Source organism: Vicia villosa, linkage group LG2, assembly GCF_029867415.1.
Source record: "Vicia villosa cultivar HV-30 ecotype Madison, WI linkage group LG2, Vvil1.0, whole genome shotgun sequence".
Lineage (NCBI taxonomy): Eukaryota > Viridiplantae > Streptophyta > Magnoliopsida > Fabales > Fabaceae > Vicia > Vicia villosa.
The window spans coordinates 155605664-155677752 of record NC_081181.1 but is presented as its reverse complement, the minus strand read 5'-3'; the positions used below and the strand labels follow the sequence as shown (position 1 = coordinate 155677752).

The 72089-nt window shown below is 34.6% G+C and overlaps 4 protein-coding genes across 4 annotated transcripts in view; 1 reads left to right on the top strand and 3 right to left on the bottom strand.

The window, feature by feature from the left end:
* Nucleotides 1-3245, top strand: part of LOC131652616 (probable ATP-dependent DNA helicase CHR12) — a 7221-nt gene extending 3976 nt beyond the window's left edge. Inside the window, exons 9-12 of the mRNA XM_058922527.1 lie at nucleotides 368-575; nucleotides 652-805; nucleotides 1382-1987; nucleotides 2218-3245. Of these exons, the coding sequence (XP_058778510.1) occupies nucleotides 368-575; nucleotides 652-805; nucleotides 1382-1987; nucleotides 2218-2915 (1666 nt within the window). The 3' untranslated portion in view covers nucleotides 2916-3245. The remainder of the gene's footprint in view (nucleotides 1-367; nucleotides 576-651; nucleotides 806-1381; nucleotides 1988-2217) is intronic.
* A 16265-nt stretch (nucleotides 3246-19510) lies between these two features.
* LOC131650405 (2-hydroxyisoflavanone dehydratase-like) lies at nucleotides 19511-20506 on the bottom strand. The gene has a single exon (XM_058920117.1). The coding sequence runs from the start codon at nucleotides 20504-20506 to the stop codon at nucleotides 19511-19513; it is 996 nt and encodes a 331-aa protein (XP_058776100.1).
* Nucleotides 20507-33277: 12771 nt separating this feature from the next.
* Nucleotides 33278-34273, bottom strand: LOC131650404 (2-hydroxyisoflavanone dehydratase-like). Its single transcript, XM_058920116.1, has one exon. It carries the CDS (start codon nucleotides 34271-34273, stop codon nucleotides 33278-33280), a length of 996 nt encoding a protein of 331 aa, XP_058776099.1.
* A 7256-nt stretch (nucleotides 34274-41529) lies between these two features.
* On the bottom strand, nucleotides 41530-50426 carry LOC131652615 (ARM REPEAT PROTEIN INTERACTING WITH ABF2-like). Its single transcript, XM_058922526.1, has 19 exons — nucleotides 49912-50426; nucleotides 49664-49818; nucleotides 49119-49291; nucleotides 48916-49036; nucleotides 48746-48820; nucleotides 48541-48635; nucleotides 48306-48381; nucleotides 47486-47593; nucleotides 47069-47197; nucleotides 46888-46956; nucleotides 46694-46753; nucleotides 46367-46490; nucleotides 44372-44511; nucleotides 43679-43742; nucleotides 43476-43555; nucleotides 43057-43121; nucleotides 42850-42967; nucleotides 42566-42690; nucleotides 41530-41910 (listed from the first exon to the last, which is right to left on the bottom strand). The coding sequence occupies exons 1-19, from the start codon at nucleotides 50153-50155 to the stop codon at nucleotides 41820-41822; spliced, it is 2112 nt and encodes a 703-aa protein (XP_058778509.1). The 5' UTR covers nucleotides 50156-50426; the 3' UTR covers nucleotides 41530-41819.
* Nucleotides 50427-72089: the final 21663 nt, after the last annotated feature.

The following is a 72089-nucleotide window of genomic DNA, read 5'->3' as shown; positions in this document are numbered from 1 at the left end:
CTGTTAAAGGGACATGCATGGGTTGTTTAGGCTCACTACAACCTCAACCCACCCTAAAACTAAACTTTGAGACCATGGCATATAGGATGGTTATTCAGCCTGTGTTTTTGGATAAGTTGGTTAGTCAAAACTTAAGTGTTGTTACCTAACTCTCTTATTAGAATTTCACTCAGAATTATTTTTTGGGTCTGCTACATCACTACTGTATTCCGTCTAATGCTGTTTACATTCAATAATATCTCTTGCTGAATTTCTGTTTTTCTTATAATTTTCATTAGATTATACTAACTTCCATTAATATAAATGCATTAGAGTTTGGCAATTTTGTTTTTGAAAATCGTCTGATTCAAAATTTTCTTTTATGCAGCTATCACATTGAACGAAGACTTCTGTTGACCGGTACCCCAATTCAGAACAGCCTGCAGGAATTGTGGTCCCTGCTCAATTTTCTCCTCCCAAGCATTTTCAATTCGGTTCAGAATTTCGAGGACTGGTTTAATGCCCCCTTTGCAGATCGAGTTGATGTATCCTTAACAGATGAAGAACAGTTATTGATTATTCGCCGTCTGCATCAGGTGAGTTTCTCTCTTGTTTCTTATTCTCTTGCTCTTATCAATGTCTTTCTAATTGAAAGAATTCCCTCTTTTATAGGTCATAAGGCCCTTCATACTGAGAAGGAAAAAGGCTGAGGTAGAAAAGTTTCTTCCTGGGAAATCTCAGGTCATACTGAAATGTGACATGTCAGCCTGGCAGAAAGTATATTATCAACAAGTGACTGACGTAGGCAGAGTTGGGTTAGACAATGGTTTGTATCTCAAACGCCTCCCGGTTATCCCATAATACACACTTTTCTCTTAAACTTTAATTCACAAACATATGTTTAACCTGACTACTTTTTATTTTAATATTGGCCTACATCTGCCAAAGATATTTGTCTATTCCCCTCCCACCCCATTGTTAGTTGGTCTTAGTTCTCAAAACTAAAAAAACCTTACTCTAGTTGTATAGAAGTATATCAGTTCTCCCATCTTTAGAAAGTAAATCAATTTTTTCCCATTCAGTTGGATATTAATGTTATTGATATGTTCTATGTTTGGAACAGATTTCCTTCCGTCTTTCGGGAGGGAAATTTTTTCCTGGTATTTTTCAACATTTTACTAGCTATAACATTGTGATAATTTGGTTGAATAAGATTCTTTTGTTCGATAAAAATTTAATTTCTAATTTTACCTTACTTTCATCCACAGAAAAAGTTCACTGCCCCCCCACCCCCCAAAAAAAACCCGCCTCTGTAATGTTGGCTTATACATCCTTGTATGCTTAACTGATTTCTTGAGAACTTCAGTTACAAACTCTTTACTAAATAGAGAATAATCTGCAGGTTGTGGAAAATCAAAGAGTCTACAGAACTTGACAATGCAACTCAGGAAGTGTTGTAACCATCCCTACCTCTTTGTGGGAAACTATGATATATATAATCGTAAGGAGGAGATTGTCAGAGCATCAGGGAAATTTGAACTTCTTGACCGCTTGCTTCCAAAACTTCGTAGAGCTGGACATAGAGTCCTCCTTTTTTCACAAATGACTCGTCTCATGGACATTCTTGAAGTTTATCTTCAACTTCATGATTATAAATTTCTTAGACTTGACGGCTCAACAAAAACTGAGGAAAGAGGTTCCCTTCTAAAGAAATTCAATGCTCCCGACTCTCCATACTTTATGTTTCTCTTGAGCACTCGTGCCGGAGGACTTGGTTTGAACTTGCAAACAGCAGATACAGTTATAATCTTTGACAGTGATTGGAACCCACAAATGGATCAACAAGCTGAAGATCGAGCCCATCGCATTGGACAAAAAAAGGAAGTTAGAGTTTTTGTGTTAGTTAGTGTGGGATCAGTTGAAGAGGTGATTTTAGAACGTGCTAAACAAAAGATGGGGATTGATGCCAAAGTCATCCAGGCAGGCCTTTTCAACACAACATCAACAGGTTTGTTCTCATACTATGAGCGGTGTTTGAATAATAAGATTGTGGAGATGAATATTGAATTCCTAATTGCATTTGAATCCCTATCTGATTTTGAGCATTAGAAAAAATGTTTGTGTTCAACTTTGAACATACGCTTCCGCCATTTCAATCTCCCGTGTTTTGCTTCGTAGATCTCGCTAAAAATAAACTATTTAAAGATTAATTAATATATGGTACTTTTATTTGTGCAGCTCAGGACAGGAGAGAAATGTTGGAGGAGATTATGCGTAGAGGTAGTAGCTCACTTGGAACAGACGTGCCAAGTGAGAGAGAGATTAACCGCCTTGCAGCCCGATCCGATGAGGAATTTTGGCTGTTTGAGAGAATGGACGAAGATAGAAGACAAAAGGAGAATTACAGATCTCGTCTCATGACAGAGCATGAACTTCCAGATTGGGTATATTCTGCAGTAAATAAGGATGATAAGGTCAAAGCTTTTGACAGCAATGGTATTACCGGAAAGCGGAAAAGAAAAGAAGTGGTATATGCAGATACGTTAAGCGATCTTCAATGGATGAAGGCTGTGGAAAACGGACAAGATATATCTAGGCTTTCAGCCAAAGGAAAAAGAAGAAACCACCTCCCTCTTGACAGCCATGCACAAACCAGTGATGACACTGCCGCAGATGAAAGGTTGTTAGAGTTAAGCAACACCGTTGAAAATGAGAGATCAAGTGAAGATACTTTCAATGTGACCCCTGCCTCTAAGAGACTAAAACATGAAGAAATTAGTTCCCATAAACATGAAAAGGTGGAAGTAGGAGGAAGTGGTTTGAAGGAGCATGTATTTTCTTGGAATGTTCACAGAAAGAAAAGGTCAAGCTATCTTAGCCAGGGTTCGTTATCTGATACCAAAGGGCAGAATGCAAATGGAAGAAGATCAAGCTAAAACTTATGTGTTTGAATTAATCAATGATACCAGAAATTTTCCCCAAACAGTTGAAGCAGGTTCTGCTTTTAATTCTTGGAGTTTATCAAGAGTTATTAGTAGATTGTTCTATCAACAAATGGAGATAACAGAAAGTTCCTTTTGGCAGTTGTAATTATAGCCATTAATGTGAAATCAATCATTTTATGCTTATTTTCCTGTCATTTCTATACACTTCACTGAATTCTCTAGCTAGGGTGTTGGCTATCAGTTGTATCAACACTTTTGAGACATTGTCTTTAGCCAATGAAACTTTCAAAAAAAATTTCTCAATCACTCAGGTTCTTGACCAGCGAAAGCATGAGGCACAAACCTTGATACCATGGTTGAATGAGTAATGCAAGGGGTGTGCATGGCTACCAAATTACAAGAACCGATCCATTTGATTGGTTTTTATTTAAAAACCAAACCATTTTTAATAAAAAACAGTTTAAGAATGTAAAATGGTTTCAATTTGGTTCAAAACTGATTCAAACCAGTTTTTTTTAATCAAAATTGGTTTGCAAGTAAACCGTAACTTATTTTATTAATAGAATTTCTTGACTAGCTTAATATTATATGGCATGTCCCATTTCTTCTTATTGCACAAACAATTATCTTCAGGAAATAATTTGTTTCACATTTTATTGTATTTTTTTATAAATTAAATAATTGTTAACTGAAATAATTATTAAAAAAATGTTTTTTTTTGGTTGAAGTTATTGACTTTGTTTCATCTATATAATAATATTCTAACAATTGATATGATTTAAAAAAAATTATTTGTTCTTTTTAGATATTTTGACCTCTTAAAAATTTACAAAAATTTGACATTTTATTAATATTTGACAATCTAGTCTCTTAAATTACAAACATTAAAAATTGAACTATTTAATGTTTATAATACTATGAAGCACGAACACGTTAAAAAGACTCCAAAACTGATACAACGAGATCAATAATAATTTGAAATAAATAAATAAAATGTAATCACAAATGTCAGTGCACATGTTCAATACTGACACTGGTTGGGTAAACCCAACAAACCCATTAAAACCCACCTAAACCGACCCAAAAAAGTGGGGGGTGAATACGGTTTACAAAAAATGATAACCCATTCACAATAATTGGGTTATGGGTAAACCCACACCCAACCCACAAAACGCACGAGTTATTGAGTGACTATATTTTTTCTCTTTTTTGTAATTTGACAAGTGATGACTTTGATGTTTTTAATTTTACTCGCTTCAATTTCAACCTTTTGAACATCTTTTATTTAGTAAGGAATGATTTTAACTTTCTTTAGGATGCCACACTTTGATTATTTTGATGCTAATTCTAGCAAGTTGCAAGTATTTTATGCAATTCTAGATTTTACTGTAATGTAACTTTGGTTTTTACAAATATATGTTTATAATAAATTTTATTGTACATTTAGACATTTGATGTTTTAAAAAAAGCAGTAATATCTTAAACTATTTATTAAAAAAAAATGTGACATATCATTAATAACTATATAAGAAAAAAAATATTGGGTAACCCACTATCCAACCCAATCCTACCCACAAATTTGTGGTTTTACCCAAACCAGCCCAATGATAATGTGGGTGGTTATTTTACCTTACCCAAACCAGTGTACCATGTACGAGTCGGATTATGGTTTTGGCTAAATTCAACCCAAACCGACCCATGCACACCCCTACTGACACACATTTTTCTGAAGTGTCGGTGCTCCATAGTTATAATATAAAGAATCAAAATAAAAAAAAAAAAATTTAAAAACCAAGTTGATTTTTTAAAATAAAACAAAAATTTGAAGAGAACAAAGAAAAAAAATTTAAATTAAAGGACAAAAATACAATTTTGCCAAAATTTTATAAGATGTAATTTTATACCAAAGAAAAAATATATTTAAGTCCAAATATTATTTAGAAATTAAAAATATATTTAATTTAATTAAATTAAATAAAAATATTATACAAGAGAAATATAACGTAGGAGTAGTTACGTTTTTTTAGAGGATTTCTCAATGCATCCCATGATTCTCTCATTTACCTGGTGAATTTTTATTTATGTCTCCTGCTTCCGTACATGTACATCCGAAAACACTTTTTTGTTTTTAAAAAAATAGTTTTTTTTGTAGATGCATCTACGGAAGCGTAAAAAACATAGTAAACGGTGGGAAAATACAATGAATTTTAGTTCAGTAATTCTTCCGCAGGTACATCTACGAAATGTGTTAAAAAAGTATTCCGGAGATGTACCTACAGAAGCATTTAATGGTGTATTCTACTTCTAATGGTGAATCGAGCTCGTGGTGAAATTCTGCTTTTAATGGTGTATTCATTTGCTTGAAATAGTTAATAATCATGATTTTTTTATTTTTAAAACTTTCAATTTCTGTCAAAATAGTGTAATGTAAATGTAATAGTATATATAGTACACAAAAAGAAAACATCTTATAAATCTTCCAAATAGTGTCAAACATAATAAAAATAAAATTACATTAATCTAATAAAACTACAGACGTCAAAAGTGTGTCTAACTGAGACCGATGAGACTAGTAGTTCTAATTCATATTCAAACAAAATAAGGCCCCCTAAAAAGCCTAACCAACATCAACAGTAAAACATAACTTCCTTGACGTTATCCAAGATAATTTATCCGGAGCATAGTCGACCAACACATCACCATGTGTTGTATGATGAAAATAGATTCAGTGCAGAACACCTACAAAGTTTTAGTTGTTTTAAATTACGTTTAACATAGGTTATTAGTAAAACTTTGTAGTTGATCTGCACTGAATCTAATTGCATCATACAACACATGGTAATGTTAGTCGACTATGCTCCGGGAGAGTTCAGTTATCTTGGATAACGCCAAGGAAGTTATGTTTTACCGTTGATGTTGGCTAAGCATTTTTTAGGCCTTATTTTGTTTGAATATGGAACTTATGTTTTGCTGTTGATGCATGTTGTGCAATCCTCCTAGTGATAATGGGGTCTGGCGGGTCGGCCATAATGTATGCGTAATACAAATAAAGTCGAATTAGATACAATTAGATACGGAATAACCTAACGCTCATCTCTTTCGTAGATGCATCTACGGAAGTATCTGAAACCTCAAAACCTTATAATGGGTCGATTCACTGTTGAAGAGGGTTAAAAACTCCATTTTGGTGGCTTGATCGTCATTTTAACCCATCAAACAATACCTATATTGTCTCTATATTGTATCTAAAACTCTATACTACAAATCGAATTCTAACTACACCTAAAAATCCAATTCTAACTCTATATTACAAATACTCTAAAATACTTCAAAAAGTCGAAAACTTATCGATTAGATTGAGTTTTGAGCTTGATGGTATGTGTTAATAATTGATGTCGACGTTATCGGCTGAACTCGAGAGAAAGAAAACAAGCTTCGGGGAAGTTTGATTTTTGAGATTGAGAGAGTTTGAGAGTTGAAGAAGAGAAAAGTGAAGAATGGGGAGGAGAAGAGTTTGGTGAGAATTATAACATCAAATACTTCCGTAGATGCTTCTACGGAGGCTTCCGTATGTGCATTTACGGAACAAAACAACGTTAAACCAAAAAAAAATTTACTTCTGGAGGTACGTCTACGGAAGCACTGGAGTAATTTTGTCAATTCAAAGGTGCGTGAGAGATACAGGATCTAGTAAAAAATTCTCTTTTTTTAACTATATGACCTTGAATGAGAGAACACACAGCGCGCCGTGAATATGTCAAATCTTTTGTAAGAATGGAATGACATCCAATTAAGACACTGTAATATTCATTATTCATTAAAATTATGGTTTTACGGGTTTGGAAAATGGATCCTGGTTTTTAGTTTTCGTGGAAAAATGGATCCCGATTTTTAGTTTTCTTCAAACACAAATTGGGTTTTTAAAAATGAATGCACTGTATTTTTAAAATTGATTCTCATAAACTATTTTTTTGCACACCTCTAAGTAATGCATGTTTCTTCTAAAAAATATCACCTTCATCTAATATGTAAATATCCACCCAGTTCAATATTTATGATCACTAATATTCAATATCTAACTTGCATTGGTATATCCTTCTAGTATGACACAAAACCTATCATAATAAAGGCTAAAAATATTTATTTTAAAAAAAAAACCAAAAATCCTATTGATGGTCTTCCAATGTTTACTATTTGGATTCCAGTAAATCTACTCGTCTTACTAACTACAAATTCTATGTCAGATCTGACGCATTGCTTTAAATACATCATATATCTAATTGCACTTGCATATTCCAATTGAGCCACAACTCTTTCATCGTTCTTTTGAAGTTTGACATTAGGACCGAATGAAGTGTTTACTCCCTTAAAGTTTAGATGTTTGAACTTATCCAACATTTTGTCAATAAAGTGTGTTTGACTAATTTCATAACCCCTACAATTTTATTTTTCTTTGATTCCTAAAATTGTGTCAACTAGTTCAAAATCTTTCATCTTGAATGTGGAAGTTAAAAACCTCTTTGTTTCTAAAACTTCATTCATCATGTTGATAATGATCAACATGTCATCAATATATACACAAAGAAATATTATAATGTTTCCACGCACCTTTTTGTATAGACACTTATCGTAAGAATATGGAGTAAATCCATTTAAAAGTATGATGGAGTCAAATTTTTGATGCCATTGTTTTGGTGCCTATTTTAAACCATATAAGGATTTGACAAGTTTGCATATTTTTTGTTCATTTTCAGAAAACATACCATTTAGAAATGCTGTTTTAAAAATCATTTAATGAACTATAAAGTCAGTTAGAGAAGCTAATGCAAACAATACTCTAATTGTCGTCGTCCTTGCTACTGGTGCATATGTGTCGAAATAATCGACACTTTCCTTTTGTCTAAACCCTTTTCAACTAATGTAGACTTGTAGGTGTTTAATGTACCATCACTATGATACTTTTTTCTCTAAATACTATCCAATAGGCCTAGATCCTTTAGGAAGATCGACAAGTACACAAGTGTGATTTGACATAATTGAATCCATTTCATTTTGGATAGCATTATTCCAAGGGGGAGACTTCAGTACCCAACTAAAATGGTTGGGTAACTTTACCCACTTGAGTTGTCTTATGTAGATTGGCTAAAAAATATATCACATGTCTGTCATACATTAATAACATGATAAATTTTAACTATATCCACATAAGTATGTATAATTGTGTATTTAACCACTCGTTTTTATTTTGTTTTCAAGTCAAATTAGTATATTTCCAAGGCAAATGTATAGAATATTCGTTTCACTAAATTTGTATTGAAAGAAGAAGAGTCAATTGTACTTTAAAAACATACAATAAAATATGTTATTTAATTTAATTAAGAGTTATATTTAAAAAATAGTGATTAATATAAGTAGCAGAATAATATATTTATGTTTTGATTTCCGCATAATACACTTATTTTACAAATAAATTTAATATGACTTATTTTAATTTATTTTTAATATCCAAATAACAAATTATAATTTACTTTAAATAATATATAAAAATTCATTAAATACTAGGTTTAATGTAATATATTATATAAATTAATAAAAAGTATTAAAAATTTATTGTTAAAAAAACTACAAATTAAAGATTATATATATTGTGAGAATTGGATCAAACTCTAGTGGGTCGAAGAGTAGCTTCCTGTTTTGATAGAAAATGTGTCGAAGACCTACATACTGTAGTCGAAGTGTGTTCTAGTATGTGAGTGTCGAAATGCTAGAGTTGTTAGTATTTCGAATTGGGTTTGTTTGTTATGTTCAATTGTTTAAGTTAACTTGTATCCTAAGTTGGTTTATAATGTGTATTTGTGAAAAAGTCAATTAGTTTAGTATGTTAGGTTTATTATAAATAACATACTAGTCTCTCATCATTGCATACTGTAAATCCAATTTAGGTTGAGAGGGTTATTTGTTATTCTTGTAACACTTGTAATCTTGTTTCAAAGAGAAAGTAAAGAATAACAGTTATAACCAATCCTTGTTGTTCATCTTGTTTGTCATCTTTGTTTTTCATTGTGTTCCCTATTATACTCTGTTAGAGGCATCTTTTTTGCAATAAATTCAAAGGTGATTTTTTAGATATTCCATTAGTGATATCTCTGCATTATATCTCTCTTGTGAATCTGGTTGGGTTTTTGTATTAGTAGTAATTTAGAGATACTATAGGAAGATTGGAAGGTTTATCTGGCTGATTGGCTGTTTCGAGTCGGATTGGGATAGTTTCTATTGTAATTTATGATTTTCCTTCTCTTTTGTATTGGATTGGGCACCCCTAATGCTCTCATCAATATTTTTTTATGTGAAAGATATTTCATAAAAGAGACGAAACCGATACAGACGCAACGGGGTCACCAGCGGGGACACCCCCTAGCCAGGTTCTAGACCCAATATGTTTACCCCAACTTACTAAGTTGTGGGCATCAATATTACAGTTTCTACTAATAAACATAATAGAGGATAAACTAAAACTCTTTCGCAACTCTCGGCAGTTCGCCGCAATAGGTTCAATCACAGTGCCTCCGAAGATAACACCTCTGGCCGCAACTTCCTATTCTTGAACACTAATTCATTGCGAGCAGTCCAAATTTTATGCAGCAGAATGCTCAGGAGTTGTATACTCAAAATATCGGAATAACACACGATGCTCAAAAGCCAATCCTCCACAATAATACCCGAAGGTACACGGTACGCTTCAGCTCATTCGCTATACGCTTCAGCTCCTTGCTCACATTCCCAATTATGCACTCTTTAAAGTGATCACCCAAACATTGCATACCAGCCAGCTTGCTAACAATCGTCCCACCATGAGCACCCCAAAGCTCTCTCACCAAGGCTTCACACTTCGGATCACTGCCCCACACCTCTTCAAATCTACAGATATGTTGTCTATTCCTTCTTTTTCTCCCCAATCCACACCTAACTCGATTCTAATTTCTGCGTGATCATATCCAAACCGACATTGGATATTCTCCATCCCTTTTCTCCCATTTGTCCATGTGTATTTATAGCCCTTAAAGCCCAGATCAATAAGGCCACACACATCCAACATTTGTCATCCTTCAGAAAGTTGGTTTGCCATTCTTGCATTCCCACACTCTTTTCGTTCTCCATAATCACATCATTGAGATCCCCGAAGCATAAAGTCTTATTTCCTCCCCTGATAATAAGCTCTTGAATGAAGAGCCAAGTAAGTCTCTTGTTATTTTCCTTTGGGTATCCGTAAATTCTGTTAAAACACCACTCCGGACTGTCAACCCCATCCTTCACCCTTCCTCCTATATGGTTCAGAGAGTAGGATGAGATATCCAAAGAAATTTCTTCATTTCACACCACCAACAAACCGCCATCCCTCTCCCTCCCAATACCTCTACAATCTACTGCAAAACACCTTTTGAAACGACTCATGAATCTAATGTTTTCGACCTCCCCCTTCTTTAGCCGAGTTTCCATAATGAACACCAAGTCGGGATTTTCAACTCTAAAGAGCCTTAACAAGGCTCGAACTGCACGGGGACTCCCTAACCCCCTATAGTTCCAGCTTAGGATTCTCATTGTTCTAGGCGGTGTTGGTCTTCCAACACCACCTCTGATCCTTGTGAAACTTGCACAATTGGAGTCTCTATAGCCTTCAGTTTTTTCTCTCCACTCCCTCCCCCCTCAACAATTCCATCAATAATCATAACATAGACTAAATTCCTCTTACCCATTTCGACCTCTACTTTCTTACTCAGAGCAGCGTTATTTTTCCTAACACCCGTTTTCCTAGTCCACTTCTTTCGTTCCCCTGCATCCACCCTCTTCGCAACCTTGCCTTCTTTCCCAACATTTGAAATATGGACAACCCCCAAGGATTCTGCCATTGCTTCAATTTCCAATATGTTTTCCCATTTACCGCCACAACCGCATTCCCTTTTGATGATTCTCCCTTCTTCCCATCACAAATACTCCCTTTTCCCACTCCTTGTTCAACTCCCCCTTCTTCGACCTCCTTCTCCTTATCCTTTGTCTCACATCTGCTTTGTCCATATGAGATGTTGAAAAGGCTTTTACTGCAGGAACTAGAATTTGACCCTTTTCTCTGACTTTCCTCATGCATCCTTGGTGGAGGAGAAGCCCTTAGCCAAGCGCCATAGGACAAGTCATGTTCTTTCAGATCCTCAAAACCTTCTTCATTGAGGTCACCCACTAATTCACAATCTTTTAGTTGATGTCCAATATGACCACAGATGAAACAGAAGGCTGGCAATATTTCATACTTGAAGTGGACTCTTAAGTTTTTTTCTTTGAACCTCACAACCGTCCCATGTTTAAGAGACTGTTTCAGACCAACCTTTACCTTTAGTCGCAAAAATCTTCCGTTGCGGTGAGCCTCCTTAAGATCTATCTCTTCAAACTCTCCTAGAATTCCTCCCAGCTTCATCGCCATGGCTTCCGATCTGAGTTTGAGTGATAGTTCGTAAACTCTCACCCAAAAGGATCCAAAATGCATGTTTAGATATGAAGGTTGCTCATCTCCTGAGACACGAGCCAAAACCAGGATATTCTTGTCAAAACTCCACGGACCATTTCTCAACACCCCTTCGGGGTATCTCTTCATCGCAAATTTGAATAAGAACAAATTCTTGTTAAGCTCTTGTACTTCCACCAGGTTCTTCAATCTCCAGGCGCTTATCATTGTGCTCGTGAACGCTCTCGAGTTGAAACTATTGTCGGACCACAACTTCCCTGCTAGCATCCTCTAAAATATCTCCTCCTCACATCCTTCCTCCGCCTCGACCGTAATCCCTTCCTCCTCTTCCTTCGACAATTGAAAGCTCTTCCACTTATCCATATCAGCTATTACTAGTAAGAAACTATCTCCATGAAATGCAAATAGAGTGTGAAACCCAAACAGGTGGGAGAAACCAAAAACAATTTTGGGGAAAGAAACCAGAGACCTGAAAAGTAGTAGATCCGCCGCTTGAAACCCTAACAGGGAGAAAAAGGGGAAAAAAATACGATAAGTCTTTTAGAGAGAAGTTGGAGCTTCTCTCACTAAAACACGTGGGTTCCCTGTTGCATAATGCTCTCTTCAATATAATTCCTTTGATTATAAAAAAAAATAATGAGATGGATTCTAATATAGAATTTCATGTAAAATCCTCACAACCAAACTACTAGGCTATAATGACGAGTATAATGATGACAATTTAAAAATAATATACTTTTGTCAAATTATATTAAATATTATTTGTCCTAAATAATGATGTTTTATTATTTCTATATAAAATAAATGGATTGATAATTTCTTTGCATTTTTTAATTAATTATAATAATTTAAAATTAAAATAAAACATATAATTTTGATAATAGGTGACATTGATAATTTATTTTATAAAGGATTGTAAATCTATTATTGTATTTGAGAAAAATATAAATTCAAAAATATTTATTCTTTTGTTAGATCAATTTAAATATTTACTCGATTATGTATGTCGATTTAGTGTTAAATTTTGGCTTTATAATTTCAAAATATATTGTTTGAATTTTACCTAAAGAATTGTAAAATAGTCATTTACTATTATTAATATTAAATTTAAATTTATTTATTTATCTACTTACTATAAATCCAAGGTTGTCATGATGACAACCTTTGGTAACAACCCTAAACCTAATGATGACTTATCATTCTAATATAACACTAATGCTGATGTGTCAAACTCATAGAATTTTCAATATTAATTAAAATTGTCATTATTTATAAACATTCTTAGAATAACATTTTGAGGTTCTAACATAATATAGACCAATCATGTTGTAACAATTCTAAGTACAAATCCTATATTAAAATAAATAATAATAATAATATAATATTAAACCATCACTGTTAATAATTAATAATAATAATAATAATTTAATATCTAGCTAATAATAATAGTATTGTAATAATAATATTGATAATTTTTTTAAAATGAGCGATTTTTAATATTCATTATTAATTAGGATAACTCTACATTAAACAATCTCTTATTTCTAAAAATATATTGTCAACTAATAATCAATTATAATTAATAAATATAACCACCTACCACTATTTAAGTTTTTTTTTTTGTTTTTTATCTCTTTAATTCATTATTAAAATTGTCGTAACATTTACTTTTGTTTAATACTTTATTTATGTTTTTCGGTTACCATTTTTTCATTGATTGATAGAATAATAGAGTTTTAAAATATAATAAATCATAATAATTATATTAATAATAGTATATGAAAACAGTTATAAAATATTATGTCATTTTGTATTCGTACACACATTTATAACCACCCTTATACAATATACTATATTTAAATGATATTATAATATACTATATTTAAGATTTTTATTCATTTTTTCAATTGATTGCATCGAACATGATTATAATAAAGACCATATATTAAAATACATAATACGTGACTCTAGAAAATACTAATATTTCTATATTTTAACTTTATTTTTCAAAAAGTAATTACATTTTTTATTTAGAATCATAAACACTACATAAACCAACTAAATAATTTAATTTATATAAATAATTTATATATCCTTAATAAACTCAACATATAAAAATACAAAATACACAATTCTAGAAAAATATTAATATTCTTATATTTTAACTTTATTTCTAATTTTAATATTACTCTAATTCTAATACTAATTCTAATAGTAATAATATATTTTGGTGTAAATTATTATAAATACATAACAATTCCTTTTCTATTTCGTAACCACCTATCACTTTTTATTTTTTCAGTTTTTTCCATCTCTTTAACTTTCCATTAAATGTGCCATAAAAATATAATTTTAATACAATATTTTTGTTTATCAGTTACAATTGTTTATTAATTGATAGAATAACCAAATTTTAAAATTTAGTGGATTAGGTCTTGCCCTCCCACTATTGTAATTTTATTTTTCTCCGTTAATTTAGATTGAATTTATAATTAAAAGTATTATATATTTTATTGATAAGATGTGATTCTGTTTATTATTAATTTAAATCTAACAGGGAAGATGACAACGACTCATGAATAAGAAATTGTAATACCTTAATAAACTATTTGTATTGAATGTGTTTATATTATATTAATTTAAATGTTTTAATTCATATTTTAAGTTGATATATTAATATTAAAGAGAATTATATTAATAATGGTATGTTTTTTTTTTAATATTATGGACTAATAGATAATATGGGAGATTTAGACTTCCAAGTAAAAGATGTGGTATAAGAATAAAAATATTTATTTAAAAATGTCTAAAATATTACTATAATAAATTCTTAGTATTGAATATATATTTATAAATTGTAAACTATTAAATTATTGTTAAATTTTTATATAAAAAACAAACTCAATATAAAATATCAATACAAATATATTTATATTTATCTAAATAATAACTTATGGATAATAATTTAATAAAGCTTTTCGCGCATTGCGCGGGTAGACGTCTAGTTTTTCAAAACTTTGAGTTTCATATTAACACCCTATCTAACTTGATTAAATATCTAAATAAATATAAGTATCAAATTTACTTTTCATCTTTAATTAATTAAAAATTCCGATAAATTTACTTTCAGTTAAATTATTTTTTTGACAAAGAGAAATAATAAATTTAAAGATAATGCAATTTTAAAATAAAATAATTTAACAATATTAGTTTGTTTTAAAATATAATAAATATATTAATAAATTTATTTTAATATATTTTATATACATTTAAAATATCAAAAATAAAATCTTTGTGAATTTGTTATAACAAAATTGTAATATTATATATTAATTTGAAAGCTTGAAGTGGAGCAATTAAAATAAATTTTGGAAAGCCGAACGTAATGTAACATTTTTTTTTGATAGAAAATAAATGATATTCATTCATTCAAATCGATAGAGTACATCGTTGCAATACAAATTCAAAATCGCCAAAAACAAAAAGGATGAATCTGCGAACAAATCCACAGCATTCATGTTAATAGCATAAAACGGCAAATTGCATATGCCTACAAATATTAATGTATTGACTGTATTGAGATGTCCGAAATATTCATGCTTCCGGATCTGTAGCGTTGACGGCGCCAAAGTCATTGATTGAATCTGCACTAGATCGAAACTAATCTTTCAACCTGAAACAAATGAACACCGCACAAAAACGGAAAAGTGACATTTATGTGACTTGGAAATGATGATCTACATTTAATGAATTTTGGGCAAATTTGTAATTATAAAATAATAACATCTATTATTAATAATATAATAAAAATAGACACATGGAACTTTCATTAATTAGTTGACACCTAAGATGGATAAAGTTGCCCAACTATTTTAAATGGGTAAATAAGAATTCACCTTATTCCAAAAGGAAGAGTCCCTTGAAGCTACTACTTCTTTATATGTTTTAGGATCATCCTCTACTCAAAGAATAATAGGAATTTTATGAATATCATTCTAGCAATTTCATTCAACTAGATAAAAGGAAATAAATTGAGAATCAATTTCATTTAGTCCTAGATCCTTAGCTTTGCGGGTTCTCTTGCTTATCCTAGGCTCGAGTTGTGTTTCAAAAATCCGTTAAAGCCTTTAGGGTTGTATTTTAATAATCTATGGAGAATCTTCATTACGTTCATTCGTGAGAATCTCATATTCCTTATCTTTCTAGATAAGTTTTCAAAGAATTCCATATCTCGGGATTCAACAATTACATTAGACTCCCGATTTGAAAGTCTACATGCTTTGTTGTTGGGTGCATATCCTATCTATAAAAGCACATTTAATCCCTCGAGAACCCAATTTAGTTCTTTTAAGATCCATGTTCTTATAATATGCTATACACCCCACACTCTAAAACACCCGATACTTGGTGATTTTCCTTTCCATATCTCATATGGAGAAATACTGATTATCTAAAAGGAATCCTATTCATTATATGACATGCGAATATTAATATTTCACCCCACAAATTAAATGGAAATTTAGAATGCATTAACATAGTATTTATCATTTCTTGATATGTGTGATTCTTTCTCTTGGCTAGAGCATTTTGTTGTGGTGTACGAGATGCAGAACATTTATGTATAATGCCATATTCTAAACAATATGCATTGAATTTTGTAGAAAAGTATCCAATGCCCCTATCACTCCTAAGGACTTTGAAACTTCTACTTAGTTGATTTTCTACTTCCAATATATAAATATTAAAGGCATTAAAGGCATCATCTTTATGCTTTAAAAGATATACATGTGTGAACCTAGAAAAATTGTTGATAAAGGTAATAAACTACCAGTTTTCCTCACACTTTGCATTTGATTGCCATAATTTTGCACATCGTAGTGATTATATCATTATGAACATTAACAACATTAAACTCGTTTTTGGACTTATTGTGCGTGTAGTCTCGAGTATAATGGTCTAGTTTTCCGCATACATAGCACCCGAGTTTTAGTCTTTTTGGTCCGCTAGGATTCTTGAACTTATTATGTTCCTTCTTAGGTTCAAGATGGTTCTTCATGTCATCATGTTTTCTCTTTCCTTTTGTATTCACAATATTAACTTTAGAGAATCCAATAGACTCATATTTTTCTCTATCCTTTGACTCTTCCTCAATTTCAAGGTGTTTTTTGAATTTTCTCCAGCAAAAAATCCTTTGAACTATGCAACAATTTTTTTCCATATCCTTTCCATGAAGATTGCAATTTTGCAATAATTGTACCGAAACAATATAACTCGTGTACTTGTGCAAGAATCGGTTCGAAATCTAACATTTTAAAATCAAAGTATTTGTATATTAAAAAAAAAATCGTACATTCCCCTTCCACCTTGAATTTGAATTCCATTGATTTCCAGATTTCTGTTGCAGATTGGGTATTAGAGTATAGATCATAAAGACAATCAGATAATGTGTTTAGAATATGTCCACAGCATAACAATTCATCTTTCTTTTGTTTCTTACGTTCCTTCTTGACTTCATCTGTGTCATCTTATTTTGGTTCTGAAATTGGTTGCAAATCAGGATCTACGACTAAGTGAATCTTCAGAGCAGTAAAAAAAATATCATCTTGTCTTGCCAATGAGTGAAATTTGTTCCTTCAAAACGATCCAACTTGACAAGGTCCTGGTTCATCACCTTGATGCTTGAAACTGAAGCCTTGGTAGCCATGATTTAAGATATTATAATACTGTTAGACAAATTTTGAAATTGAATGGATCCAGGTTGGAATCGTGAATGAATCACTTTCTTTATAGTATTTCAAGCACTCTTGAATATCTTGGAGTTTTTATGCAGGAATATCCATAATAATTCAGCCTATATTCAAGTTTGCACAAGACAAATGAGAACTCGAATGTAGAGAAAGGAATCTAGAATTTTATTGAAGAGGGTATACGTTTCTGTGTTGTGTTTTTTGAATTTGGAACGATCTATTTATTGGTCATGTTAGTGTTGTTTCACAAGGTTGCGACTCTTCATGAAACAACACCTTTTCAGCAACATTTTTAGTGAAAGTTATATTTTATTACTTACAACAACACTTTTCTAGCATTCCCTATTTTCATTCTACAACACTTCACGAAGTGTTTCCTATTTCTGAATTCAAATTTCAAACATATGCAATGACCAAAAAACAAAAGCAACAACCATTATACATATGTGGCGGCTTGCCGCCACATGCTGGGCGAAAGCCAACCTGCCTAGAAGTCGCCACTAGCGCCTCTACACCCATGCTCTGGACAATGTCTTAGAGCCAGAGCCGACAACACCAGTGAGGGGTGAATGTATGAGAAGGGTGGAATAAGGCTTGAGACCACCATATTTGTCCATGTGACACTTTATCCTCTTTAACTCTTTGGCTGAGTTAATGAATATAACTCTTTATAAATATTTTCAATGTGAATACTATTTTCTATGAGAGACTATTTCCCATGCATTTATTGACATTTACTCACTTGCACATCTTCTTGTCATTTTGGAACATAACCATAGACATTTATTGTTTATAAATTACAGGTGAAATCGATTTGGTTTGAACCAATTTTTGGTCAAAAAAATATTCGAACTGATGATATCTCCATCGGTTTTGTTTGGTTTGATTTTTAATATTTTGAAAAATGGAACCAAATTAAAGTAATCGATTTGATTTGGTTCGACTGATCGGTTTACAATAATTTTTTATATACATTACATTCATCTGTGTATTTTCTATTATCGTGTTTTTTTGTGTATTTTATGCTTTTATTTTTTTTATAGTAATACATTTCATGTAATTTATTTCATCCTATACTTTTCAAACAAAATACTAGCTATCTTTAATCTATACGAAGCAGAGACATGATTTCGATTGCATCATGAAATAAGTTCACTATTAAATATAATAGTTGGTACTTAGGATCAGAAGGTTGAGCAGTGATTTGAAAGCTTAACAAAAAAACACAACGATAACAACAAAAATTGTCTATACACATAAATTAACATATTTCACACCTCAAACACACATCAAAAATATTTTGTAACAAGATTAGAAAGACTTTTGTTGAAGAAGAAGAAACAAAAAGACATATAAAAATATGAAAACTAACTAAGAGAGCTTGAACACGAAGGAGACTATAATAGAACGATGGTAGAGAGAGAAACAGTGGTGGCGAGTGGCAAAAACAGTAGTTCGTTGAAAGCAAATTTTTGTGACTTATGATTTTTACTTTCTATGTTTTAGAGTTAAGTTCTAAATGTGTGTTTTGCTGATAAGAAAGAAACTTATAAATAAAGATGGAGAATGATTGGACTGATACAAAATTTAGGATTAATGATGGGTGAAATAAAAGATTTAGAGTGTGGTTAAAGCCATTGGTTTGATTAATTGTTTCCTAAAAACTAAAACCGAGATTCGAACTAAACCACATCGGTATTCATTTGTTTGGTTTAGTTTTGGAGCCAAACTAGAAACAATCAGTTTTTTTCGATTTGGTTTAGTTTGCATTATCGGTTTATATTGTTTTTCTGATCCGCTTATACCCCTAACTAGTTGCGAGGTTCAATTTAAAGTCAGAATAAAATTTTGTATGAACTAATGCAATACAAGAATTGTTAGCACCTAACATAATTCAAATTTAATACCTTAAGAGAAACACACATTCATGTATAGAATAACTCAACACTAAAATTATTAACACCTAGCCAAACTCGAACCTAAATTTTTTAGAAGAACACACACTCAATGACCCAAACCTTCACCCTTCTACTAGAAGACAAATTTCTAAAAGGTTAATGTTTAACTTTAATGCAGTTTTTATCGTAAGTTTTGAAACGGCTTGATTTTGGCCCCAAAATTCACAATATTGTACATTAATGTTTAGAGTTAAAAGTTAAAATTGTGTTTGATTTTCTAATATAGTCACTCTTTTTGATATGCTATCATTAAATTATTCTTGCATTAAATAATTATGTAAAGTTGTAAACAAACATTTTAGCATGATACATCAATTAAACACATCATATATAATTTGTAAACTTGCAACCTAATATAGTTTCTTCTTAATTCTTGCACTTGAGAAGAAAATCAGCCACCAATTTGATGAGTTTTTGTCCTTTCTCAGATTCAGTAGAAAAAATATAATAAACATGGCCTTCATCTTCTTCTTCAAACAATTCCACTTCTCCATTCCAATCACTCTCTTTCACAGCCTCATAATACATAACTGCACTATCCTTGTAAGGATCATTACCAGCAACAGTAATAAGCATTTTAGAACAACCAAGTGTACTCAAATCAGGTGCATATGGACTCATTGGATTCAACATTGGATTATCTATCCCATTAGGTGCATTAGGGTACACAAATTCCCAAAGCAAATGAGCAAATTCATTCACCTTCTCATATTGCTCAACTTTTTCAAACCCTAAGGATTTTGAACCCCAAAAAAATGGATGGTTCATATAAGCACCAAATATTTTAACACCAAATGGTAGTTTTTCAGCACCAGCACGTATAGCCATGGTGTGAACAACAGTTGCACCAGCACTGTCACCACCAAGAAAAACTTTGCTGAAATCACCATGATTAAGAATCCAAGGGTCACTATTTGTTGGAACATTTTCTAATGAAGTGTTATGAGAAGCAACCCAATTGAGACCAAACCAACAATCATCGAACATCATCGGAAGAAAATGTTCGGGTGCTTTTCTATATTCAATAGAAAAGACTAGAACATTTCCTTGAGAAGCAACAAGGTTACAAATATTGTGGTGATGTGAAGCAAAAGGTGATTCACAACAAAATGCACCACCATGAAAATAAACTAAGATTGGTATTTTTTGGTTTTGATGGGATAGTTTTGGTAGGAAAAGCCTAGCATAGAGTGAAGGGTCATTGGAAATGAGAATGTCTTTAGATGAGACACCAGTTTTAGGGTCTTGTGGTGATGGTGAGACTATTGGCATGTCATTGAGACGTTCTATGGTACCATCGCTGTAGACATTAATGAAATCAGGAACATTAGAGACTATCTCTTTGTTTGGCGTGGAAGCCATTTTCTAGTTAATCTAGGGTTTGTAAAATACTACATAGAGCAAGTTTTAGCATTATTAATAATCATGTGTTTCTATTAATAAAGCTTCTGTACTTATTACTCACGTGCTCCTCTATTTCTTTAACTCCTCCAAGGCCTTAGTAGCCGCATTGTCACATGCAGGTGTGGTCACTGTTCTCGGGTATGAACTATGAAGTTCCCTTCATATCCGCTACATATACGTGTTAACCAGCTCAATAAGACAATGATCAAACGTACGAATTCCTAAACTATGCCTCAGATTAATCTTGGCTAAGGCGTCAACGCATTTGTTTTCTATATCCGTGGCTTCCGCCATGCACACACGGAACTGCATGTTGCGTCAAAAGTTTAGGAAATATATTTTATTACAACAACAATATTATTATTATTATTATTATTATTATTATTATTATTATTATTATTATTATTATTATTATTATTATTATTATTATTATTTTTAATCAAGTTGTATTAAAGAACCCAAAGTCAAAACACGATTACAAATGGAGGTCTAAAAGACGAGCCCTACAAATAAAAATTGTTCACCAAATAAAACATATCCTAAGTATTACAAAGGGTTTTTTTGCAAAACTCATAAAAGTTATTATTGGAATGAGAAATTTTCCCTATATAAGACCACCTCCATAACAAAGCTTTACAATCTCACACGACATCTCTAGCATTCCAACCATGGCCCTGAAAGATGATATCATTCCGGCTTAACCAAAGTCTCCAAATGATGGCCAACCAAACTCCTCCCGCTTACTATTCTTGATCCTCAGATTACCACTATTGCAACTCCACCTACAAAAACCTTCTTTTAGATCATGAGACTTGGTTAGCTTCAAACCCAACCAATCCGCCATCTCCTTCCAAATAAATTCCACATTGCGGCAAGCCAAAAGAGAGTGATCCGGAGATTCGGCAAAATCTTCACAAAACACACAATGAGGATTCGAAGAAGAAAGAATGATTCCTCTACGAATGAGAGAATCCTTGGTAGAAATTCTATTAAAGAGACATCTCTATCCAAACGCTCTAACTTTAAGAGGTACTTCAACTTTCTAAATTGAATTAATAGCATGATCAAAACAATTGGGCGGACCAAAATTAACGTACCTCAAGCATAATGCCGCATAGCACGACGAAACCGAATAAGATCCATCTTCAGACAACAGCCACCGAACAGTATCGGTGCTGTTTCCCATGACATTATTTTAGTTAAGGGTTGACTCTTATTTATGGAAGTAATTGAATGTATTTTTTAGTCAAGAGAATTGAATTTTTTTTATTCTGAGGTGGCCATATCTAAGTTAATGGTGTCTCATCTACCGTATGGTGGTTAATCCTATTATAGATAATTTAGAAGTTTTGAGATGACTTCGGGACTTCGGGTCAATTTCTTCAAGAGTAGTTTTATATAGGTTCGTTGGAATAGATATGTGATTACATATCAAAATAGAGAGTAACACATGAAAGTTTTGTTCACGCAATTCGGTCAAATTACTTACGTCAACTACTATAGAACAACTATAGTTCTGTCTTATTAATTTGTTCTGAATTACACATTAGAATTTCAGTGTTATAAATATATATAGGGATACTAATGATTCAGATTACAATAATACCACCCCTATGAGCCAAACTCAACAAGGTTCATGTGAATTCAATTCTTCTATCCGTTGCAGAAAAATTTCCTTCACTGGGAGATTGATACATTTTCTTTTAAGTACCTTGGTTTGTCTGTAGGGTCTTGTGAAGACAAGCTTCCAAAATGTTTTGATGAAGACAAGCTAACATACAAAGGATTGTAAAATGGAATGACTCAAGACATCTAAGCATATCAAGTTGCAAGAAATTATTCAAGTCTCGAAGAATCTTAGCATGGATATTTAATTTATCTAAGGTATAGCATTCAACTCTCAAATATGCATATAAGTGTTCAAATATAAGCTTTTATTCATATCATAATGTTTTAAATTGTTTTAGATTAAAATGTTACAAAGTATGTCTTTTTTCAAAGCAAATTTTTTCCTCTAAGTCAGCTATAATTGGGTAGCACATATGCTGTAACCGGTTACAGTATTCAAAATTTAAATTGTTTTTCTAACATTACAGAGTCTAACCGGTTACCCTCTTTGTCGTAATCGATTACACACGAACCAGTGGCAAAAAATTTGCAGCTTTTGTTTTGAAAATTTTGCATCTTTTAAAATTTAACCATTGCATTCTTTCATAAATTATGGTCATTTGGAAAGATGCATAGAGGCTATAAAAAAACTTTATTATTTTCATATTTAATACTCCTCTTTCATCTACAATTTAAAACAAACTCAAATATTTTCTGTTAGACGCTGGCCTATAGATCTAGAGGGGGGGTGAATAGATCTCACTAAGTTTTTACAGATTTTTCTACAGACTCGAGCGAAAGCGGTTCTGAATCGACTTGCGTCTATTCTGGACCGCTATTGCAAAGGTCGTATGTGTTTCAAAACCAAAGAGTAAGTGGAATTGATGGTGAAGTAATATGATAGCTAACCAATACGTTTAACAACTGAAATCCAATTAACTTCTAGATTGACAACTTTGATTTGCAATGCAGTAAGATTGGATTAAGCAAAAACACAAACACTTGGTGATAGGTTCAAATTGATAGTGATTCAAGTTGTGGTGAATTGTGATGTTTGTGCAGAACTTTAATTCACAATTTTAACACTTGAATCGTTGATCAATTTTGCACTTATAACCAATTATGAACAGAAAGTAAAAGAGAAAGTAAAAGCGACAAGAACACGATATTTGTTTAGGCAGTTCGTCGATCGTCCTCGCTACGACTACGTCTGCCCCCAATTCCAAATTGAAATTGGGTAATCTTTCATTAATGTTGAAAGTAGTATATACAAAGAAGATAACAAAGCGATAAACGATAAACCAATTATGTCGATCCTTTGAATCTTCTTCCCCCTTAATCTTGAGCCAGATCAAGGTTATCCAAGAGCTTCACTTTGATTCCCTTCTGCAGTGTCTTGATTCCTTGAACTCCCCGTTCCTCAATCGTTACACTCAGCCGAATCCTCAATGAACGCCTCTTGATAAAAACCCCCAAGAACCACCCGTCGTGGAGGACAAAACCCGCAGATTTTATTCACCAACAAACCCCACAAACCTTCACCCACTAGGAATCTTCAATTCCGTTCCATGGACGTTATCGAACTCATCACTAACCCGCAACGCAAGAATGATTATGTGTAATTGTGTTGGAGATGATGAAGAACGAAGATGAGAAGCGTTTGTGTATCTTTCAGTCGTTGGTGTTGCTTGAATAATTACCCTTGTACAATATATATGATTGCATAACAGTTAGAAGCAAGAAAAACTGATTTTTGAACTTTCTTGATCAGTTAGGTCGACCACTTGTAGTGCTTAGGTCGACCTAACAGAGCTTGCAGAATTTTGCTCCCAGTTAGGTCGACCTGTTGAAGGAGTAGGTCGACCAGAATCCTCTTCTGATGCATTCTGGGGACATTTTCACAGATTAGGTCGACCTAGTTGATGTGTAGGTCGACCTAACAGGCTGGTATGTAGAATTCATCAATTTAGGTCGACCTAAATGATGTGTGAGTCGACCTAGCAGGGACATATGAGTTTTTCTCCATTTTAGGTCGACCTGGGTTGATGGTAGGTCGACCTAACTGCTGTTTTTCTGCATTCTTCTTGTTTTGCTTGTGTCGAGGCAACCTATAAACATATACACATAATGGGTTGACTTATGAGTGATCAATGCTTGCTTTTCTTTAAGTTTTCTGCTTCAGTCTTGTTGTTTGAATGCTTATTTGAGTTTGCCATGAATCAAAAACATCTTTGAGTGTAATCTTGTATTCACATACTCCCCCTTTTTGATGATGGCAAACCATTCGACTAAGCTCTGGTAGTAAATGATAAAGACTCAGCAGAGCTCCCCCGTACATCCAGCATCTGTAGTAAATGATAAAGACTCAGCAGAGCTCCCCCGTACATCCAGCATCTATCTCTCAACAGGGCAATCTCTTAACAAAGCTCCCCCGTACATCCAGCATCTATCTCCCCCTTTGTCAACATCAAAAAGAGAAAACAGGAGAATAGAAGAGTAACAAGAGAACCATAGATAATAATGCTAGCATGTATAGTATAGTAGGTAAAAGGTAGTTAATGGTAGAATGAGACACATATGTGAGCAGGAGCAGTTTTTATGCATGAGGTCACTATAAGCATGTTAATTGATAGCATATTATAGTATCAATAATATTTTTGGAAGTGAACAACAATTACGTTACCCGCTTTTTCAATATGACGCCTGGCTTGATGATGAACTACCTTTATGCTAAAAAAATGTTAGCAAGACAAATAGATATATACATAAAGTAAAGAAATAATATTAAGAGAAAACAAACGTAATTAGCCCAAATTAGAGATATCGAGTATCCCTAATTCCCTACGAATGTTGAAATATTGCTCCGTTGCTAGCGGTTTGGTGAAGATGTCAGCTAGTTGCTTCTTGCTTTCTACATGTTCAAAAGTAACGTCTCCTTTCTCTACATGATCTCGTAGAAAGTGATGCCTTATTTCAATGTGTTTGGTACGTGAGTGTAAGACAGGATTTTTACTCAAGTTTATGGCGCTTGTGTTGTCGCACATGATAGGTATGTGATCAAGCTTAATACCAAAGTCAAGAAGTTGTTGCTTGAGCCATAATATTTATGCACAGCAGCTTCCAGCAGCTACATATTCTGCCTCAGCAGTGGATAATGCAACCGATACTTGTTTCTTACTATGCCAACTTATTAATGAGTTTGAGAATAGATGACACGTTCCACTAGTGCTTTTTCTATCGGATTTGCAGCCAGCAAAATCTGAATCGGAGAATCCTACCAAATGACACTCATTTCCTTTTGGATACCATAGGCCATATGTAGTAGTTCCACGTAAGTATCGCAGAATTCTTTTGACAGCTTTCAAGTGAGATTCTTTTGGACAAGATTGATATCTTGCACACATACACACACTAAACATAATGTCTGGTCTTGAGGCAGTAAGATACAATAGTGAACCTATCATACCTCGGTATAATTTCACGTCAACCTCTTTACCTTTCTCATCTTTGTCTAGATTTGTGTTTGTTGCCATAGGTGTGTCAATTTCCTTTGCTTCACTCATTCCAAATCTTTTGAGCAGCTCCGTACAATATTTAGTTTGATTCACAAACGTTCCATGACTGAGTTGCTTGATTTGTAGGCCAAGGAAGAAATTTAGCTCACCCATGAGACTCATCTCAAATTCACTCTGCATAAGCTTAGAAAAGTCTTTGACAAGTTTTGCATTAGTGGACCCAAATATAATATCATCTACATAAATTTGGACTAAGAGAATATCCTTATCTTTTCTTTTAATAAAGAGAGTAGTATCAACTTTACCCCTAGAGTACCCTTGACTAAGTAGAAATTTGCTCAAACGTTCGTACCAAGCCCGAGGGGCTTGTTTAAGACCGTATAGAGCACGTTTCAGCTTATAAACATGAGTTGGATACATGTAATTCTCAAAGCCGGGTGGCTGAGCAACATAGACTTCTTCATTTATATAGCCATTTAGAAAGGCACTCTTAACATCCATTTGGAATAGTTTGAAGTCTTTAGAACAAGCATAAGCAAGTAAAAGGCGAATAGCTTCGAGACGTGCTACAGGAGCGTATGTCTCTTCATAATCAATACCTTCCTCTTGATTGTAACCTTGAGCAACTAATCTAGCTTTGTTTCTAGTAATAACACCGTTTTCATCAAGTTTGTTACGAAAAACCCATCTAGTGCCTATTACTTGATGATCTCCTGGATGAGGGACTAAGTCCCAAACATCATTCCGTTTAAATTGGTTTAATTCTTCTTGCATGGCCATTAGCCAATGCTCATCAAGTAATGCGTCCTTAGCGTTTTTCGGCTCAACTTGTGAAACAAAAGCAAAATGATGGCAGAAGTTACTTATCTTTGAGCGTGTTGTAACGCCCCTTGAGATGTCTCCTATTATATTGTCAATTGGATGGTCTTTCACGTTTGTCCAGGCCTTGGGAAGTTCTTCATTGTTTGAGATGCTTTCTTTTTCATTTTCATTGTGAGACTCATCTTTCTCTCTCTCAGCATCTTTCTTTACAATACTTTCATCCTCATCTTCCTTATCCTTTACAATGTCTTCAGTGGATGGGCCTGCACCATTAAATGAAAGACCTTTCTCGACATATTTTGCATAAGATTCATCAAAAGAAACGTGTACTGACTCTTCTACTATAAGTAATCTCTTATTATATATTCGATATGCTTTGCTAGATTGTGAGTAACCAAGGAATATGCCCTCATCAGCTTTAGCATCGAATTTGCCAAGATTATCCTTACCATTGTTCAAAACAAAACACTTGCAACCGAATACATGGAGATGAGATACATTTGGTTTTCTACCCTTTAGTAATTCATAGGGAGTTTTGTTTAGTATAGGACGTATTGTTATCCTATTCAAAACATAACATGCTGTACTAATCGCGTCAGCCCAGAAATACTTTGGTAGATTACCCTCATTCAGCATTGTTCTTGCCAGCTCCTCTAGAACTCGATTTTTACGTTCAACTACTCCGTTTTGTTGAGGTATTCTAGGAGCTGAAAAGTTATGCTCAATTCCATGTTTATCACAGTATTTTTCAAAAAGAATGTTTTCAAATTCTCCACCGTGATCACTTCGAATTGCAACTATTTTGTTGTTCATTTTGTTTTGACATAATCTTGCAAATTGAGTAAAGGCTGAAAAAGTTTGATCCTTACTAGGTAAAAAGATTGTCCAACAAAATCTCGAGTAATCATCGACAATGACAAAACCATAGGTGTTTCCACCTATGCTTTTAGTCCTTGAAGGGCCAAAGAGATCCATGTGAAGTAGTTCAAGAGGGCGTGATGTTGAAACCACGTTCTTTGATTTAAAAGAGATTTTTGTTTGCTTTCCCTTTTGACAAGCATCACATAGATGATCTTTTGAAAACTTCATTTTGGGTAAGCCGATTACTAAATCTTTTGAGACAACTTTATTTAGTAAGTCAAAATTTATGTGGGCGAGACGTCTATGCCAAAGCCATGAGTCATCGCCTAGAGCAACTAGACATTTGGTACTAGACTTAGATACCTCATCCAAGTTTAGCATGTAGATGTTGTTTACTCTTAAGCCCTTAAACATAATGTCTCTTTTCTTAGTATGTTCTATTGTGCATCCAGAATTTGTAAACATTACTTTAAAATATTTGTCGCACAATTGACTTATACTTAAAAGATTATGTTTAAGACCTTCTACTAGCAGCACATCAGTTATAGTAGTGGTAGAAGGGTTACCAACACTTCCTTTACCAAGTATGGCTCCACGATTGTTATCTCCATAGGTGACATACCCCTTTTTCTTTGCTTGAAACTCAACGAAAAGAGATAGGTCTCCAGTCATGTGTCTTGAACATCCGCTATCAAGGAACCACAACCTTTCGGCAATGTCAAGACACTTTTCCTGCAAGATTAATTTAAAGAGGGAGGTCCCCAATTTTCATTGGGTCCTTGGTAGTGAGTACACAATTTGTTGCACTTAGGCAACCATTGAAATACTCCTTTAGGAACTAAAATTCTCCTAAATTTGCATTTTTCAATGGTATGTCCCTTTTTGCAACAATAATGACAGGTAATATGATGAGAATATGGAGTTTTGCTAGTTGATACTTTTGGTACAAAAGTGTATTTACTATATAAAGGAGTATACGATCTTTTGACCTTGTTTGGATCAACCGCAAAAGTCACTTTTGGTTGTAGAGCCTTGTCTAACTTGGCTTTTAGATCTCTCACTTCTTTTTGCCAAATGTGACATGTCTCACAACCAAACCATGATGTAGGATCTAATTCAACTTTGTCCTTTTGAATGTCTAGCATAGATTGTTTTAAAGCTTCCATATCCCTTTCGGTTTTCTCAACTTTTGATTCAAGATATGAAAATATTTTCTTATTTGAGGCCAAAAGTTTGAAAGCTTTAATTGCATCTCTATGTAATTCTTCAAAAGCAAGTTTTAGATGAGAATGAGATACCTTATCTACGAGTTCAGGTTTAAGATGACTTACAGCTTTCTTTTTCTTGTTTTGATGAGCCATGAAACATAGGTTTGCTGATTCTTCTTTATCGCTTGACGAGCTTTCACTAGATGAATCACTTTCCCATGCTATGTAAGCTCTTTTAGATTTGTTATGACCTTTGCTTTGGTTCTTCTCCTTTTCTTTCTTAAGGTATGGACAATCCGGTTTGTAGTGACCGGCTTTCCCACAATTGAAGCAAAGACCTTTGATCTTTCCTTTGTTGTCGTCATCTTGTTTGAACATGTTTGATTGCTTTCTATAGTTGATCAATCCTTTGTCAGAATGTTTTGCTCCATTTTTCTTTAGATATTTGTTGTATCTTCGCACAAACAGTCCCATTTCCTCATCATCGGAGTCTTCGTCATCACTTGTGTCACTATCCTTTGGCTCTCGTTTTGAGGTCTTGGAGCTCGAAGCTTTTAGAGCTATTGACTTCTTCTCTACCTCTTTCTCCATGTTCTTTTCTTTCTTTGTCCTCTTCTCATGCATGTCAAGGCATTTAAGATGCTGTTCATGTTCCTCTAGTTTACCAAAGAGAGTGGTAATATCTAAAGTGTTGAGATCATTTGCTTCCTTAATTGCTGTAACTTTGGGCTGCCATTCCCTGTTCAAACACCTTAAGATTTTGTTAGTAGCAACTGCATTGGAAACAGGTCTATCAAGAGAATTTAATCGATTTTTCAGGTGAACGAATCTTTTCTGCATGCTTTCGATGGTTTCACCATCTTCCATGTGGAAAAGTTCGAACTCTTGAGTTAACGTATTGATCCTAGCTAGTTTGACATCATCCGTTCCCTCGTGGGCAACTTGCAATGTGTCCCACATAGCTTTAGCTGATCTACAATGGGAAACGCGATAGTATTCATCAACTCCTAGAGCTGAGATTAGAATGTTTCTCGCTTTCCAATCGTATGCATATTTCTTTTCATCTTCAGCATTCCAAGTATCTTCTGGTTTTGGAACAACTGCACCAGCTGCATTTGTCATAGTGATCTGAAATGGACCATTGACAATAGCTGTCCAGATGTTCCTATCAATTGCATTGATATGGACACACATACAATCCTTCCAATAGCCGTAGTTTTCTCCGTTGAAAACTGGAGCTCTATTATGAGCCCCTTTAGGTCCAGAAGCCATCTTTCCAATAAGTGTTTCACGTAGCACGGAATAAACCAGGCTCTGGTACCACTTGTTAGACGCTGGTCTATAGATCTAGAGGGGGGGGGTGAATAGATCTCACTAAGTTTTTACAGATTTTTCTACAGACTCGAGCGAAAGCGGTTCTGAATCGACTTGCGTCTATTCTGGACCGCTATTGCAAAGGTCGTATGTGTTTCAAAACCAAAGAGTAAGTGGAATTGATGGTGAAGTAATATGATAGCTAACCAATACGTTTAACAACTGAAATCCAATTAACTTCTAGATTGACAACTTTGATTTGCAATGCAGTAAGATTGGATTAAGCAAAAACACAAACACTTGGTGATAGGTTCAAATTGATAGTGATTCAAGTTGTGGTGAATTGTGATGTTTGTGCAGAACTTTAATTCACAATTTTAACACTTGAATCGTTGATCAATTTTGCACTTATAACCAATTATGAACAGAAAGTAAAAGAGAAAGTAAAAGCGACAAGAACACGATATTTGTTTAGGCAGTTCGTCGATCGTCCTCGCTACGACTACGTCTGCCCCCAATTCCAAATTGAAATTGGGTAATCTTTCATTAATGTTGAAAGTAGTATATACAAAGAAGATAACAAAGCGATAAACGATAAACCAATTATGTCGATCCTTTGAATCTTCTTCCCCCTTAATCTTGAGCCAGATCAAGGTTATCCAAGAGCTTCACTTTGATTCCCTTCTGCAGTGTCTTGATTCCTTGAACTCCCCGTTCCTCAATCGTTACACTCAGCCGAATCCTCAATGAACGCCTCTTGATAAAAACCCCCAAGAACCACCCGTCGTGGAGGACAAAACCCGCAGATTTTATTCACCAACAAACCCCACAAACCTTCACCCACTAGGAATCTTCAATTCCGTTCCATGGACGTTATCGAACTCATCACTAACCCGCAACGCAAGAATGATTATGTGTAATTGTGTTGGAGATGATGAAGAACGAAGATGAGAAGCGTTTGTGTATCTTTCAGTCGTTGGTGTTGCTTGAATAATTACCCTTGTACAATATATATGATTGCATAACAGTTAGAAGCAAGAAAAACTGATTTTTGAACTTTCTTGATCAGTTAGGTCGACCACTTGTAGTGCTTAGGTCGACCTAACAGAGCTTGCAGAATTTTGCTCCCAGTTAGGTCGACCTGTTGAAGGAGTAGGTCGACCAGAATCCTCTTCTGATGCATTCTGGGGACATTTTCACAGATTAGGTCGACCTAGTTGATGTGTAGGTCGACCTAACAGGCTGGTATGTAGAATTCATCAATTTAGGTCGACCTAAATGATGTGTGAGTCGACCTAGCAGGGACATATGAGTTTTTCTCCATTTTAGGTCGACCTGGGTTGATGGTAGGTCGACCTAACTGCTGTTTTTCTGCATTCTTCTTGTTTTGCTTGTGTCGAGGCAACCTATAAACATATACACATAATGGGTTGACTTATGAGTGATCAATGCTTGCTTTTCTTTAAGTTTTCTGCTTCAGTCTTGTTGTTTGAATGCTTATTTGAGTTTGCCATGAATCAAAAACATCTTTGAGTGTAATCTTGTATTCACATTTTCATCTTTCAAAATTTAAAGTATTTCATATCAGAATTTTCTGTTGAAACTTTCTGCACTTAATTTTCATTAAAAATTATTCTAAGTTTCATCTCATACATTGTGAACACCTGTATACCATTGAGAGAATTGTTTGTTTGAAAGATAAGATCAATCAAGAGATTGATATATTGTATACAACTTCGAAAACTCTTGTAAAATTTATAATTGTTTTATAATTGCTTGTTGTCCAGGATTGTTGGAAACAAGAGAGTAGCAAGGAAATGATTGTTTTTCTTGATCTACTGGTTTGGTTGTATCTTACTGTCCAGGATTGTTGGAAGCAAGAAAGTCACTTTGAGAGGATTGTTCTCTTAGTGAAGTTAGTGCAAAATCCAAGAGGATTGTTCTTGATGTTTGTGTGGGTCTTGTAAAAGTCACAAACAATAGTAAAATCTCTTTCATGTTGAAAAGGGACTGGAGTACTCTCGGAGCGTGAGGGGAACCAGTATACATCCTTGTATCCTTTATTATTCTGCACTTTATAGCTTTCATAATCTCAACATAAAACAGAAAAATAATATCCTTCATCACTAAAACCGGATAAATTTGCAAAGTCATATACCCCCCTCTTAGGCACACTCCAAACTTACAGGTCTATCATCGCTACATTTTCTTTGAAGTACCTTTGTTTATCTTTGGGGTGTATTATCAACTTGAAGCTACTTGAGATCCTTTAGTCAACCTGTTGAATAAGAGGCTTCATTCTTGAAAACATAAATATGTTAGTTTGAATAGCATAATGGTTCTTCTAAATTTTGTGCTTAATGTTATCCTCATCTTCTTCTTGTCTTTTTTGAATATGCATGTAAAGGTTTGGAAAAAATTTGTTAGGTTACAAAGAAGGTTCTTTTAGAGAGGGGTGAAAGGTGCTTCAGAGATATCCTAGATTAAGTGAGATGATATTTGTAAGCTAAAGAATACAAGGAGGTTAGGAGTCAGGGACCTTCGATTGGTTAATTTTGTCCTTTTAGCAAAGTGGAGATGAATGTTGCTTACATGGGTGCAAAGGTCTGAAGGGATATTCTTGTAGTTAGATATGGAGCTCCAATTTTCATTATAACAAATAATATGATAAATCTTCCAGTTCAATCAACAATCAACCGATAGAAAAAATTACTCAGGAACTACACTTCAAATCTCAAATCTTTAAAAAAAATTCAATTGACACATTTCTTTTTTTTTATTTCTAAATCAAACCTGATTAATTTACTCTCTAGATTGTTGGAAGAATTAACAGATAGAAAAAATAGCCCAAAAAACATGCTTTAAATTCCACCTTTTACATTTTTACTTTTATTTTGTTTTTCAATTTGTCTTTCTTATATTTTTTTTTTAATTTATCTATTCTCTCAATTGGGAATCTATCCGAGAGAAAATCCCAACTTTACATTTAAATTGACGATTTTCTCTTTTTTTTATCGATTCTCTCAGTTGAAAGATCCAACCGAAAATAATTTCATTTTCAAATATTTTCTATTACTATTTCATTTATTTTTACAACTATGATTTTCAATTTGATATCTCATGTGAAGCCGAAAGCTCCCTAAACCGATAATATCCTAGATGATTTTCATATTCATCTTCCTCGTGGAAATTCCATAAACGAAACTTTTGTAATAAAGAATAGTCACTCTTTTTGATATGTTATCCTTAAATTATTCTTGCATTAAATAATTATGTAAGAAAATCTCACATAGAATGAAGCATATGAATGAATAAAACAAACATAAATAAAAGAGAAACAAACATTTTAGCATGACACATCATATATAATTTGTAAACTTGCAACATAATATAATTTCTTCTTAATTCTTGCACTTGAGAAGAAAATCAGCAACCACTTTGATGAGCTTTTGTCCTTTCTCAGATTCAGTAGAAAAAATATAATAAACATGACCTCCATCTTCTTCTTCAAACAATTCCACTTCTCCATTCCAATCACTCTCTTTCACAGCCTCATAATACATAACTGCACTATCCCTAAGAGGATCATTGCGAGCAACAGTAATAAGCATTTTAGAACAACCTAGTGTACTCAAATCAGGTCCATATGGACTCATTGGATTCAACATTGGATTATCTATCCCATTAGGAGAATTAGGGTACACAAATTCCCAAAGCAAATTAGTAAATTCATTCACCTCCTCATAATGCTTAACTTTTTCAAACCCTAATGGTTTTGAACCCCAAAAAAGTGGATGGTTCATATAAGCACCACATATTTCAACACCAAATGGTAGTTTTTCAGCACCAGCACGTATAGCCATGGTGTGAACAATAGTTGCACCAGCACTATCACCACCAAGGAAAACTTTGCTGAAATCACCATGATTAAGAATCCAAGGGTCATTATTTGTTGGAACATTTTCTAATGTAGTGTTATGAGAAGCAACCCAATTGAGACCAAACCAACAATCATCGAACATCGTTGGAAGAAAATGTTCCGGAGCTTTTCTATATTCAATAGAAAAGACTAGAACATTTCCTTGAGAAGCAACAAGGTTACAAATATTGTGGTGATGTGAAGCAAAAGGTGATTCACAACAAAATGCACCACCATGAAAATAAACCAAGATTGGTATTTTTTGGTTTTGATTGGATAGTTTTGGGAGAAAAAGTCTAGCAAAGAGTGAAGGGTCATTGGAAATGAGAATGTCTTTAGATGAGACACCAGTTTTAGGATCTTGTGGTGATGGTGGGACTATTGGCATGTCATTGAGACGTTCTATGGTTCCATCGCTGTAGACATTGATGAAATCAGGAACATAAGAGACTATCTCTTTCTTTGGTGTGGAAACCATTAGGGTTATGTTTTCAAGCATGCAAGAGTGAAAGAATAATACATTCCATGGAGCAAGTTCTAGGTCTATTAATATTATGCGTTTCTATTAATTTTATTGCAAATTTTGTTTATGAAATACATTTTATTACTCATGGTTTTAAAGATAAGGGTAAACTTTTATTTAGGGAAGTAATTCAATATTTTTTTCACAATGAATTGAATGTAATTTTTGGTTAAGAGAATTGAATTTATTTTTTGGTCAAGAGAATTGAATATTTTCTATTATTATGACAATGCATTGTTATCTTGTTATCTTTTTGCGGACTTCAAAATCAAAGATAATTTTAAATGGTTCCTTAAACATTTTTGGTAAGATTTAATAATCAGTTTTAGTGTTTTACTAAGTCAATAAATGCTGATAATTTAGTCAAAAATAAGATAATGCATATAATAATATCAAAATTTATAAGGAGTCGTAATATTAATGTTAATTAAGTTATTTAAAATTTTTAATATAAAATATTAATTGTATTTTTATGGCAAAATGAATGTTACAAAAAAATATTTTACAAAATAAATGAAAATCTCTATAAATCGAGAAAATAAACTACTATTACACAATTTAAAAAATGTACGAGATTTTCCAAAAAAAAAAAAAAAATCCCTTAATGCATGTTTTATTTTTATAAGCAAATTGAAAGTTTTTGAAAGCTAGGTGTATATTAGTCGGAATCAAAATACAAATAGGGGTTCTATTTAACTTAGGTTTAAAAGTTAAAAAATAGTTTATTAGATTCTATTTAGTTTTATTTATAGGCAAAAGAAATATTATTAAAAAGTACAATGGTTTTTCAACCCAATATACAAAGTCAGTTCAACAAAAAAAAGACAATGAGATCTAATTAAACAAGACAGTCAGTCACAGTCAGAGTAAGACACCAAACCGACCACTCTATAATCCGCCTAAAACTATTAGAAGCTGCAATTCTTTCCCACACTATAAATTTAATCATTCCAAGAATATCAAAATTAGATAACCCCCTCTCTCATATTGAACAAAATAGAGTCCCTACATATCCAAATCGCTCCACAAAAAGCTAAATTCAAACATCCACTGAATATTGATATTGACACTAAACTTTTCTTTTATCTTCAGCTTAAATGTATGCAAGCAAGCTCTTAACCAACATGACTGTTATTCGAAGACCACCCTCAACCAATCAGTGAACTTCTTCCAAAGTCAAGTATTTGTGGTCAAGACCGTCTTTGAGGGCGTGTAAGGCGGGCTACCGCTTAGGGCCTCAAATTTCTCACACTTAACATACAGCTAAATAGGGCCTCATAAAATATTTATATTGATTAAATTATGGTTAGATAAGGGCTCTATTTATTTTTCCATCACTAAACTACGACTAATCTACACAGGGCCTCCAAAAAAGTTGAGATGACCCTGTTCGCGGCACAAGAATGAAATAGATGCTCCAAATCTTCATCACCATCAAAACAAAGCAAACATAATGAATTGTGCACTCCTTCTATAACACTGTCTAACCAATTTCGTCCATGTTGGTAAGCTATTGAGAAGTAATTTCCACCAAAATATTAGGATTTTACTAAAAATTTTGATTTCCATAAAATCGCCAAATCACTTTTCAAACTCTCCTCCAAAACCTGTCCCAAATATGAAAGGTCTTGCATCCTCAAATAACTTGACTAGAGAAAAAATTCACTTTTTTGTTTCTACCAAACGACGCAATCTTGTGAGTTTTGGACTGGCATTACATCCTACAGCAGCGCAGAAAGGTCTGCAAGTTGTTCTGCTTCATGTACAGTCCCCACATCCCAATTGAGTCAAGTTGTCGATGCCATATACATCTTCCAACCAACCTTTCATTTTTCTCATTTTAATTAGTGTTGCATGTCCCTGCAAATCAAAACAACAAGGGGAAATACACTTGCAGCGGCTCTGAACCAAGCCAAATGTCTCTCAAGAAATAAATATTCCTTCCATTACTAAGCTTACATGAAATTAAAGTTGAGAACCACTATTCTTGATTGACTTCCAAAGGATCTTTTACTACACAAAGATCCTTCCACCAAAGAGAAACTTTTCTACCATTATTCGCCAAATGAAGAACAATCATAGAAATCTTCGTGTCACCGTACCTGCAAGATAGAAAATCAACCTACACAACCTTTTTTTCATTTAGAATCCTCCATTTCCATTTTTCTTAAAAGCGCAAGATTGAACCTCCCGCAATAACTCCAATACCTCATTCCTCCTTTGGCTAACAAAACTGGGCCTAACTTACCAATTGATTATCTTTTTATCTTCTTCCTCACTCCAAAGAAACACTATTTGGAGCATAATGATTTCCTTAATAATAGTCTTGGGATACTTATAACAGGAAAATAAGAAATGGGTATGATAGTCAAAATTGCATTCAAAAGAATAACCCTACCTCCAATAGACAAGTGTCTATTATGCCAAGCAGCAAGATTTCTCTTAATTTTTAAAATAATAGAATTCCACATCTCCATTCTCTTTAGATTAACACCAATAAGAATGCCAAGGAACATAAAATAGGACAAATAACCAACCCCACAAGCTAAAAGAAACTAGGTGGCTTGAAAAAAAATCCAAATTCAAGTTAAAGCCATGAATTTTACTCTTGAACAAATTTACACGCAAACCAGACTCCAATTCAAAACCTTTATGTAACTCTTTGATGCTCCACAAATTCCTCCATGAACCTTCTCCTATCAACACTGTATCATCCGCAAATTGAAGAAGTTCAAAGTGAACTCAATTATTAACTTGAAAACCATGGTACTACCTAAATCTACTTCATTACGCACCCCGCTAAACCTTCTATTACCAATAAAAAGAGAAACAGAAAAGAAAAAAAAAAGATCTCCATGACGCAAGCCTCTAGAAAAATCGAAATATTTGGTAGGACTCCCATTGACCAAAATATGCAAAGTATTGTTGAAAACAAGACCTTTCACTCACCCTTGCCACTTGCTACCAAACTTCATTCTTCTCATCATACCCCTTAGGAAATTCCAAGACACGCAATCATAAGCTTTCTCGAAATCAACCTTTACCATCATACAACTTGTTTTATGTCTTTTTACATAGTCTACCAAATCATTTATTACTACAACTCCATCCAACATTTGTATCTTAGATAAAAAAAAAGTTGTCTAGCAACTAGAAATCAGATTAGACATCTCCTTCTTCAACCTTAATGCTAGCAACTTTACTAGAATTCTATAAAGACTCTCAACTAAACAAATAGGTTTATATTCATGAAGAGTTATAAGATTAACTGAATTGGGAATCAAGGCTAGGAAAGACGCTATAATTGCTTTAGGTAAGGTAGGATTCACATAAAATTCCTTCATAAACCTAACAAGATCATCTTTCACTAAGTCCCGACAAAGTTTGAAGAATCCCATGTTAAAACCGCCCGGACCCGCACTTTTCTCCCTGTCACAAGACCAAATGACATCCTTTAATTATTTCAAATAGAATGGCTCCTCCAAAGATAACATTTCCTTTCTTGACAACTGATTGAAATATACACCTGCCAGAGTTTGTCTTCTAAACCTCAATTCCTATAAAAAAAGTTTCAGTTTACTTTCATTTTTACCTCCTCCGCTTGATCCACCACCCATTAGATGTCTTTAACCCCAACAAACTATTTTGTCTTAATCTCTTATTCATCACTCTATTGAAGAACTTTTAGTTAGAATCCCAAGCTACAATCCTTTATGTCTATCCTATTGTTTAAGAATAATCTCCCTAATCTACGTTGAATGCCACACTTTACAAGAAGCTAAAATCCTCTTCTGAATCAAATCCTCAATAACCTAGCTCTCACCGGTTGCTGCCTCAAAATCCAACCCATTCAAATCCTACAAAGTCGAATCAACCTCTAGATTCAAAATACTGGGAAAAAATTATTCAACTTTCTAAGGTTAAGCTTAAAAAGCTTGACGTCTTCTGACATCACGTAAGCAACTTTACTAGACACTTTAAATGAATACCATATATTTTCAACAAAGGGTAGGAAATCAAGATGTTGAATCCAATCATCAAAGAATTTAAAGGGTTTGGCCCCCAATGGGAGACCTTCCCTTTGATCCAAATTGGAAAATGTTCGGAAAATTCCATACTTCCAACGGTTTTCCCCACAAACTTCCATTTCTCTATTAAGCCTTGTGGTAACAAGAACCTATCTAGTAGGCTTATAGCCTTGCCATTCAAGTTAAACCAAGTGAATTTGCTACCCACAATCAGCATATCAATTAACTTCACTTCCTCTATAAAGCCACTAAACTCAAACATCACAATCCTATTAAACTGATTTGTCATCCCTTTTATTCTGGACCAACCAAAGGCCCAAATGAGGAAGGCCATATCCTTCTGAAATTCACTCCACTTGATCCAAAGTATAAATCAGTTCACACGCTAAAAAACATGGTAGAATCTTTGATCTCCAATTTCATTATACTCATCTTGAATCTTGAACTGACTTAGGCATTGAAGAGCTAACTATGAAGGTCCACCCTGCACCATCATAAAGGAGATCGGAGCCACCGTTAAATACCAATAGTTATCCAACTCTCCATTTATGATTCCTTCGTGGAGATATAGCATCCATTTCTGACTCCCGAACATAACAGTGGCGCCATTTGTGGATGAAGCTAAATAAATTGAAGAAATTATTCAGAGTTCTCTTGGTGTTGGTCGCGGCCTTAAAAGCAGAAGCAGGAAGAGAGTCGAAATATCCTAGGGTGTTCTACCTAGACACTTGTGAAAGTGAGGTTTGCTCGGTGCTATGTGGTAATTTCGAGTTCGTCCATCTCGAGGAAGACTCTGTCGGGTTAGTTAAAATAGGCGTCGAACTTCCTTTAAAGTAAGAACACAGATTAAATGCCCTGGGGATGACGTCAACCTTTTCACGATAACCCCTCATGAGATGTCTGACATTGATCCTAGTGTAGTATGCCATAAGGTGTATGTGGACACCAAAGCTCATTATGTATCTGAGTATTGAATGAGACAATATCCGAAAAACGCTAAGGCTACTACTTGCATGGTTAAGGGTCTATTGGATGTTGGGTTCATTCCTGAGGTCAAATATACTGAATGGTTATCCAACATCGTATTGGTGAAGAAAGCCTCTGAGAAATGGAGGATGTGTATTGACTATACCGACCTTAACGGGGTCTGGCTGAAAGATTTTTATTTACTCCTAAACATTGACAGATTAGTAGACAATTTTGTGGGCTACCGATTAATTTTCGTTCATAGACGCTTATTCAGGGTATAATCAGATACATACATATATATATATATATATATATATATATATATGGATCTAACCGGATAAAGACTGCATTTATGATCGAATAGGTAAATTATCAATATAATATCATGCCCTTCAGATTAATGAATGTTGGAGCGACCTACCTAAGAATGATGAAGAAGATCTTCCAAGAAGAGATAGGGAGACACTGAAAGTGTACATGGATGATACGATCGTAAAGTCCAGTCAAGAGGAGCTTCACGCCCAGCATCTTCAATGGGTATTCAAGAGATTCCGGCAATATAATATGCGCCTCAAGCCGGAAAAATGTACTTTCGGGGTGAAGGCAGGAAAATTCTTGAATTTCTATTTGACTAAGAGAGGGATCGAAGCAAACCCAGACAAATGCGAAACGATGATTCATTTCAAAGGCAAGCACTACATGTTTTTCCTTTTATACCAATTGTTGAATAAGAAAATCGATTTCGAGTGGACAAATGATTATTAAGAGGCATTTAAATATTTGAAGAAAATCTTGGCTACGCCCCCGTGCTCACACAACCATCTCCGTGAGAAGTTTTGTATTTATACTTAGTTGTTTCCGAAGAAGTCGTAAGTGTCATGTTGATCAGAGTATTTGACACGCACCCGAGATCAGTTTATTTCATTTCCAAAGCATTGGCAGGGGAAGAAATGTGATACCATAAGATCAAAAAACAGTCCTGGCATTAGTGAGAGCTTCTCAAATTGTGCTGGTATTTCCTTGCACATTCCATTCTCATCAGAACAGATGTGCCCCTAAATTAAGTGCTTTATCGACTGGATATGGCCAGACGTTTGACAAAGTGGGCGAGTTATCCAAGTTTGCTTTATCGACTGGATATGGCCAGACGTTTGACTAAGTGAGCGAGTTATCCAAATTTGAAGTATCCTTCGAAACAAGGAAAGTCCTAAAACTCTAGTTGTTTGTCGACTTCTTAGCGGAAATGACTCGGGTATCCCCCAGAACTCGATCGTATGTAGGTAATCTTTACTGATGAATCGTCTAGCAACAGGGGAAGCGGCGCATGTGTTATCCTAAAAAATGGTTCTGATATAGTAGAAGTGTTGGTAAAATTCAAGTTCCCAACTACCAACAACCAAGCTGAGTATGAGGTCGTCATTGCCATGATCGCACTCGCGAGAGAAATTGGAGCAGATTGCATTGAATTGGCAAAGGATTCCCAATTGGTTGTTTCAAAAATAAAGGGAGAAATCCAAGAAAAGGACCCTTTCTTCAAAAATACCTCAAACTTGCTATGGGAAAGCAATATGCCTCAAGAAGAAAACACGTGAGTCCATGTCCTATCCTATCTCACTTAGCCAGCACTAAAAAACCCCAAATAATCAACCACTCTTTTGTTTCCATTGTAGTGATTATTCTCATATTTTCTTTCTATTTTTTAATATTCTTCACACGTGTATACATAAATTGCACGGGGTGTTGCGAATTCATTTTTTACTTTGCATGCTTAATTAAAATGGGTTTCTATTCTACAGAGTTTGAAAGACCACCCCGATCATCTGAGATTGGTAAAAAATGAGTTCCTAAAAATGATGAGTGAAAGAAATTAGAAATACATCATCACCGATGGAACCATAGATTGTCCTAGGAACTTCCCAATTGTTCCACCACAACATGAGGATCCCGAAACCGGTGTCTCTTCCAAAGACATTGTCTTTTCCAGTCACCCTTATCTCACTGCGAGACTTCACCAAAAACTCTCCATCTTGGTTTTGTTTAAAGGTGTAACATTAGTTTACAACTTTTATGTCAAAACAAAAACTAAAAGATTTGACATAAGCAGTCCATCAGCACAACTTTCTTGCAAAGGACTAGTTAATTGTCATATATACATGAAATGCTTGGGTACTCAGTAACATAATCATAAACTCAACAACTGTAATGCATAATCAATTGAGATAGAAAACTATCAATTCATAACCATCACAATATTGCACGAGGAAAAAAATCAATGTTCGTGAAGGTCATGTATGCTACTACATTTACGACAACTGTGTTACAAACAGAAGGGAGGGACACAGCATCAAAAAAGAACAGACACCACCTGGTGTTAGACATTTCTTCAAAACCACGCTGTTCTGAATCCAGGAGACCTCCCTCACACTTGAAATAATAATCAATAACATCTACCATATTATGTACACATTGCAATCTGTTAGATGTCAACCATATAATGACACATACTATGCCTGGATGTTGGAGTTCCCCTTCGTAAGAGCTTTAACAAAGTAATTGCGGATCTCTGGTATTGTTCGCTGAATCAAATCAGTGTGTCTGCAAACAGAATTTAGATATTTAAAAAGTGCACAAATTAAAAGATAATTAAGAATTAATGCAACATTAATGTGAACTTCAGTTATCATTTGAAGTATATGGAAGCAACCATGCTCCAAACAACTGACCAACTAAAACTCCTCTTCAAAAATGAAACTGACCAACTAAAACTTGATTATCCAGCTTATTTCAAAGCGAAGGTTGGTGTCTACTGTTAATCTAACTATACAACGATGTATAAGACTGCAGTCTATGTGATCATATTGGTCAAATTAAAAGCAAGCAAGATGAATAGAGGAGAATAAGAACCAAGTTTATTACTTTCTTCAAATGTTGAGAAAACCATTTGCTAGCCCCCCTTCCATATATAACTGAGAAACCTTTACTCAAGGTGAAATAATTCATGACTATGAAGACCTATTCCTTGTTAGTTACAGGGTATGTGCCAGAAATTTTCAAAATATGGATTCCTTTTAGGTCAACATGTTTGCCAATACTACAAAGAAATATATTGTTTCCCAAAAGGGTTGCCTATATCCATTTAGGTTGCCTATATATCAGTTTATAAAAAAATGCCTTTTGGAGAATAAAAGGGTAAAGAGAGAGTTCTGAAAAAAAGCAAGTAAATGTGTGATGGAGGAGATCTGATAGATACCCTGGCATTGCACTTAATTTATCTAAGTGCTCCAAGATAAAAAGGATGCATGTGTGTCTCAATGATATGGCATTGAAGGCTTCCGAAAGTTCATACATATTTGACACACTCTCCAGTGATACATCCTGTGACAAAAAACTCAAGTAATGAGAAATTCACTTTCTATTATATTATGATGTAGTGATACATCATTCAACAAAAAAACGTGTAATGAGGAATTCAGTTTCTATTCTAATATTGGTTCAGGAAACAGTGCACTAACAAACCCAATTCACTTAGCTAACCTGTGCAATTGTGTATTCACATAGTCTCTTAAGCCCTTCTAAAAGATATTGATCAGCTGCTCGGAGGAGATCTTGAGCAACTTCAACAGTGAGATCAACTGATCCAGTATATATAAATCTGGACAAAGATTAAACAATGAGATTTAAGTTGCCTGCAAATCATTAAAAGCTTTTACAACACAACTTTCATAAAGCATATGATTGGACCTCATCATCAGCTCAAAGACCTCCCATCTGATATTTGGTATCTCAATGTCCCTTGCATCCTTCTCCTGTCATACAGTAAATGAACTGTACATCAAGGACATGGAATATATTTAAATTAAACTTGCAAACAAACTTGTATTGCCATATTTAAATTCACCATTCAATTCAAAAGCCAAATATGAAATATCCAACTAAAGTTTTCACATGGAAGAGAAAGCATTAAACCAAAATAGTAACTGATAAACATGTCTCTTGTGAAGAGAAGAATCAGTAAAGGAGTTTTCTTTTTTGGTAGATAATCAATAGTAGGTGATAAACATGTTTCTTGTGAAGAGAGGAATCAGTAAAGGAGTTTTCTTTTTTGGTAGATAATCAATAGTAACAAGAGTTGGGGGCGGGGAGAGAGGAGATATACCCACCCTATAACCACCATCAAACATTGCACGAAATGCATCTGAAGAAGCAAGTAAACAGATTCTGTGGGCATAAAACCGTTTACCTGCATTTAAGTATAAAGATACCTGGTTATCTACAAATGTCAATTCAAACTATGACACGACATGTCAAGTTAATTCTTAAGAAACATTTCCAGAAAGAAACAATTTGGATAGAAAGTATCAACCTTCAACTAAAAATGTAACATCTGATAAGGTAGCATTGTTTACATACTGCTCTCCCAGATAGACCTGCAAGAAGGATAGTCTAGGATTATAGATATTCCAACATTGAAAAACAATTTATCCAGAATCATTTAAGACAGGAAGGAAAATAAGGAGAAAGGAAGAAGCTAGACATCAGATGCCAATTAATTAAACATAGAACGCATTCATAATTATACGCCTTGACTTCTCGATCTAGATATCAGTTTTAACGACTGTGGGTGGTGGACCATGGTGAAAGGCCAAAATCCTCCATAAAACACCACAGCCCCGCCATCCATCACAAACTAGCCGTCATAGTTAGTTGTCAAAATAGCCGCCGCCACAATCTACCATGAACACTATTTGACAACACTGCTAGATATTCAATTAACTTCAAAAAAGTGAAGAGCTCGCGCAACTAACACTTTTTAAGATATGATTGATCAGAGATCCTATGAGAACAACAAAGGTAAAACCAAAAGGCAGGAGAAACAAAATATTCCTATATCATTGAGAAAATTGAAAGATAATAAAATGTTGACCGAGAACCATCATGTACAGGTAAAGCATATTTGGATCCTATGATTATGGTTATAGTGAGAGAAAAATATCAAACTATTAGGTGTGAGATTATGAATCAAGAAGGTGAAGCAAACTGTATATAATAAGCCTACCTGGGGTGTTGGGGATGGAGGAGCAGCATCAATAGGAGACATAGCCATAGCTTTGTTGGCCAACTTGCATAAAGCCACGGCACCATCAAGTTGCTGCTTAGGGCATGATGAGCCAAGAAGCCCAATAAGCAACTCCAGTCCTGCATGAACAGATGTGCGGCTTCATACAGAATAGAATACACAACAAAGTATTGGTAAGTATCACATTTACCTAGTTTGTAATATATTTTTGGCCAAATGCATCTCATCATTGATAAGCCTAGTTTATATATATATTTAGAGTTTATTTTTGTTAATTTGGTATTGGTTTTGTTTCCATTTTACTACTGTTTCTATTGCTTTTGCTTTATTTCAGTAATACAAAGGAGAATGAAGGCTTTCCGGTTTAAATTTAAACATTAAAGACTCGGTGCAAAAGCTATTTGGAAAATCCAAATTTTGGTATATATTTACTAATTAGGGTTTGAGATATGTGAATGGCGATATTTGCATAATTTTGAATTGATAAATGATAAGTAAAATAGAGTTAGCTTAGCACTCAAAGAGGAAAAGCAATCAAGACCATTGGAACCAAAATTTGAAGAAAACGGGGCATAATGATTCGCTGGGCGAGCAGGAGATTGGCTTAGCAAATGCAAACTATAGAGTTCGTGAAGTTTAGCTGAACAAATGTCGCTAAGCGGACCTCAATTTCACTTGGCGAATTTAAGGTTTAAAGGCACTGTTGTACAGCTGGCTAGCCATTACTTCAGGACAAAGAGGCTCGCTAAGCAAACCACAATTTCACTAAGTGAAATCTCAAAACACTGTCATTTAAGATATACACTGAGGGAATACAGTACCGTACAAATTTGAGTAAGGAAGATGAGGGGTTAGGGGAATCAACCATTGAGGCATTTTCATCCCATTTCTTATCAATTGTGTAAAGCCAGCATGTCCATGAGTAGCTAATTCTCTCTTTGTTGGGATTAGATATAATCAATCATATTCTTTTGAATCTCTTTTCATCTCAATATCTCAATATATATATATATATATATATATATATATATATATATATATATATATATATATATATATATATATATATATATATACTGTGAAGCACGGGTACTCCGTTTTAGGTAAAGTACCGGTACCGGGTACCAGTACACGTACCGTACGCGTACGGTACGCACCGAAGCCGTACCAAATTTTTTATTTTTTATTTTGCTTTGGTACACCAAGCAGTACACATTTGGTACACGTACCCAAAAAAATTTATTTCTTTCGATATTAAATTTTTTTGGATAACATAATTTGGGCTTAAGTAAAAATTAGGTTATTTATTTATTTCTGTTTATAAATAAAAAACTGAAAGAAAAATTAAGAAATAGGCTCATTGAAAAGAAATTGGAGCACATATGGATTCATTCACTCATTGAAAAGGAATAGGCTCAATCCAAAAACAGCCGAGGATTTAGTTTTTGTTCATACAAATCTTCGTCTTCTTTCAAGAAGAGTAAGATTTATAATGAAGGAGTAACAAAGATGTGGGATATTGGTGGACATGAATTGAATCTATTTGATGGAGATGGTATTCTTGAAGTTGTTACTCTTTCTCTCGATGAACCTGAACTAGAAGCTGCATTCATTGGAGAAGAAAATATTGATATTCAACCTTGATTTTATGAATTATTAATACTTTTAAGTGTGATTTATTCAAGCAAATTATTTTTTAATTATATTATTTTATCGTTATTTAAATAATATAATTGTTTAGTTATTGTTATAATTGTATTTTTAAAGCATTATACTAACGTACCCGTACCTTAGTTTTTCTAAAAATGCCGTACCCCGTACCAGTACCCGTACCGGTACCTATGCAACGCAGTATGTATATATATATATATATATATATATATATATATATATATATATCATACTATGATGTTGTGATTTGAATCATTATTGGAAAATACTCTTATGCTATGTTTGGATGGTCAATAAGTATACCATTGTGGTCAATAAATATTTTTCTCTGGTCGTCTGCAGAACAAAGATGGGCAAGAGCCAAAGCAACTCGTCTTTGGAATGCCTTTTCTGAAACCCGCATAAGATATAATAAATGGTTCAACACCTACAAAGAAAAAATTAATAATTACAAATTTGATCAAAATATGAAACTTGGTGCTCATAGAATAGGGCTTGGTGGTTTATTGTTGTGTGTAACTTATTAAACTTCTAACTGAAACAGTAATTGCATCCTTGTCATTTCCATATTAATTACTGTATAAGGAGTAAACTCGGTAAAGTAAAAAGCCAATGTGACATTGTGCTTACACGACCATGAATCTTCTCTTCTAGTCTTTTCAATGTCTTAGAAACACAATCCTTAGTTGCCTACAATGAAACCAATAGCATTTTCATAATGATCAATATGCATCAGAAAGCCTAATAGTTGCAGTTCATAAAGATAAAATTTGCAGAGTCACCAGTATCAGTGAACTCCTATAGGTATTAAAGAAATAACTTACTTGAATAATAAACTCTCCATCCTGGAGTTTCTTAATTCCACCTACCCTAATAAAGTCGGGCACATTATCCTACAGCACAAAGTAAAAAAAAAAAACATTAACTTCCGTTTTTAGTAATAACTTCTCTGAACCATTATGATGGGAAATTTTTATTATTAGAGTTCTTGTAGTTTATCCTAACCTCGTTCTCTGCAAGGCCATAAAGAGCAAAAGCAGCATTATGCTGCAAAGACCCATTTTTTGAGTCAAGAAGCTTCAGTAATGGCATTAAGCCACCAGTATGTGCAATACCAGCTTGGTTATGTGTGTCCTGACATATAAATTTAATATCTTCAGCCCAGAGGAAACGGTTATGGTGTTAAGAGGACTCAGTAATTCTGCTTACAAATGGAAACAGTGCATAAAACCTAAATTTAACAAGGTGCAACATAATATTAATAAGACAGTTTGTATGCTCAAATCTAAGCTCCATTAATTGAATGCTTAAAAGTTTAGGCTTCAAAAACAAAAACAAAAAACAGGTAATAGTTTCCATGAATATAGTTAAGTTACCCTCTCAAGTACAATAACATGGAAAAGACAAAGAAAAACAAATAACCTGTGCCAATCTCCCCAATGCAAAAGCAGACATTTCTCTGAGTTGAACATCAGGAGACTGAAGCATCTCTATCAGAGGTCGGACAGCACCTCTCTGTACAATGTGAACCTGCGAAAAAAAAGTTAACAGAGCAAGAAAGAATTCCTAGGATAATGATGTGAAAACAAATTCAAATGATTTAAGATTGCAAATCAATCAATGAAGGATTTCTTATTTCTCAGAGATAGAATGAGAAAATATAAAAGGATTACACAGGAGCACTCTCCTTTAGTACTGAAATAAACAGTCCCACCCTCCTTTCATACTGGAATAACCAGTCCCGAAAATCAGTTATTCCAAAACCTGTCTTTCCCTCTACCAATTGAGAGCTATTCCTAGAATAATGGTGTGAAAACATATTCAAATGATTAAAAATTGCAAAACAAAGAAGGATTTCTTATTTCTCAGAGATTGAACAAGAAAATAAAAGGTTTACAGAGGAGCACTCTACTTTAGTACTGGAATAACCAGTCCCACTCTCCTCTCATACTGGAATAACCAGTCCCAAAATCAGTTATTCCAAAACTTATTTTTCCCATCTACCAATTGAGGGGTATTTAAAGACTTTCTAAGAATAACTAAAATAACAAAGCTTAACAGCCACCTAACAAACTCATCAACTTGCTAACATCTACTAACAAACTGGTCAACTTACTAACATCTAGTAACAAACTCTTAACTACTCCAATACTCCTACATTCTATATCCTAACAGTATCAAACAGTAATTAACACATTATCCAAAAAAAGTAACACGAAATTCAACTAAAGTTAATTTTTACCTTACAGTCTGAATCAGTTGCTGCAAACTGTCCAAGTAACAACGCTGCTTCCCTCTGGCTTTCAGAGCAACAAGAGCTGTTACATCGAACACCATTAGAATGGATTAATAAGATATCCTTCTCAGCAATATATTTTGGTCTAGGAAGATTATTGCCATAAAAAGGGAGCTTTGAAGATTTTAAAATTATACTAATAATAATCTTGTCATAATATCAATACAAGTTGAGAATATACCTAAGTAATCCAATAACAGGTTGTAAGGCTCCAGCAAGAATAACTTCTTTCTTTATATTGGGAGAGGAGTGGACCAGATTTCCGATCACACCAACCTGCAATAAAATAAAATTCATTGAAAGTGCCCAGTAAGAGAAGTGTGTAAAGACCAAACTCAACAGTATTGCAAATTAAGAATATATAGTTAAAGCTACACTAGTAATACCGCTTCATAATGAATAGCAGCGTCTTCTGACCGAAGCATCAGAATCAGAGTTGGAAGAGAATTGCATTCAACAATCTGAAAAGTTGTGACAAATGCTACGTAACTTACTCATACACTCATATCATATTAAAATTTATCTAAATCCCCATCTTTCAATAAAGGTCACTTACCTGATTCTTATTTTCATCATTTTTAAAAGCGAGGGTCCGTAATGCACCAGCAGCTGCTCTTTGCACTTTTGTATCCGCAAATTCAAGCAAATGAACTAATGGTGGAATCCCACCTTCCGTCCTACACATTAACTCCATATCATTATTAACATAATCATTTCAAACTAAATCTCATTTGAATGGTAGTCCTTGAAGAAGCAAACCTAACACGGGTTTTAATACTGCTGTTTTCATGAGCAAGGTTAGTGATCGCATCTGCAGCCCTCCGAATGAGACTATTAATGGCACGTGATGTTAAACCGTTGTTATGCCTTTTCAAAAGATCAACAAGATGCTTCAAAGCACCGTTGTCAACAATGAGTTGTTGATGTTCTGGCTGAAGAATGCATTTCAAACAAAATAGTTTAGGTAAGGGCTAAGGTACAATTCAATATATGTATCTTGGAAACTTCCCTATACCATTCTAAAATCCTTCCTTCATATCATTCATCTAAATTATCTGATAATATAATACAGGACTAGAGGAATAAATATCATTTCAAGTTTGAAGCACATAATCAACACTTGTAAGAGAATATAAAGCAAAATACCTCTTCCACCTATGTACTATCCTAATAGAATACAAATAACTATCATGGAGTTCTAATCTTTACAGACTACAGAATCATATCAAACAGAAGGCATACAATTGAGAATACAGAATCCAAAACCGAAATAAGTTCAGCATGAATAATTGAAGTGAAGTTACCTTGACTGCAAGAAGTCCAAGTGCGAATGCGCTACCTTTCTCAACCTCGTGCTCAAACGGCTTCGGAATGCCGTGTTCAGGCAAAGGAGGCGGTTGAAGATGCTTAATCAAAGCCGGAACAGCGCCTCCTTCAACAATCACGTTCACAACTTCCTCTGAAACAACAGAATAATCGATTCAGAAAACAACGCATGCAAGCAAATTCTGTTAAGGTAGCAAAGAGAAATGATAGGGATGAGGCTTTGAACCGTTTTTGGCAAGATCCGCGAGGGCGTGAGTGGCGCGTTTAGCAGAAGCTCTATCGGATTCGTTCCATGAAAAAGTGGAAAGGAGAATTGAAACGTGTTGGTTGACGTCGGATACAAGTGCGTCGCGTGCGTCGCCGGTGGGAGGAAGAGAGATCTGTGAGTCGTGTTGAGATTCCTCCTCCAGTTTCCTTTTCTGGCCTTTCTTCTCCGGTAGGTTTTGATCTGGACGCTTCTGAAGCTCCATCAACCAACAACAGGACGAAGAAGGTCCCTCTCTCTCCACACCCCTTTCTCTCTCCTCACCCCCCTCTCGCTATCTATCTATCTATTTCTCTGAGTGTGAAAGATAGAGAGACACGGAAGAAACAAGTGTAACAGAAAATGAGATGAGAGAGAGGAGAGTGATCCAAAAAAATGGATTTAGGATTTTGAATAGAGATGGTGAATACGGAGTTCCAGATTGGGGGCAGTTGTGGAATAACACATCTATTTTTTCTGTTTTTCTTTTCTTTTGTCTGAAGAGGAAGAAAGGTGTCGGCTTGTGAAAACGCCGCATTAGTTCGAGTTCCGAAACGCTAAACAGTTTAGTTTAGAAAAAATAATTATGAGTCAACTTTTTGAATTGTTCTACTATAATTCAGATGTGAATTATTTCATAAATTGGCCATATTTCAATTCATCCTTGAGTCTCTTACGGAATGTGATTCTCATAGGAAATTTTAATTATGTCCTTTAATCATGATGCACTTCTTTTAATAAAATTAGAATTTTTTAGAGGTGAAAAAAACATAAAAAAATATAATGAACGTCGAAAAATTTAAATTAATGTAAATCAGAGTGTTCTGTAAATGTACCTATGGAATATTTTGTTATATTTTTAATCAATTACATTTTACTCCAAAACTCGATTTTTATAACAAAAATGGAACATCAAATTATAGTACATCAAAGTAATGCAATTTAAAGGCAGTGGAATATAGTACATCAAAATAATAACTCGTATAAATCATCCAAATAGTGTCATATACATAATAAAAAAAAGTACATAAACAGACGTTGATAAAATCATAGGCATCATTACGGTGTGTGTCGAACAACATCCTCCTCCTCTCCTTTGCCTCTAGCCCCACATCTGTGTCCACCACGTCGTCTACTGGCTACTCTGCCTCTACCGTCAAGTGCCCCACCTATCTTGGTACGATGTCAACAATACAAAAATGCCTCATCTGCCACCCTAACGATACCATTCAGTATACGCTTGTGATCAGACCCCTTAGGGAAAAAACTATTGGCAATGATTGTCCGCACCATGTCAAGTATCTCACAACAGTGAGGAAGAACATCGTTAATATGGTCCAACTAAGATTGATGAGTTTGCAAGATCTCCTGATGGGCTGGTATGGGTGGTGATCCCGCTGTAGTGGGGATCGTGTAGGGGTGTGACACCGTGAAGTACCAAGTGATGTACCTGTCGACGCAGCTACAGTCTACCTTTAATTTGGTCGCCAGAGTCTCGTCAGGAACCTTGTGATGCTCAATGTAACACCCCAAATCTACCCAACGTTATATTTAAATCAGAATGCGGAAATTTCAAACATTAAACATGAGGCATTACATTCTCAACTTATTCCAACAAACAACCAACCTATATTTGCTTTTATTATGATACATAGCATTCGGCGTTCACAACTTATAAATCATATAAAACTTTATCCAACTAAAATCAAAACTTCAATTTATAATTATTCAAGAATTATTGTAATAACAACAATTAGAAACAATTTCAACAACAAATAATAACAACTATTCATCGTCTTATAATAACAACAACATGACCGACATAAACAATCATAATCTCATCCCGAGTGTTACGTATCAGAGCAAGACACCAATCGACTAACAGCAACTAAAGACTTCATAAAGTTACTTCGCTTCCACAGCTATTCTTGAGTACCTGCTCAATTACCCATAATAGGTAACATCATTACAGAAGGGGTGAGATATCATACAATATAAACAGGTGTATGATAAACAGTATATTAGATTAGGATTATACAAATTCTACCACTTTACATAGCAATTATACAACAACGAGTAAGCGACTTAAATCAATACAATTTACTAGTAACAACAACTTAGTAACAACAACTTAATAACAACAACTTAATAACAACAACTTAATAACAACAACTTAATAACAACAACTTAGTAACAACGACTTGATCACAACAACAACTTAACAGTAATGACAACTTAACAGCAATAACAACTTAATGCCAATCATAACTTATAACCAACAATAACTTAATCACAAAAGCAACTTATAACCACATCAACTTATATCAAACGACAATTTATCAGATAGCAACAACAACAACAACACGATAACAACTTAAACATCGACAACAACAACAACGGTAACAACTTAAACATCAACAACAACAACAACAACAACGGTAACAACTTAAACATCAACAACAGCTCAGACATACAAATCGAATGTGACTCAACTATGCAAATGCATGTGGTACCATTTGGAGTAAAACTCCCAACGTAAACATATGCCAGGTTATCGAGGCATTTCAACAACGTAAACAGGGTGCCATCAAGGCCAACGTAATCAGGTGCCATCTAGGCCAACGTAAACAATGCAAATGTATGCATGCGACAACAACCACAACGTCATAACAACAACAACGAAACAACAACAACAACGACAACAACAACGTAAACAACAACTTGAACATGCAACAGATGCATCAACTTAATCCAACATTGGTCATACGACCTACAACTTAAACATACCCACAAGTCGGGACAATAACAACGCTGAACAACATAATCAATTTTCAACTTATTCAACATTGGCCATAGGCCTACAACATCATCAACGTAATCAACGACAATTCAACAGCAACGTATAACAACAACATTTCAACATAGTAATAACAACTTGTTCAACAACGACAACATATTCCCAACAACTTACTAACAACATATTCAACTATATCATGTTCAATAATAACATACTAGAAACAACATAACAACAACAACTCGACACAATGCTTACTCATACCGACTATTATTATAAGTCTTATTTATACTACTTAATAACAACATATACTACATTCTACTCAACAACTTATACTTAATTGTCCACCTACTTACATCATCGGTCCTTATACTACTACCAAATTATTCCTACCAAGGTTGTAACAACTCTGCAGCTATCAACTTAATATTCGCTATCAACATCTACCACTAAGGCACCAACAACTTAATTAATATTATTTGTTAATTATCAACAACTTCGTTACTTGAATTACCGCTACATAAGCCATCATTATTGCTACAGTTACTTTTATCGCATTATAATTAGGCTACCGATTCAGCCTGCTACTTTATACTTATGCCATTGCTCCTTCGTGTTATTTTCCACTTTCTGCAACTTATACCACATGCCAACTATTTCTAATAATAAGCATTACTACCAATTCATTTGATTGAATTTCTACAACTTAATTCAAGAACACAACATTTATAACAGCAACATAACAATTTTCCACCACTAAAACACAATACAACAGCAACCTACAAATCATCCCCAAATCAACACGGAGCAACCAATTATGAATAACAACCAAGGACTCAGAATCAACCACATAATCAAACACCGACACTGAGGCAAATTCATAAACCCCATCCCACATACGTGTTCATCATAACCCCGGTTATAGAGTAAGAACCTCACCCTTACCTTTGGATTGGAGATTCCTCTACTCTCCCGGTTGCCATAGCTTATGCCGCCACTTCCAACTTTTCTCCGAAAATCTTTTCTAACAACGTGCAGAGATGCACCAGAAACCTGTTCGGAAATCGTTTTGTCAGACGGACTTAAAATCATCAAAACGAAAATCGCTCCGGTCAGAAGTTACCTCTACGAGTCTGGAACGCTCTGTCCAAGAACCGCGACGATCCAACGGTTGGATCGGGAGAAACGTTTGTTTTGCTAAGGTGTCTCACCACAAAAACTTGCTGCGAAAATTGGACTTCCCCTGGCTTTTCTCTTCCGCCATGGCTCTCTTCTTCACCTCTCCTCCAAACCTTTATTTTCTTCGTACAGTACAACAAAAACCTATTTCTTTTCTTTTTCTTTATTTTCCAAATAATCCAAATAACTCCTATAACTCTTATTGGGCCAATCATTCACACTTCCTCATTGCTATTTACCACACACTAATCCAACCCAATTCACTTAAATCAATTAATCCAATAAATAAATCATATTATTCTTACTATTATCCTCCAATTAAACCGACTAAATAAATCCGACTTTAACTTAATATCTTCGATCAGCATAACAATCCAATTTCAGCTAAATCCAATAAATAATTCCTTCCATAATTTAATTAACTAATTAATTAAATTCGGGGCGTTACAACTCTCCCCCACTTAGAATATTTTCGTCCTCGAAAATCTATCCGACACAATCATCCTGACACCTCACGCTTCAGCTGCGCAACTCTGATCATCCAACCTTAGTTCACTGTCCTCATTAAAGTTCCTGCCAACTTATATGATTCACAAGCTTCAACCAAGTTTCATTCACATCCATCACTTTACACACCATTAAGATAGTAAGATAAGTACATAACATCCAATACAATTCCGTCTACTATTAACAAGAGATTAAGGGTGATCAGTTCCTCAATTTGTCAATAGTTAGCCGACAATCATGATGAAGTATAACCCATCATTACTAAACTATAATAGCGTACTTTATCACTTGGCTCAAGTCACCTGAGCATAACGTCCAAGAATTCACTCCATAGTTTCCTCGACGCACGCAGCACAACACAATTCTTAAATATCTTCTAATACAGAAACGTCACTATACCAAGTATAATCCAAATCACTTTGCTCCACGAAAATTTATTCAAGTAGAGAACTTAAGCAATGTCAATAAATCCTTAGTCTTAATAACTTCACTGATCTCCACAATCTCGCATTTTATCGTATTCTAATCACGATCTCAACATCGTTATCTCATCATTCGGTTAGCGACAAAACTTCCAAAATTTTCTTCTAGTTGACTCTGCAATCCACTTATATGATCCAACAACAAAACCTGTAACAACTCATCTTTACATCATCATCCAAACGTCGACGTCACGAGCAATAAAATTCCACTGACAACTTCGCAATTCACCAGCACCGCTGAAACATCGCAGCCTTTTAAAATTCTAACAAAAAGCGCTCAACTGCCAACACAAATATCTCCCTCGATACAGACCTTCCTGATACAAAATGATATACTAAACTGAAGAGAATTTCATGTAGATTCCAGAAATTCAAGAATCGCTTAAATCCGAGTTACGAGTAAAAAGTTATCACTTGTATAACATGGCTGGTCAAGGAATCCCGTATACCAGTCTGTACTAAATTCAGCATCAGACCCAAAACTTCAAACGCATCTTTCTCCCTCGTCGAAAACATGTAGCAGACAAAGTTTATATGAAAACTGTAGGGAATTTCGCAAGCTTTCCGAAAAGTCCAGAATCGTCTCCATCGGAGTTACGAGCGAAAAGTTATCACCTGATTAGTGAAGGCTGTTCCATAAATACGAAAATACAGATTGGAAGTGATAAACATGGGTTCTACCTTTCTCCCTTGCTTCCAAAAATTCCCAACCATCCTCACCGGCATAAAAATCCGCATCGACTCATCCAAACAATTCCTAACTTCGCTTGGTTTGACTTCGAACGGTTAACTCCCAAGAGTATCTTCTAATTAATCCAACCTCTCGTCCAACGACAAGTCACAGTTATTCCATCTCAAGGATACATCAACTCTACCGCGACATTAAAATCTTAAATCCGTGCTTCCTTCAAAATTGGAAAAATCATGCCATCTCGCCAATACTCGTACTTATGCAATTCCTATTACACCGAACCAACTGTTCACACTTGAAACATCCAAGAGAAGCGCTAGCTTCTCCCCCACTTGGCTTCAAGCCCACTCCTACAAACAAACGACTAGAAAACAAACAAGTACCGACAGTGTTGTACACACTTGTCGCGTACCAAGGGATAAATAACATTATACACACTGGCCGGACAGACCGACATGCTCTGATATCACTAATGTAACACCCCAAATCTACCCAACGTTATATTTAAATCAGAATGCGGAAATTTCAAACATTAAACATGAGGCATTACATTCTCAACTTATTCCAACAAACAACCAACCCATATTTGCTTTTATTATGATACATAGCATTCGGCGTTCACAACTTATAAATCATATACAACTTTATCCAACTAAAATCAAAACTTCAATTTATAATTATTCAAGAATTATTGTAATAACAACAATTAGAAACAATTTCAACAACAAATAATAACAACTATTCATCGTCTTATAATAACAACAACATGACCGACATAAGCAATCATAATCCCATCCCGAGTGCTACGTATCAGAGCAAGACACCAATCGACTAACAGCAACTAAAGACTTCATAAAGTTACTTCGCTTCCACAACTATTCTTGAGTTCCTGCTCAATTACCCATAATAGGTAACATCATTACAGAAGGGGTGAGATATCATACAATATAAACAGGTGTATGATAAACAGTATATTAGATTAGGATTATACAAATTCTACCACTTTACATAGCAATTATACAACAACGAGTAAGCGACTTAAATCAATACAACTTACTAGCAACAACAACTTAGTAACAACAACTTAATAACAACAACTTAATAACAACAACTTAATAACAACAACTTAATAACAACAACTTAGTAACAACGACTTGATCACAACAACAACTTAACAGTAATGACAACTTAACAGCAATAACAACTTAATGGCAATCATAACTTATAACCAACAATAACTTAATCACAAAAGCAACTTATAACCACATCAACTTATATCAAACGACAATTTATCAGATAGCAACAACAACAACAACAACACGATAACAACTTAAACATCGACAACAACAACAACGGTAACAACTTAAACATCAACAACAACAACAACGGTAACAACTTAAACATCAACAACAGCTCAGACATACAAATCGAATGTGACTCAACTATGCAAATGCATGTGGTACCATTTGGAGTAAAACTCCCAACGTAAACATATGTCAGGTTATCGAGGCATTTCAACAACGTAAACAGGGTGCCATCAAGGCCAACGTAATCAGGTGCCATCTAGGCCAACGTAAACAATGCAAATGTATGCATGCGACAACAACCACAACGTCATAACAACAACAACGAAACAACAACAACAACGACAACAACAACGTAAACAACAACTTGAACATGCAACAGATGCATCAACTTAATCCAACATTGGTCATACGACCTACAACTTAAACATGCCCACAAGTCGGGACAATAACAACGCTGAACAACATAATCAATTTTCAACTTATTCAACATTGGCCATAGGCCTACAACATCATCAACGTAATCAACGACAATTCAACAGCAACGTATAACAACAACATTTCAACATAGTAATAACAACTTGTTCAACAACGACAACATATTCCCAACAACTTACTAACAACATATTCAACTATATCATGTTCAATAATAACATACTAGAAACAACATAACAACAACAACTCGACACAACGCTTACTCATACCGACTATTATTATAAGTCTTATTTATACTACTTAATAGCAACATATACTACATTCTACTCAACAACTTATACTTAATTGTCCACCTACTTACATCATCGGTCCTTATACTACTACCAAATTATTCCTACCAAGGTTGTAACAACTCTGCAGCTATCAACTTAATATTCGCTATCAACATCTACCACTAAGGCACCAACAACTTAATTAATATTATTTGTTAATTATCAACAACTCCGTTACTTGAATTACCGCTACATAAGCCATCATTATTGCTACAGTTACTTTTATCGCATTATAATTAGGCTACCGATTCAGCCTGCTACTTTATACTTATGCCATTGCTCCTTCGTGTTATTTTCCACTTTCTGCAACTTATACCACATGCCAACTATTTCTAATAATAAGCATTACTACCAATTCATTTGATTGAATTTCTACAACTTAATTCAAGAACACAACATTTATAACAGCAACATAACAATTTTCCACCACTAAAACACAATACAACAGCAACCTACAAATCATCCCCAAATCAACACGGAGCAACCAATTATGAATAACAACCAAGGACTCAGAATCAACCACATAATCAAACACCGACACTGAGGCAAATTCATAAACCCCATCCCACATACGTGTTCATCATAACCCCGGTTATAGAGTAAGAACCTCACCCTTACCTTTGGATTGGAGATTCCTCTACTCTCCCTGTTGCCATAGCTTATGCCGCCGCTTCCAACTTTTCTCCGAAAATCTTTTCTAACAACGTGCAGAGATGCACCAGAAACCTGTTCGGAAATCGTTTTGTCAGACGGACTTAAAATCATCAAAACGAAAATCGCTCCGGTCAGAAGTTACCTCTACGAGTCTGGAACGCTCTGTCCAAGAACCGCGACGATCCAACGGTTGGATCGGGAGAAACGTTTGTTTTGCTAAGGTGTCTCACCACAAAAACTTGCTGCGAAAATTGGACTTCCCCTGGCTTTTCTCTTCCGCCATGGCTCTCTTCTTCACCTCTCCTCCAAACCTTTATTTTCTTCGTACAGTACAACAAAAACCTATTTCTTTTCTTTTTCTTTATTTTCCAAATAATCCAAATAACTCCTATAACTCTTATTGGGCCAATCATTCACACTTCCTCATTGCTATTTACCACACACTAATCCAACCCAATTCACTTAAATCAATTAATCCAATAAATAAATCATATTATTCTTACTATTATCCTCCAATTAAACCGACTAAATAAATCCGACTTTAACTTAATATCTTCGATCAGCATAACAATCCAATTTCAGCTAAATCCAATAAATAATTCCTTCCATAATTTAATTAACTAATTAATTAAATTCGGGGCGTTACAACTCTCCCCCACTTAGAATATTTTCGTCCTCGAAAATCTATCCGACACAATCATCCTGACACCTCACGCTTCAGCTGCGCAACTCTGATCATCCAACCTTAGTTCACTGTCCTCATTAAAGTTCCTGCCAACTTATATGATTCACAAGCTTCAACCAAGTTTCATTCACATCCATCACTTTACACACCATTAAGATAGTAAGATAAGTACATAACATCCAATACAATTCCGTCTACTATTAACAAGAGATTAAGGGTGATCAGTTCCTCAATTTGTCAATAGTTAGCCGACAATCATGATGAAGTATAACCCATCATTACTAAACTATAATAGCGTACTTTATCACTTGGCTCAAGTCACCTGAGCATAACGTCCAAGAATTCACTCCATAGTTTCCTCGACGCACGCAGCACAACACAATTCTTAAATATCTTCTAATACAGAAACGTCACTATACCAAGTATAATCCAAATCACTTTGCTCCACGAAAATTTATTCAAGTAGAGAACTTAAGCAATGTCAATAAATCCTTAGTCTTAATAACTTCACTGATCTCCACAATCTCGCATTTTATCGTATTCTAATCACGATCTCAACATCGTTATCTCATCATTCGGTTAGCGACAAAACTTCCAAAATTTTCTTCTAGTTGACTCTGCAATCCACTTATATGATCCAACAACAAAACCTGTAACAACTCATCTTTACATCATCATCCAAACGTCGACGTCACGAGCAATAAAATTCCACTGACAACTTCGCAATTCACCAGCACCGCTGAAACATCGCAGCCTTTTAAAATTCTAACAAAAAGCGCTCAACTGCCAACACAAATATCTCCCTCGATACAGACCTTCCTGATACAAAATGATATACTAAACTGAAGAGAATTTCATGTAGATTCCAGAAATTCAAGAATCGCTTAAATCCGAGTTACGAGTAAAAAGTTATCACTTGTATAACATGGCTGGTCAAGGAATCCCGTATACCAGTCTGTACTAAATTCAGCATCAGACCCAAAACTTCAAACGCATCTTTCTCCCTCGTCGAAAACATGTAGCAGACAAAGTTTATATGAAAACTGTAGGGAATTTCGCAAGCTTTCCGAAAAGTCCAGAATCGTCTCCATCGGAGTTACGAGCGAAAAGTTATCACCTGATTAGTGAAGGCTGTTCCATAAATACGAAAATACAGATTGGAAGTGATAAACATGGGTTCTACCTTTCTCCCTTGCTTCCAAAAATTCCCAACCATCCTCACCGGCATAAAAATCCGCATCGACTCATCCAAACAATTCCTAACTTCGCTTGGTTTGACTTCGAACGGTTAACTCCCAAGAGTATCTTCTAATTAATCCAACCTCTCGTCCAACGACAAGTCACAGTTATTCCATCTCAAGGATACATCAACTCTACCGCGACATTAAAATCTTAAATCCGTGCTTCCTTCAAAATTGGAAAAATCATGCCATCTCGCCAATACTCGTACTTATGCAATTCCTATTACACCGAACCAACTGTTCACACTTGAAACATCCAAGAGAAGCGCTAGCTTCTCCCCCACTTGGCTTCAAGCCCACTCCTACAAACAAACGACTAGAAAACAAACAAGTACCGACAGTGTTGTACACACTTGTCGCGTACCAAGGGATAAATAACATTATACACACTGGCCGGACAGACCGACATGCTCTGATATCACTAATGTAACACCCCAAATCTACCCAACGTTATATTTAAATCAGAATGCGGAAATTTCAAACATTAAACATGAGGCATTACATTCTCAACTTATTCCAACAAACAACCAACCCATATTTGCTTTTATTATGATACATAGCATTCGGCGTTCACAACTTATAAATCATATACAACTTTATCCAACTAAAATCAAAACTTCAATTTATAATTATTCAAGAATTATTGTAATAACAACAATTAGAAACAATTTCAACAACAAATAATAACAACTATTCATCGTCTTATAATAACAACAACATGACCGACATAAGCAATCATAATCCCATCCCGAGTGCTACGTATCAGAGCAAGACACCAATCGACTAACAGCAACTAAAGACTTCATAAAGTTACTTCGCTTCCACAACTATTCTTGAGTTCCTGCTCAATTACCCATAATAGGTAACATCATTACAGAAGGGGTGAGATATCATACAATATAAACAGGTGTATGATAAACAGTATATTAGATTAGGATTATACAAATTCTACCACTTTACATAGCAATTATACAACAACGAGTAAGCGACTTAAATCAATACAACTTACTAGCAACAACAACTTAGTAACAACAACTTAATAACAACAACTTAATAACAACAACTTAATAACAACAACTTAATAACAACAACTTAGTAACAACGACTTGATCACAACAACAACTTAACAGTAATGACAACTTAACAGCAATAACAACTTAATGGCAATCATAACTTATAACCAACAATAACTTAATCACAAAAGCAACTTATAACCACATCAACTTATATCAAACGACAATTTATCAGATAGCAACAACAACAACAACAACACGATAACAACTTAAACATCGACAACAACAACAACGGTAACAACTTAAACATCAACAACAACAACAACGGTAACAACTTAAACATCAACAACAGCTCAGACATACAAATCGAATGTGACTCAACTATGCAAATGCATGTGGTACCATTTGGAGTAAAACTCCCAACGTAAACATATGTCAGGTTATCGAGGCATTTCAACAACGTAAACAGGGTGCCATCAAGGCCAACGTAATCAGGTGCCATCTAGGCCAACGTAAACAATGCAAATGTATGCATGCGACAACAACCACAACGTCATAACAACAACAACGAAACAACAACAACAACGACAACAACAACGTAAACAACAACTTGAACATGCAACAGATGCATCAACTTAATCCAACATTGGTCATACGACCTACAACTTAAACATGCCCACAAGTCGGGACAATAACAACGCTGAACAACATAATCAATTTTCAACTTATTCAACATTGGCCATAGGCCTACAACATCATCAACGTAATCAACGACAATTCAACAGCAACGTATAACAACAACATTTCAACATAGTAATAACAACTTGTTCAACAACGACAACATATTCCCAACAACTTACTAACAACATATTCAACTATATCATGTTCAATAATAACATACTAGAAACAACATAACAACAACAACTCGACACAACGCTTACTCATACCGACTATTATTATAAGTCTTATTTATACTACTTAATAGCAACATATACTACATTCTACTCAACAACTTATACTTAATTGTCCACCTACTTACATCATCGGTCCTTATACTACTACCAAATTATTCCTACCAAGGTTGTAACAACTCTGCAGCTATCAACTTAATATTCGCTATCAACATCTACCACTAAGGCACCAACAACTTAATTAATATTATTTGTTAATTATCAACAACTCCGTTACTTGAATTACCGCTACATAAGCCATCATTATTGCTACAGTTACTTTTATCGCATTATAATTAGGCTACCGATTCAGCCTGCTACTTTATACTTATGCCATTGCTCCTTCGTGTTATTTTCCACTTTCTGCAACTTATACCACATGCCAACTATTTCTAATAATAAGCATTACTACCAATTCATTTGATTGAATTTCTACAACTTAATTCAAGAACACAACATTTATAACAGCAACATAACAATTTTCCACCACTAAAACACAATACAACAGCAACCTACAAATCATCCCCAAATCAACACGGAGCAACCAATTATGAATAACAACCAAGGACTCAGAATCAACCACATAATCAAACACCGACACTGAGGCAAATTCATAAACCCCATCCCACATACGTGTTCATCATAACCCCGGTTATAGAGTAAGAACCTCACCCTTACCTTTGGATTGGAGATTCCTCTACTCTCCCTGTTGCCATAGCTTATGCCGCCGCTTCCAACTTTTCTCCGAAAATCTTTTCTAACAACGTGCAGAGATGCACCAGAAACCTGTTCGGAAATCGTTTTGTCAGACGGACTTAAAATCATCAAAACGAAAATCGCTCCGGTCAGAAGTTACCTCTACGAGTCTGGAACGCTCTGTCCAAGAACCGCGACGATCCAACGGTTGGATCGGGAGAAACGTTTGTTTTGCTAAGGTGTCTCACCACAAAAACTTGCTGCGAAAATTGGACTTCCCCTGGCTTTTCTCTTCCGCCATGGCTCTCTTCTTCACCTCTCCTCCAAACCTTTATTTTCTTCGTACAGTACAACAAAAACCTATTTCTTTTCTTTTTCTTTATTTTCCAAATAATCCAAATAACTCCTATAACTCTTATTGGGCCAATCATTCACACTTCCTCATTGCTATTTACCACACACTAATCCAACCCAATTCACTTAAATCAATTAATCCAATAAATAAATCATATTATTCTTACTATTATCCTCCAATTAAACCGACTAAATAAATCCGACTTTAACTTAATATCTTCGATCAGCATAACAATCCAATTTCAGCTAAATCCAATAAATAATTCCTTCCATAATTTAATTAACTAATTAATTAAATTCGGGGCGTTACAACTCTCCCCCACTTAGAATATTTTCGTCCTCGAAAATCTATCCGACACAATCATCCTGACACCTCACGCTTCAGCTGCGCAACTCTGATCATCCAACCTTAGTTCACTGTCCTCATTAAAGTTCCTGCCAACTTATATGATTCACAAGCTTCAACCAAGTTTCATTCACATCCATCACTTTACACACCATTAAGATAGTAAGATAAGTACATAACATCCAATACAATTCCGTCTACTATTAACAAGAGATTAAGGGTGATCAGTTCCTCAATTTGTCAATAGTTAGCCGACAATCATGATGAAGTATAACCCATCATTACTAAACTATAATAGCGTACTTTATCACTTGGCTCAAGTCACCTGAGCATAACGTCCAAGAATTCACTCCATAGTTTCCTCGACGCACGCAGCACAACACAATTCTTAAATATCTTCTAATACAGAAACGTCACTATACCAAGTATAATCCAAATCACTTTGCTCCACGAAAATTTATTCAAGTAGAGAACTTAAGCAATGTCAATAAATCCTTAGTCTTAATAACTTCACTGATCTCCACAATCTCGCATTTTATCGTATTCTAATCACGATCTCAACATCGTTATCTCATCATTCGGTTAGCGACAAAACTTCCAAAATTTTCTTCTAGTTGACTCTGCAATCCACTTATATGATCCAACAACAAAACCTGTAACAACTCATCTTTACATCATCATCCAAACGTCGACGTCACGAGCAATAAAATTCCACTGACAACTTCGCAATTCACCAGCACCGCTGAAACATCGCAGCCTTTTAAAATTCTAACAAAAAGCGCTCAACTGCCAACACAAATATCTCCCTCGATACAGACCTTCCTGATACAAAATGATATACTAAACTGAAGAGAATTTCATGTAGATTCCAGAAATTCAAGAATCGCTTAAATCCGAGTTACGAGTAAAAAGTTATCACTTGTATAACATGGCTGGTCAAGGAATCCCGTATACCAGTCTGTACTAAATTCAGCATCAGACCCAAAACTTCAAACGCATCTTTCTCCCTCGTCGAAAACATGTAGCAGACAAAGTTTATATGAAAACTGTAGGGAATTTCGCAAGCTTTCCGAAAAGTCCAGAATCGTCTCCATCGGAGTTACGAGCGAAAAGTTATCACCTGATTAGTGAAGGCTGTTCCATAAATACGAAAATACAGATTGGAAGTGATAAACATGGGTTCTACCTTTCTCCCTTGCTTCCAAAAATTCCCAACCATCCTCACCGGCATAAAAATCCGCATCGACTCATCCAAACAATTCCTAACTTCGCTTGGTTTGACTTCGAACGGTTAACTCCCAAGAGTATCTTCTAATTAATCCAACCTCTCGTCCAACGACAAGTCACAGTTATTCCATCTCAAGGATACATCAACTCTACCGCGACATTAAAATCTTAAATCCGTGCTTCCTTCAAAATTGGAAAAATCATGCCATCTCGCCAATACTCGTACTTATGCAATTCCTATTACACCGAACCAACTGTTCACACTTGAAACATCCAAGAGAAGCGCTAGCTTCTCCCCCACTTGGCTTCAAGCCCACTCCTACAAACAAACGACTAGAAAACAAACAAGTACCGACAGTGTTGTACACACTTGTCGCGTACCAAGGGATAAATAACATTATACACACTGGCCGGACAGACCGACATGCTCTGATATCACTAATGTAACACCCCAAATCTACCCAACGTTATATTTAAATCAGAATGCGGAAATTTCAAACATTAAACATGAGGCATTACATTCTCAACTTATTCCAACAAACAACCAACCCATATTTGCTTTTATTATGATACATAGCATTCGGCGTTCACAACTTATAAATCATATACAACTTTATCCAACTAAAATCAAAACTTCAATTTATAATTATTCAAGAATTATTGTAATAACAACAATTAGAAACAATTTCAACAACAAATAATAACAACTATTCATCGTCTTATAATAACAACAACATGACCGACATAAGCAATCATAATCCCACCCCGAGTGCTACGTATCAGAGCAAGACACCAATCGACTAACAACAACTAAAGACTTCATAAAGTTACTTCGCTTCCACAACTATTCTTGAGTACCTGCTCAATTACCCATAATAGGTAACATCATTACAGAAGGGGTGAGATATCATACAATATAAACAGGTGTATGATAAACAGTATATTAGATTAGGATTATACAAATTCTACCACTTTACATAGCAATTATACAACAACGAGTAAGCAACTTAAATCAATACAACTTACTAGCAACAACAACTTAGTAACAACAACTTAATAACAACAACTTAATAACAACAACTTAATAACAACAACTTAATAACAACGACTTGATCACAACAACAACTTAACAGTAATGACAACTTAACAGCAATAACAACTTAATGGCAATCATAACTTATAACCAACAATAACTTAATCACAAAAGCAACTTATAACCACATCAACTTATATCAAACGACAATTTATCAGATAGCAACAACAACAACAACAACACGATAACAACTTAAACATCGACAACAACAACAACGGTAACAACTTAAACATCAACAACAACAACAACGGTAACAACTTAAACATCAACAACAGCTCAGACATACAAATCGAATGTGACTCAACTATGCAAATGCATGTGGTACCATTTGGAGTAAAACTCCCAACGTAAACATATGTCAGGTTATCGAGGCATTTCAACAACGTAAACAGGGTGCCATCAAGGCCAACGTAATCAGGTGCCATCTAGGCCAACGTAAACAATGCAAATGTATGCATGCGACAACAACCACAACGTCATAACAACAACAACGAAACAACAACAACAACGACAACAACAACGTAAACAACAACTTGAACATGCAACAGATGCATCAACTTAATCCAACATTGGTCATACGACCTACAACTTAAACATGCCCACAAGTCGGGACAATAACAACGCTGAACAACATAATCAATTTTCAACTTATTCAACATTGGCCATAGGCCTACAACATCATCAACGTAATCAACGACAATTCAACAGCAACGTATAACAACAACATTTCAACATAGTAATAACAACTTGTTCAACAACGACAACATATTCCCAACAACTTACTAACAACATATTCAACTATATCATGTTCAATAATAACATACTAGAAACAACATAACAACAACAACTCGACACAACGCTTACTCATACCGACTATTATTATAAGTCTTATTTATACTACTTAATAGCAACATATACTACATTCTACTCAACAACTTATACTTAATTGTCCACAGGGCCGGCCCAATCAATTCGGAGGCCCTGTGTTAAAAATATAGGCCTATAAAAATAAAATTTTATTAATTAGAAATGATGACAAAAAATACATAGAATCGTCTCAAATAATTTTTTCTAGATTTCACATTTCACTTGTTTCTATTCTTATAATATAATAATTCACAAATTTAAAATTTAGATTTTTTTATATTTATGATATCATCAAAATTTAGATATATCCTACTAAGAACTCTATTACATTTTTATCAGACAAATTTAAGCAAACTTTATACTAATATATAAAATTTATAGATGTATATTTTATTACTAGGAGCTAGTTACGAAGAAAATTGAATTAGTAAAAAAATTATAAAACATTATAAATATAATATTAAACTGAATTAAAACAACTTGTTAATAGTTTAATATATTATTAATTTAATCATAATAATATAATAATATATTAAGAACTCTATACCTCAATGATACATTAAATTTTTTTTATAATAGTATGTGATCTATTTTACCACCGTGCAAAAAACTAAAAAAATAATTTAAAAAAGAATGTAGTGGTGGTTTGTTAAACCCACAATCCTTATCCTTATTTCAATAAATAAAATATTTGACGGTTAGGCATCTATATCTATCAACACATACAATTTAACTTTCACGAAATAATATATAAAACTAACACATGTGTTGTAGCTCAAAATGGAGATGCCCCAAAATTATGAGGCCCTGTGCTGTTGCTCTGGCTGCACAGCCACAGGGCCGGGCCTGATTGTCCACCAACTTACATCATCGGTCCTTATACTACTACCAAATTATTCCTACCAAGGTTGTAACAACTCTGCAGCTATCAACTTAATATTCGCTATCAACATCTACCACTAAGGCACCAACAACTTAATTAATATTATTTGTTAATTATCAACAACTCCGTTACTTGAATTACCGCTACATAAGCCATCATTATTGCTACAATTACTTTTATCGCATTATAATTAGGCTACCGATTCAGCCTGCTACTTTATACTTCTGCCATTGCTCCTTCGTGTTATTTTCCACTTTCTGCAACTTATACCACATGCCAACTATTTCTAATAATAAGCATTACTACCAATTCATTTGATTGAATTTCTACAACTTAATTCAAGAACACAACATTTATAACAACAACATAACAATTTTCCACCACTAAAACACAATACAACAGCAACCTACAAATCATCCCCAAATCAACACGGAGCAACCAATTATGAATAACAACCAAGGACTCAGAATCAACCACATAATCAAACACCGACACTGAGGCAAATTCATAAACCCCATCCCACATACGTGTTCATCATAACCCCGGTTATAGAGTAAGAACCCCACCCTTACCTTTGGATTGGAGATTCCTCTACTCTCCCGGTTGCCATAGCTTATGCCGCCGCTTCCAACTTTTCTCCGAAAATCTTTTCTAACAACGTGCAGAGATGCACCAGAAACCTGTTCGGAAATCGTTTTGTCAGACGGACTTAAAATCATCAAAACGAAAATCGCTCCGGTCAGAAGTTACCTCTACGAGTCTGGAACGCTCTGTCCAAGAACCGCGACGATCCAACGGTTGGATCGGGAGAAACGTTTGTTTTGCTAAGGTGTCTCACCACAAAAACTTGCTGCGAAAATTGGACTTCCCCTGGCTTTTCTCTTCCGCCATGGCTCTCTTCTTCACCTCTCCTCCAAACCTTTATTTTCTTCGTACAGTACAACAAAAACCTATTTCTTTTCTTTTTCTTTATTTTCCAAATAATCCAAATAACTCCTATAACTCTTATTGGGCCAATCATTCACACTTCCTCATTGCTATTTACCACACACTAATCCAACCCAATTCACTTAAATCAATTAATCCAATAAATAAATCATATTATTCTTACTATTATCCTCCAATTAAACCGACTAAATAAATCCGACTTTAACTTAATATCTTCGATCAGCATAACAATCCAATTTCAGCTAAATCCAATAAATAATTCCTTCCATAATTTAATTAACTAATTAATTAAATTCGGGGCGTTACAACTCTCCCCCACTTAGAATATTTTCGTCCTCGAAAATCTATCCGACACAATCATCCTGACACCTCACGCTTCAGCTGCGCAACTCTGATCATCCAACCTTAGTTCACTGTCCTCATTAAAGTTCCTGCCAACTTATATGATTCACAAGCTTCAACCAAGTTTCATTCACATCCATCACTTTACACACCATTAAGATAGTAAGATAAGTACATAACATCCAATACAATTCCGTCTACTATTAACAAGAGATTAAGGGTGATCAGTTCCTCAATTTGTCAATAGTTAGCCGACAATCATGATGAAGTATAACCCATCATTACTAAACTATAATAGCGTACTTTATCACTTGGCTCAAGTCACCTGAGCATAACGTCCAAGAATTCACTCCATAGTTTCCTCGACGCACGCAGCACAACACAATTCTTAAATATCTTCTAATACAGAAACGTCACAATACCAAGTATAATCCAAATCACTTTGCTCCACGAAAATTTATTCAAGTAGAGAACTTAAGCAATGTCAATAAATCCTTAGTCTTAATAACTTCACTGATCTCCACAATCTCGCATTTTATCGTATTCTAATCACGATCTCAACATCGTCATCTCATCATTCGGTTAGCGACAAAACTTCCAAAATTTTCTTCTAGTTGACTCTGCAATCCACTTATATGATCCAACAACAAAACCTGTAACAACTCATCTTTACATCATCATCCAAACGTCGACGTCACGAGCAATAAAATTCCACTGACAACTTCGCAATTCACCAGCACCGCTGAAACATCGCAGCCTTTTAAAATTCTAACAAAAAGCGCTCAACTGCCAACACAAATATCTCCCTCGATACAGACCTTCCTGATACAAAATGATATACTAAACTGAAGAGAATTTCATGTAGATTCCAGAAATTCAAGAATCGCTTAAATCCGAGTTACGAGTAAAAAGTTATCACTTGTATAACATGGCTGGTCAAGGAATCCCGTATACCAGTCTGTACTAAATTCAGCATCAGACCCAAAACTTCAAACGCATCTTTCTCCCTCGTCGAAAACATGTAGCAGACAAAGTTTATATGAAAACTGTAGGGAATTTCGCAAGCTTTCCGAAAAGTCCAGAATCGTCTCCATCGGAGTTACGAGCGAAAAGTTATCACCTGATTAGTGAAGGCTGTTCCATAAATACGAAAATACAGATTGGAAGTGATAAACATGGGTTCTACCTTTCTCCCTTGCTTCCAAAAATTCCCAACCATCCTCACCGGCATAAAAATCCGCATCGACTCATCCAAACAATTCCTAACTTCGCTTGGTTTGACTTCGAACGGTTAACTCCCAAGAGTATCTTCTAATTAATCCAACCTCTCGTCCAACGACAAGTCACAGTTATTCCATCTCAAGGATACATCAACTCTACCGCGACATTAAAATCTTAAATCCGTGCTTCCTTCAAAATTGGAAAAATCATGCCATCTCGCCAATACTCGCACTTATGCAATTCCTATTACACCGAACCAACTGTTCACACTTGAAACATCCAAGAGAAGCGCTAGCTTCTCCCCCACTTGGCTTCAAGCCCACTCCTACAAACAAACGACTAGAAAACAAACAAGTACCGACAGTGTTGTACACACTTGTCGCGTACCAAGGGATAAATAACATTATACACACTGGCCGGACAGACCGACATGCTCTGATACCACTAATGTAACACCCCAAATCTACCCAACGTTATATTTAAATCAGAATGCGGAAATTTCAAACATTAAACATGAGGCATTACATTCTCAACTTATTCCAACAAACAACCAACCTATATTTGCTTTTATTATGATACATAGCATTCGGCGTTCACAACTTATAAATCATATACAACTTTATCCAACTAAAATCAAAACTTCAATTTATAATTATTCAAGAATTATTGTAATAACAACAATTAGAAACAATTTCAACAACAAATAATAACAACTATTCATCGTCTTATAATAACAACAACATGACCGACATAAGCAATCATAATCCCATCCCGAGTGCTACGTATCAGAGCAAGACACCAATCGACTAACAGCAACTAAAGACTTCATAAAGTTACTTCGCTTCCAGCTATTCTTGAGTACCTGCTCAATTACCCATAATAGGTAACATCATTACAGAAGGGGTGAGATATCATACATTATAAACAGGTGTATGATAAACAGTATATTAGATTAGGATTATACAAATTCTACCACTTTACATAGCAATTATACAACAACGAGTAAGCGACTTAAATCAATACAACTTACTAGCAACAACAACTTAGTAACAACAACTTAATAACAACAACTTAATAACAACAACTTAATAACAACAACTTAGTAACAACGACTTGATCACAACAACAACTTAACAGTAATGACAACTTAACAGCAATAACAACTTAATGGCAATCATAACTTATAACCAACAATAACTTAATCACAAAAGCAACTTATAACCACATCAACTTATATCAAACGACAATTTATCAGATAGCAACAACAACAACAACAACAACAACAACACGATAACAACTTAAACATCGACAACAACAACAACGGTAACAACTTAAACATCAACAACAACAACGGTAATAATTTAAACATCAACAACAACTCAGACATACAAATCGAATGTGACTCAACTATGCAAATGCATGTGGTACCATTTGGAGTAAAACTCCCAACGTAAACATATGCCAGGTTATCGAGGCATTTCAACAACGTAAACAGGGTGCCATCAAGGCCAACGTAATCAGGTGCCATCTAGGCCAACGTAAACAATGCAAATGTATGCATGCGACAACAACCACAACGTCATAACAACAACAACGAAACAACAACAACGACGACAACAACAACGTAAACAACAACTTGAACATGCAACAGATGCATCAACTTAATCCAACATTGGTCATACGACCTACAACTTAAACATGCCCACAAGTCGGGACAATAACAACGCTGAACAACATAATCAATTTTCAACTTATTCAACATTGGCCATAGGCCTACAACATCATCAACGTAATCAACGACAATTCAACAGCAACGTATAACAACAACATTTCAACATAGTAATAACAACTTGTTCAACAACGACAACATATTCCCAACAACTTACTAACAACATATTCAACTATATCATGTTCAA

What these genes read in the sequence shown, in the direction of transcription:
- LOC131650405 (XM_058920117.1), bottom strand. Translation starts at nt 20,506, where the DNA reads ATGGCTTCCACGCCAAACAAAGAGATAGTCTCTAATGTTCCTGATTTC.
- LOC131650404 (XM_058920116.1), bottom strand. Translation starts at nt 34,273, where the DNA reads ATGGTTTCCACACCAAAGAAAGAGATAGTCTCTTATGTTCCTGATTTC.
- LOC131652615 (XM_058922526.1), bottom strand. Translation starts at nt 50,155, where the DNA reads ATGGAGCTTCAGAAGCGTCCAGATCAAAACCTACCGGAGAAGAAAGGC. An exon ending in ATGATGAAAATAAGAATCAG is followed by an intron (nt 48,821 to 48,915) that starts GTAAGTGACCTT and finishes ACAACTTTTCAG; the next exon opens with ATTGTTGAATGCAATTCTCT. An exon ending in TGTTACATTTTTAGTTGAAG is followed by an intron (nt 43,556 to 43,678) that starts GTTGATACTTTC and finishes ACTTAAATGCAG; the next exon opens with GTAAACGGTTTTATGCCCAC.